Here is a 57,593-nt window from a genome sequence, read left to right on the forward strand (position 1 = left end):
GTTCCTCGACCTCTGGACCCGCTCCATATCATGATTCGGGAGATGTTGTATGAGGTGCGGGAAAATGAATCCACAATCTCGGCCCTAGAAACATGGGTTCAGACTGTGGACCCAGAAGCATACAGAAAGGATCCTTGGCCTCAGGACCTTGTAGACGCCCATGCCCAGTACAAGGCTTTGGTCGCGGGGATTGATCCGAAGAGGGGGGCTTACAACAATTCTGTTCATAACAGCCTACAAGAGAAGCTGCGCTACACACCAAAAGCCCAACTAGAACGCCTGAGGATCGCCTATGAATGGGGCCAAGCGGCGCTCCGGTACGATTACACTTCCTTTCTTGCAATCTCGAACATCCCTTGACCCTACCTATTGACTTTGAGTGTCAACTCGTCATCGTGTTCTTATATGAGAAGATTACATCTAGCTAATCAGCCTCTCTTCTAAACGGAGCAGCTGAGGCTCGACTTCATGTCCTTTTGACATATCAAACTGCGTACGAAAATAAGAAGGCCATAGAAGGTCATATCAAGCAAGCGAAGGCCAATCTAGATAGTGCCAGGAATGCCGTCATTGCGGCAGGCGAGGAATATCGAAGTAAGTATGAGAATAGTGCTACAATAGAAAAATAGTGGAAGACATCTGAGTGGCTAATCCTATGGTTTCGATAGGCTATTGGAAAGCTATGCCCAAAGAAGAACTACCCTTCAAGGAGGAATAGACCATATCTAGACCCAGCAACTGTAGTTGTCGTCTGCCTACGGTCACAGATACACAAGATGAGAAGACTTTGTTTGCTGGCAAATGGGGATGGACAAAGCGTGTTCAGTGGGATCATACTTCGGGAATTCTCAGCAAACATTAATTTGGGGCTAATGGACGTTGCCACTTCCCGAGACTAGTAAAACTGGGCAGTGTCTTATGCCCACAGACCATAGTCTTGGTTGTGGTTATGAAGGATTGTGTTTTGCTAGAGGTCGATTGAACCCTTTAATAGTCGTGGTCACTCATAATGGACATAGCTAAAGTCATCTAAACGTCGCTTTTTATCATGATTGTTTTGATATCATTTGATCTGTTTTCTTATTGAATGTATCTCATATCTCAGTGGCCGACTGCCTGATCTCCTTCCTCTCTCATATGTCTCCTGCTAACTTCCTCCTTTAGACACCCCACTGACATGAAACGGTTGTTATTCTTCAACCTCAACATAGAAGGTCACTAGATTGCAACTGTGTTTCCTTGGACAAGCCTTTGAAAGTTAGCTGATGAGCTCCTGGGGACATGGATATATCTTCCGGTAATTATCCGGATTATCCGGATCAATGGTCTGGGCTCATTTGTCCAAAGAGGCCACAGTCTCTCCAAGAATGTGGACCTCATAGAACGTGGCCCTTATCTTCGTATGGAGTTCATTCAAGAACGTAGTAGACAGCGATGGCGTTTATCCGACGCGCTCTGGGGTGAACGAAGTTGTCAAAGACGTCACGCATGCTCAGTATCTCCCCGCAGAACGCACACAAGGGTCCCGGGGATGGATATTGTTCCTCATTCATTATCAAGGAGCTGCGCCAACCTATTTAGTGTCTGGAGTTTTCAAGTATCTTCACCTCGCTTCTGAGCAGGCAATCGTGTTTTATCTGCGTGGAAACAGACCCCGAATGTAAGGACAGCAGTGCGCAGACCCTGAATTTGAAGGGAATTGGTCGTTTGCGAGAAAGTGTTCTTGACATCTCATGTAGTCTGAAAGACACGATGGACAGATGATGTCTTGCGTAGAAGCCGTCCTATGAGAATTGAGAGATGTGAAAACGAAAGGTCGGATGCAATTCGTTACCGCTTCATCACCTCGAGTTGACTGACTGCTCCCGATCAACCGGCACACCCAGAGGATAAGTAGTCAGAGGGGTTCATTTCTTTCTTGCTTTTAATTGCTGCTTCTCCCTGCGATTGAGGACAAGACAAAGACAATATACACGTTTGGAAGTACCTTGCGCTTACACACCAGCTTGAGTTTGAGTTTGGCTCTGTGCATCCAAAACTTGGAGCCAACGCCCATATGTGGATGCAGAGGACGTCATGGGAGACTATTGACTATGGTTGAGATAAAGCTGTCCATAGGAAGGATGGTCAATTGTATCTCAGCCTCGTATGAGCTGCAGAGACTGTCGGGGCCAATTTGGCCACGGGGCTTGTCGTGCTCGTTACGGAGGCGCCGAGGGACATCAGGCACGATAAGGTGCCCGCAAATCGGCGAATTTTCTTCTTTGATCGGTACGTATTCTGGGCTGTAGAGCAATACTGCCCGTTATCTAGGCTTCTGTGTCATAGTGGGCAGCATAACTGACGAGTCCCGCTAAGGCTGATGGAGGAGAACTGGAATGACTCAACAGAGCAACAAGAACGATATCGGAATGGGTCATATTGAGCCCGGAGGGGAACCATTCGCATCCGATCATCTTGACAAGACTAACAGTACCTCAGGCTTGTTGTCGGAGAAAGTTTGCAAATCCAGCATATTGGTAAGCCGGGCACAGAGTCTGAGACGTGGTTCGCATACCTCGGACTGCCCAGGCATCCCTTTGCACCAGACATTGACCTCATGGAGGACACCGAGCGACAGACCAGCTTGATGAACGACAACGCAGCACCCACCACAAACCGCTCTGCAAAGTTCCTCGTTTCGAAAAAAACCCACAAATCCGTCGTGAAAGAGAGCGCAGTCTCTAAAAACCAGCATAGAGAGTTTTCACATGTCGACAAACTCTCAGAACCCGTAGAGGGAGAAGCCGGCGGCCTTATGTTCATGCAGCACCATTAATCTCTCCCAAGATCGAGTGACGCATCTGCTTCGTACCAGATACTGCCGACGGCACGCCTGGGGTAATCATCCTCATCCCCCTCCATTGTGTTGTCCCAGCTCTCTTGGCTATAGCGATCCGTGTCGGGACTGTACACTTGCTAGGTCCTTTCCCCGAGAGGTCTTAGTCGTCGCAACCGTCGTCGTCGTAGTTTTTTTTCCATCATCTGCCGGCTGTGCAACTGGCCGTGGCGTCCCGGCCGGAAAATGGAGACAGCTTTCTCTCGTTCTTGCACTGCGTGATGACCAGAAAGCTCTCTTGGAACACGATAGTGGTGGCAACGATCAGTCAGGCAAGGAATATCATTGCCACACTACTGAACCTGCTCATGGTGCGTAACCGTGACTATTCTTATGCATGCTGATTTCAATTTCTGTACGTATCCTGTCCAGAGGCCATCAGGGAGGATGATTTCCTTTAGGAACTGATCTCTATCTTGTGTTCTGAAGAAACTGTATCCATTGCTAGCTTTATGGTCGCCACAATGAGAGCAATGGAAAGTTCTATCTAAAACACATCAGTCGTGATGCGAGTTTGTTCAGGACTGGAGGGCTTACCATTCTTATATATAAGATCCGGCTAAGCGAAACTGAGATCGACCACCCACATTCGTGACCTAAAGCCTTCTCACGAAGTCGGTCTGGAGATAGGGGAACGCTCAGCTCAACTAAACAGCGACTATGGCAGTTCCCCCATGCTAAAATGCTGGGACTTTCGTCAACGAGACATGCTATGGGCGTGTGGGAACACCAAGTTTTGGGTTGTTCGCCCATTCTAGGACCCTTTCAAAGTGGACAGAGTTCTGGCGCGAGAAGACATTCCTAGAGCAGATGGAGTACTAGGGAAACGAACGAAATTATATATTCGAGAGTGGCAAAAATAAAAATTAGGTGAAGCAGTCAGCAATGGTGAAATCAGGACAGTGACCGAGAAAAGTGGTGGCAAATGTTGATTGAATATGATTTGTGTACATGGATTCCCAGAAACGTAGGGAATGAAGAGCTATGGAATATCTATTGCAGGGATTTGATATACTTCACACCCGCGATCCAGTGGTCTAACGACATTGAATATCATAGGTTAATGATCACGAACGCACACACCCTCGCTCGTACCGTCTTTGACAACCCCTACTGGTTGTACGTTGGTTTCTCCAGGAGAAGACAGCGATTGCGTTTCCTTTGGAGGTCCAGATAAACACACTTGATAGATGAGGGATCCCACCCACCAGTTTAATCATTGAAATCTTCGGTTTTGTTCTTTTCCTTGTCGCAGTCACAGGACGCCACACCCTTGCGAGCCGACGGCCACCGAGTGTTCAAACACCGTATGTCTGCCTTTTGTGATGATTTCCAGATACTCGTCCAAGTAACCTGTCGCAGCAACTCGGTCCGCGTTGAAGGGAAGTTAGGCGTCTGATCCGGTAATCTTCAGCCAGATACCAACGACTTCCCATACTTCTGCAGGCAATAGATCCTCCGATCGTCATCATGTTTCATTAAATCCTCTCTTTAAGTCTCGCTCAGCAGCATTTCCCAGTAGAGGTCGCTGAAATTGAGATGGGCAATTCGCCGGTGGTATGGACCTTGACACAGGCTGATATATCGTGAAGATTCATCTTTCCTGAATGATATCGAAGTCATCATCGGACTCCGGATGAAAAGCATGTTCGGCTGGTACTAAGCCATAGCATCGATCCGGAATAGTTAGAAGTAGCGTGCTGAACAAGAGCAGATGCGTGCATCTTATCGAATTGTATATAAGGTTGCTGTTCTGTAATGGCTCAACCAATGCTGGATAGGGTCGAGAAAGGCTCACACCAAGTGGCCTTCTGGTGAGATAAGATTCTGGGCCCGAAGACACGCTATCAAATGTCAAACATTGGATTTGGCTCGAGCAGTGAGTGGTTATATATGGAGACACCCAAACTTCAGTAAGGCCCATAATGTAAGTTGGCCAATGTGAAATGGCCTCGGAGGCGGATTCTCAATATTCAGTTTGACAAGCATCTGCTCTAACCGGAGGAGGAAATTGAGTCTGAAAATGTAGGTCGAACACTTCATAGTAAACACGCACATGAGAGACGGTAGAAACACCCATAAATATGAAATCGAAGCCAGCCTCATCGACTCGATATCTTCTGTGATACCACAACTGAAACCAGGCGTGTCTACTTGGTTGTGTAGGTCTGGAACGTGGTCCTCAGAAAAGCTAGTTCCTTCCTGGGCTGTTTTTCCGACACCCAGAGCCATTCCTGCTTGGTGATGGAGTAAGGACCTGGGTGTCGCACTGGTGCCTTTATATCAGATTTGGCAGGAAGAAGATGAGAAACATATGCTTGCGTTAGCTGACGCCAGCACGCGGCACCGATCCTGCTTGGTGATGGAAAGGCGTTGCAATGGCGATGAGCGATTTATAATCGTCTCTTGGGGCCAAAGCAGGTGAATATCTTTAGAACTGAAATACATGGACTCGAGATATGTCCACCGTTTCTCTAATAGACCGTAAAGAGAGACAAATGTCGACATAAGTCCGTCGAACCGAAGATTGACCTGGCTAGGCCTCTAGACGGCGTAAATAAAACAGCAGAAGAAAACGAGTTTCTTCAGAGTTGGTTTCGGTATCCTGAAGCACCAATAACCCAAGCCAGGTCATATCAGGCGAAGGGACGCTTCGATGGTTCTCGTCCGAGTCACTCGAGAACATTCATATGCCGTGATCCGTCCCGTTCAAATCTGACCAGACCTCTGCATCCCTGGATGAGCATGATTGCCGTTCGAGACCTCCAAGCTGTATCTCCCCAGCTGGATGGAAGGGATGATTGAGTAGACGACCAATAAACTCAAAAAGCCATGGTGCCCGTACATCGATCACACCGATTTACGGCGGTCGGCAGTTCTATTGTCGTCCTTCTGCTTTTTGTTACTCTGTAAATTCTGGGTGCAACCTTCATATTGCGCTTCTGTTTATGCAAGGAGCAGTCATGCATTCTCCGACAATGTTATCTTCGTTGAGCTTGTAGTGAAATGGTTGGATGGGCACCAGTAGGTTTGTTCCCCTTTGCCTATCATCTCCGGTGAGCAGCTCTCTGTACAAATAGAGGGCCTAGGACCATGGCAGTGGATAGCCTTCAGTGTTTCGAAGTTGAATAACGATGTCTGGCGATGGGAGGCAAGTCGTACTTTGCTCAATCACGGGTAACAGCCTGCTCAACTCTTTCATTGTGTAGACCCCGCGCCTTCTTTTTCAAGATGGGAACATTCTCTCTGCGTAGCACGGCTGGGCCCATACCATATTACTCCGATGCCGATTATTTCACATTGCAAGCGCAAGAGGAACTATAGCATGTCTGCGTAGCTGGCCTAGTGCATATCACCAAAGAATGAGGAGCGGGTGAAATGAACATTCGTTCGAGCTCAAAGCCAAGGAAGGGAGCCAATGATGCTTGTGTTCCGTGCTGTAGAGAAGAATGTGAGATTCAATGTGAACGGTGAATGGACTTTGAGCCACGCCATGGTATCTCACTCTGTTTTTGACGGCTTACAAGAAGATATAACCGTCATTGTCGAGAGGCAAGCCTTGATTCCTCGTTGGGAAGGAAAAACATCCAAAGAGAGTCAGTGCGCAACAGCCAGCGTCAATGAGCTCATCAGTATCCATGTTATTGGGATAGGCAAAGGTATTCTAGACTAATCATGCGCAAAAGCCCAAGCCCAAGCATCCGTGCGCTTGTAGATCTTGAATACAGCCAAAGAAAGCGGCCTCATCAAAACTGTTTGAGTATGTTCACCCAGGATAGACGTTCGGGCGACGACGCCAATGAGACATCTATATGTCGGGAAGTGGCTCGGAGGACACCACAAGGCAAACAGCATCATAGGGGTGACTCGATTGCAACAATATCAAAGACACCACCAATGATCTTGTCTTCGTATCCTAGGAGTGGATGTGGCTACGCCACAATCCCGACTATATGAGACCACCTCATGCAAGGCGATGGTTAGAGAAGGATACAACTTGTAGTCGTAGGAAGTGCGCAATGACGCAGATTGAGAGGTGGCTTCACAGTCACCATTGAGGTGCAGGACCCCGCAACAAAGAGGTCAGACGAGCGCAGGAACGAATGTGTTAATTCTCTCAAAGTCATAAACCAACCTTCCCAGCAGTAGAAACAGCAGAAACGGCTTTTGAGTAAGGAAGGTCGGAGATGAGATGTATGACTTATCCCATAGCTCGTATATCCTCCTGCTCATATTTGATATGTTAGTTTATTGAAACAGGCGCAAAATGATGCCCTTTTCAGCTTCTAGAGGCAAGCTCTGCAGTAGAGCCCGCTCAGTCATTTCCATCACGAATCGGAAGATATCGGCGGGAGCGATATGAGTTGACACAATATATATTTCCATCATTCTGAAAGACTCGCAGAACTTTTGTGCCGTTCCTTCCTTGAAGACATGTCGACTGACCCGAATTGGATCTCCTTTGACACATCACTGAACTCAGAGTGGGACGAGGAATGTGTGATATGTAAGGCTCACACTGACTTGGAAGAAACGTGAGATACCATTTCAAATATATCAAGTGTTGTCGTTCGAAAAATTTGGTTTGTGGGTATGCAACCTCAAGGCAATATGTTTGTGCTCGAAGTGCACTGTCGTCAGCCGAGTCTTCAGTACTTCGCAAAGGCAGTATCTTGGAGGGTGCCGAAGAACATCCCCAGGTGCGAGGACATTCTCGAGGAAAAACTTCTTATGATGTTCCGAGAATTTGTGTGCTTTGGCGACCATGCATCATGACCTGGGTGGTCTCTCAGTGTGAGTGGAAGAACAAGTATAGATGCGCAGACTAGCCCGAGGCAATATTCTTTTTACCTTTTCGAGAAACTTGTGTGTTTTAGCGACCAGACATCATAAGCTGTGTGGTCTCAGAGACCACACAAGCAATTTCTGTAGTTGTCAAGGACAAACCACAATGACACAGGGTCAAGATGTACCTCGAAACGTGGTCTGTATTTCAGGATGTACGGTTTAGGAAGGCCGAATTCAATGTCAATATAACCGTCACACTCATCTTCATCACTGAGTGTATGTGCAGAATGCACACAATACATACCGTTTCGACAGCCGGTAGGTCTTGGGAGGTATTCGGTGATATCTCAGAGTAGGAACATACGCCGGGCGACGTAGTTGAGCGTTATATAGTTCACAGAACCTGCAAAGTCAAACCGCTCTCTGTAAGTCGCCTCATACTCAGGATGTTAGACAACAATCGATTTGCCGTAGTGGTGGCCCCCAAAGAGACCCCGGAAGGTCACTTTGTGACTTCCCATTAGGATGGGAGTAGAAAGGCAACGCGTCAGTTGGAAATTGAGACGACATGCGAAAGCAGAACCACGTCGCATCTTCTTCTGCATGGCCGAGATCTTCAATAACTGACAATATAGTGAACAACAATGAATGTAATTCCCAGATGTTGGTCGGAGAGCAGAGAACATATTCTCAGGGAAATCTACCAAGAGGAAGCTCGAACGACATGGTGACTATATTGCATTCTTCTCATGAGACTGGACCATGCTCTTTTTGTGAGAAAGAAGGAAGACGCTTATCATTTATGACAATGAATCAGCTCGATCTCCACTGCCAGCTCAACGGAGCAAATGACTTAGGAAGTGTCTCTGGCAATTGAGGAAGTGAGATATGCGTCACTAGCTATGGACTTGCAAGGTTTGTTTCCCCGCCATTGTCGCCATGGAAATGGCCGACATTGGCATGGGGAGGTTGTTCCTGACTTGAATATATAGTATTGCTCTGTATTGATTGGAGAGAAGGAATGAGGAGCAACAGAGAATAGGATGGTGGCGCCTCTTATAGTTCTTGGACCGGTCTGGGATATGGCGTTTGCCGTGAGTTTGAAGTCAAATATGGGAAAGTTCCGTTCACATATTCTATACTGGAGACATGGTAATCTCTTAGAGGATGTGTAGAGAGTGGAATATCCCGAGAAGATTCTCTAGGAACTTGCGAGTTTATATAGCTAAGAAATCAACCTTATTGGATTCACCTAAGTACTGCACCATCAACACAATTCGAATTCCAATTCGCATTGATAGATGCTACGTGAAGTAAAGACGGGAGACGTAAGTGATCCACTTGATATCATCTTCACGGAGTAGACTGGCGCTAAAGTGCTATAGATTGACTGCACTGCACCTAGATACCTCGAGTTTGTTTGGGAGGAGTACTGCTCACAAAACAATCATCATTCACTCGAACTGTACATCCAACGCTAATCGGCTCAGGCTGTTTGTCCTGTACCACGAGAATATTTTAATATTATTGGTTAGACGCTATGTTTAGCCTGAGCGGATATTCGATGATATCCCGTCACTTTCATCGCTTAGCCGTCACTCTCATCAGTTATCTGCACCTATTCACGGTTCGTGCAGGATATCAGTATCGCAGATGAGAAAATGAATTTGACATAAATGATTTGTCATTGCGCCGGACTTAATACTAGAAATAGCGAGTTCAAGCCAACACGCCCATCGGGTCCCACCTGGGCAAGACCTTCGGACTCTGGTCTAAAATTGCGCGCACTTCACTCGAAACAAAGTCCGAGTCCACCACGGCCTGAAGTGTATATTCATCCATCCAGCGATCTGTCATTACAAACCAGCCCTTATCACCAGCAGCTTCGCCCCACGAATTCTCGACACGCCAGCGCACCGGCTTTCCATCTTCGATATGCACACCTGTGATGACCATGGCATGGGTCATTGCTGATTCTCCGCTCACCAGCCTCTGGGCTTTGCTCATTCCCAAGGAGATATTGAATCCCAGGGTGAGGTCCATGATGTCAAGATCCATGATTCCCAGCGTACTATTGCTGAATTTACCTACGTCACAACCGAAGAACACCGGATGACCGGCTTTGAGCATTGAGATGACCGCTTTCTTGAGGATCTGTGATAGCAGCGTGTTAGTGAGAAGGAATCGAAGAAGATGATATGTTCACGTACCTTCATCTCCACATTGGCATACGTGAGTGGTCGTCCTTCCAGCACATTTCCTAGCCTCTCCACTGTCAACAGTCTGTTATACTCATTGCGCGGATCATTGACCAAGCTGAACAGGCGCGCAGGAGCGACGCTGCCCTTCCTCACAGCTCCCAGGCTCGTGGCCTGACGAGCAAACTCCCGTGGGGTGAGTCTAATTTCTTTAGACTTCCCCTCAGCATCATAATACTGCCACACAAACGTCTCATCAGGACTAGGAGGGGGTCCCAGCAGAAGAGTAACCATCGAGTGGATCTCCTTCAAGAACCGCTCCTTAGCATCCGCCAAGCCGGCAGCATCACCACTACGCACCAGGCGTCTCAACACAAGCGCCTGCTCACGCAACTTAGCCGTGACCAACCAATTCATCTTGGAGCTATTCTGCGCATGGTATGCATCCGGATACAGATCATGCGGGACGAGACCATACTTCTCAATCAAGTTGACGACCATGTCCCACTGGCCGCCATCACTGACGGGGTCTTCGAGGAGTTTCTGGACCAGACGACCAGAAAGGTCCTCGTCAGCAGTGGTAATAATCTGCTCAAAGAACCAGTTCGCCTTCTCCAGCTTGTCCCAGTAAAACAGGTATGCTTGGCTCAGCTCAAAGTCCTTCAGGTTATACACCTTCATCAACGGCACTCGGTATACGTTAGTCGATGCGAAGAGCCAGCATCGGCCGGAGGATCGCTGGTTCGTGATCGGGGAGCCTTCGATGGGAACTTTGATGTTGAAGATGTGGAGGTCAGATTGGAGAGCGGGGCGGTTGGCTAGCACTTCTGTGTAGGGTTGGCTGGCGAGACTAGATATGGCAAGACGGTTCTGTTGTTATCCGTGAACAGAGTTAGTTTGGTTACGAATGAGAGAGCTGGACGGGTTGCTACACTTGCCTTGGCATTGCCCAGTAAGGTCTCGTTCCAGTCTTGGACGTGCTGGAGGGAGAGAGTGAAAGTGCGTTCGCGCACATGGTATGGTGGTGCTATGATTATCAGCATATGTCCTATCTAAGACAGAAGCGGGTGCTTTCGTACGAGGCTGGGTTGACTCCTTTGTGTAGAGTGGCAGAGAGCAAGTATCGGCATCTTCAACCCACTCGCGGTGCGAGCGCTTTTCCTCGCTATGGCTAATGGGCTCTGGCTTGGAATAACTGGCACCCATGGTGACTGGATACGATGTCTAGTAGAACCGAAACAGAAATGAAGATATATGGGTGCCTTTGGGGGGAAACGAGGGAAGATGACCGATAAGGAAACAGACAGGCAGGCGGAAGTGGTCATTCATAAACGTGAAGGACCCGGGGAGCCAGCGAGCGGGGAATCGAACAGCGCAGGATAAGATATAGGCGTTCTATTGGCCTGGCGGGCAAGGGATTATCGGCTGATTGTTGATAATTGGCTGCTCTGGCGGCTAAGCAAGGCTTAACGCTCGGACGGGGCAACCAAGGATGATCACATTCTCGGCGTGAATTCCGACATGTGGCAAGGTTGCCTTTTAGCCCTACTGATATCTAAGGCATCAAATTTACTTACACTACTAAGCAAATGATCGATCGCACATGGTCTGGAGATCAGGAATATGATATCCGCATTAGTTTAGCATAACGACGGTTGTTGATCGTCGTGACTAGCTACGCGATAAATGGCCATGAAGCCGGCGACCATCAAGATGTTTTTGTATGTATCGGCAATACTAGTACAGCTCTGTTGATGAAATGTGCTCAACGAAGTAAATATCCAAACCATAAGACACAATCCTAATTTTTTCCCCTACTAGGGACATACATGCATACGAGCTTGTCTTGGTTTCATCCCGTGAACTGGAGACTATTGGACCCCAGCACCACGTTAAAGTGCAAGCTCATCGCTGGGGGTAAGTAGGGAAGTAGATAACACTATATGGCGGGAGGTACGCACCTATACCTACGACTTGCGACGGCAATCTCTAGCCCTTTTCCTCTTTTTCTCCCCTGCTTCGTCGTAGCTCTCTCCTCGCCTTCCGATCTGTCAGCCCTTAGCTGAATACACTGCGAGCACCTTGAAGAACCATAGGCGCTATGCCTGAGAGCAGGGGTAAGGTCTCTAGCAGGCCTTGAAAGGAATATGTACGCTGACCGGCGGCAGCCCAGGATATGACTTGTTCGGTAACAGTCCATTATCTTGCAAATGGAGTGCTGATACCGGCAAGATCTTGCGGAAGCGAAATCTGTCCACATCGAGCTTCTCGTTTTCGGGGTCATGAGATACTCGGATCCCCAACTCTCTACGCTTTCCGCCATATTCAGTGCCATGACTTGGTGCTAGGGTCAGTCTTCCACGAATTGTACGACAACTCGGAGATCCTGTCTCGAAGCTGGCCCACCCTTATCCGCGGGCGAAGACTTAGGATGGAAGCAGCCTCACGGATCTCCGGGCCCCCTTCCCAGCGTTTCGAAAACCGTTGTCGTGAGATCTTTACGGCCTTGTGAAGGCCTCAGACTTGTCAAAGCACCATACCGCGGGGTATGCCGACCCTTTGTTCATATCTCAAGTCTGATACATCCGGCGCTTGGCAGCTAAGGAGTATAAGCATGGGCTGAAGCGTAATTTCGAAGAACGGAATAACATACAGGAACAATAACACGGAAGTTTGTAGAGGGACAGTGATGAATCGATCATCTGATAAACGATGGACAAGTAACAGTAATTGGGCGAACGAGATGTAAGAAATGAAATGCCCAAATACTAGCTGAACAGCTGGTAAATAGCTAGCAAATTATACAGCCCGCCTGGTGAGGCCAACGAGGACAAATTGAGCCCGCGATGAAGTGAGTTGAGGCATAGATGCTTAATGAAGGAAATGAAGGCGAGGAAGTGCGGTGAAAAGGACATGTTTTTCTGCGTAGCATTGTGATGCGACAGAAGGTGCGATGAGGGTGTGGAAAGTCCGATGTCAGGAACTGGCACTGAGACGAAACTGGGAAAGAGCACCTATGTGTCACAATAACCAGATTTGCAGAATACTGCTCACCACGTCCTTGTATGTACATGAGTGTAGACACTACTAACAGATATCACCAGGATGATGAGTGCTCCCAACATCTGTACCTAATCATATAATCATCTATAAGGAAAATAGTATTGACTCTAGCATAGTTGTAGTTAGAACCGTATCAGGTCCTTGCTATCTAAATGTTTCTAATAGTGCGAACAGGAGTCCCAAAAAACAAAGCAAGCATGGGCACCTATCCGGTGACTCTCGCTCATTAGTAGTTGCCCACATTTGTGCGCCTGAAAAGGTCGAATATCTTGCTCAACGTCAGCCTTCCAGTAGGGCCAAATACACCGCATGTCTAACAGTCAGATAACCAACTCCATCGAGTTGTAGATAAATACATATGAGAAGCCAGAAGGGACTAAATCCTCCAGTCCGAGATTGTCCAATAAGGCGGTCGCCTCAAGACTGCGAATCGTGAATACAGGCCTCATATGGCGCAGTGATTCTTCTCCGGGCTTCATGCCCTATGCGTCATTGTGTCGACAAGGTATATCTGCTGCTCATGGCGCATGAGTGATAAAGTACGCCCGGGAACCTGAAGGAACCGATAATCCACCCAGAGATTGAAAAAGTCGTCTCTGTGGTTCAGCAGGCCCGCTATACCATTGAAGGTACGGACTATATCATCGTATTCGGGATTCTGACTGTAGACCGCGTTGTTAGAGGTGACAAAACCTTCTGACATGATAAACGCAGTTGCATAGTTGGCAAACGCCCAGTCAGCTGCTACAACCATTTCCTCTGTGTCTTGAATGATCTCAAACCTTCTAACGCGGGATAGACGACAAAACGGCAATAAAACTTCGTTGAAGTCGTATCCAAGTCCGTTCTTGCAAAAGGTCGAGTTAACTTGGCCGTTCCTGATCCAGTCAACGCCATTATGCTTGCGTAGGCAAATCGCCATAGATATAATAGCCTCTGGAGTAGATCCAAGTTGATGTAATCTCTCGTACACCGGCTCACTCCGATATTTGTAGTGTGGGTTTTCCCGATCACAGTACTTTCTCGAGTCGTCGATAGTGCACAGCATTTGAGTTAGTTTCGATATTTTCTCCCAGAGCAAGATAAATTGGCCGCAGTCGTCAGGGTCAGGCGCATATATGTGAAGAACAAGTTCAAGTTTATCGTACGGTACCCTTGCCAGATTACTGAATTTGTTATAATCTCGTCTTCCGATCACCCACTTCACACGTAGTAGTTTACAGCGAATCTCGATCCACGGATCTTCGAAAGTTGGGAAAAGATGGATGTCAAATGTATCGTAAAGACGGTCGGCTATATCATGATAGATTGCCTGACTGGTTCGAAGGATCGCAAGGGAGCCCTCCTTAACAAGATTCTCCCAGATGAGTAAGCGTATTTCGGATGGCAAAAAGATGAAATGACCAAACGGTGAAGCGCTCATGGTGAATGTTGGCTGATATTCCTGATTGATGAAGATGTTAAGAGAGTTGTACTTGGCAATGTAGGCTATGGCGGAGACGAAAAGTAGAAACGGGAAAGTCATGTTCATCGTGACATCAAAATGTCAAATCAGCGCCTAGATTCGAAGAGTCTTGAAGACATCATGACGGTTTCTATGACACAAGAGAAGGAATAATTCGTAGACCGTTTGGCAGCTCAGACACCATATGCCATCATAACTATATCTACCATGACTTTTGATTAACCGCGGTACGGCCCAACACGATTTACGCAGGCTTTACTATACAGTACTTGATGTTCCACATATCCTCGCTAGAATCCACATAGAATTCATCAGCCAGTAGATAGAATCTCTTTTACTCACATGCAAAAGCTACACATCACATGTGGCCCTCATTTCATCATACTGTTCATCTTCTTCCAGACACCTACGCGACTTCGCATTAGCCCGGGCATGATACCAAAGACAAGTATAGAGGAATGTGGACTTTACGTACTCTCAAAAGAGACAAATCCAGTCTTGTCTTCATCATAGAAGTTGAACATGGCCTCCAACTGCATATCGTTCAGTTGGCTGCCGCTGCTGCTGCCTTTCACGGCGTTCTTGAACTCGGGAAGAGCGAGCTTTCCTATTCAAATACATGCAGCATTAGTATTGAGAAGCCACTAATAATCACGTTAGATGTGGTATTTACCTTCGCCGGATTTATCCTGCATTCCTTGTTAGTATCTAATAACCCAGATAATTTTAGGTACGACTTACCGCCTGCTGGAAGAGAGCCTTCAGCTCATCGTAAAAGCCCTGGGTTCCCTTGGATTCCTGCATAATCAGGATGAGTCTATGGCAAGGAGTAATACACCTAAAAATAGCAGGTACTAACCGAAGCAGACATTTTGTATATTCTGAGAGTTGTTAATTACTAGTAAGTATGAAAATGGATGTGTTAAGCACGGCCAGATCGATGTCGTGGAATTTTTCATCTCCACTTTTCCTTCTCGGATGCGCGACACTCACTCGCTGAAGGGGCGACCCACTTGCTTATTTGGGTCAAAACCATGGATTAAGTTGACGACCGATATTCCCTTCATGCATATGCCCTACTATTGAGTGAGTGACGCCAACGTAAGAAGAGTATCTATAGAGGGTCTGATATTCGAATTATTCATACTCCTGCATTCTTCTTCTCGGAGATTTTCGCTCTCCCACTATCCACTGTACCGTGTATACCCCACGGTTTATGGAGACTACTAACGCACCTGTGACACAATTGCGTATATTATGTAGTCAGAGGGAATTACTCGGCATGGTAATCGTGTGCTCAACTCCCCATGTCACTTATCTCTCTGTCCTTTCGTGGATGTTAGTCTTGCTCTGCAGTTCAAATTCGACACTCTGGGTAGGACTAGTAGTAAGATGCCTGTGTAAGGACTCTGCGACCGTGCATTGATCGTAAATTTTCTGCGCAGAAGTAGTCTCTTGAAAAGTCTTGATTGACTAAACTATTCACATTTTGTATATTCATATCTGTTTGTATGTGAAGAAGGGTCCTACTGGCAGGTTGTTTTACCTGGTTAGAACCGCTCAACAACACAAACCCAACCCAGTTAATCACTTCCCAATATAGCATCAATTGAGCGATATACAAAGTACTCTCTGCGTTCCAGAAAAATCAATAACGCCAAAACATTGGTCCGTGCCAATGTAATGACCGATAAGAAAAGTAAGCATCAGGATCAGGATCAGCAATCTTGGCACGAACATCCCCGGCGGACCTGCGTCGGAACCCCGGTGACACGATAAGCAGCCGTCTGCAGGATGCATGGGATGTGACCAACATCACTGCGGGGCTCTTGAAGAAGTGTCTCACATTGCTAATCAGTTATCAATCTTGCCTCACTTTCTTTCCTCCGAACACGGTCGAATCCCCCATTACGGTAGGTTCAGGAACACGTCCAGCAACTTCGGGAAGTTGGGCGTTCCGAGACCGCTGACGGGGTCCCATCTTTTTTCACCGATTATTAGCACATCTCCTCATATAAAGCATGGTTATAGAAAAGAAGACAAAAGAAAGGAAATACATACCCAGGGGCAGTATAGAATCCCTCCGTTCCACAACCCGGATTCGACCCATTCGTGATATCGTTCAGTGCCCACGCATTCCGGTACAGAACCGGGTTCAGGAAGCCCAGTGGGCCCTTTCCTGCCGCGATACGTTTCTCGATAATGCGGTTAATCACGGAGGAGAAGATCGGAGTGCCTTTGTGTAATTGCATTTAGTAATTGGATTAGGACGGAGATTGGTGGATGTGAATGGGGTAGTGACGCACTAGCACTTGTTCCACCCTCGAGGATGAATTCTCCCGCGTTGTATTCGGCAATGTTGTCGCCGTTCGCTGCGACGTCGGGGTACCCGCGTCCCAGGCGATTGTAAATTCCGCCGTTTTTGCCGAAGCTGGCGTTGCCTTCGTAGTAGGGGTAGGGTGGGTTGTGGTTTTTGAAGTACCTGATTTTTGTTAGACTGGAGCACATTTTAGATCGGAAGAACGTACTCTGCGACTGCTTCGGCTTGGTAGTCTGGAATAGTGTAGATGTTGCTGAAGCCACCGCCGGAGGAGTACGCGATCGAGTAAGGGTGGCCGGCCGGGTCGACGACGGCGCTTTCCCCATCCGCGATGGTCTTTCCGGGGTAAAGCTTCGTGGCGCCGACGTTGGTCACGTAGGGGCAACTAGCAAAATTAGACATGGCTTTCGAATAAAACAAAGGCGCTCATACGAGTTAGGGAATGCGGGACTGAAGATGGTCCCGTTTCCGAGACAGCCGTTGGTCGAGTCATCGCCTGGGGGACCTGCGACGCCGTCATCGCCAGAAGCGAAGAGGATGGAAGTTCCTTGGAGCCCGAGTTTCAAGAATCTATTGCTCGTGTTAATTTGGCACTGCGCCAGTAGGGGTGAGAGATTCATACTCATTGCATTGCCGCTGCTGATAGTAAGCAGGAAGGTCCGCCTCCTGGCCACCATAAGAGACGGAGATCACGTTCGTGGGCTTGTAAACACCACACATCAACTGTCCCTTGTATCCACCCGTGGAATTGTCCGGATAGGTTGGATCGAGGGTCGGGCTGTCTCCGCATTCTCCGTAGGCACAATATGTGCAGTATGACTGAATCGTTAGCTTAATACCAAAAGTCCAGTGAGCCAACTTACCCCATCGACGGCATCAAGGAAAGTGTTAAAGAAGCCATCCGTTTCAATCTCTCCACTAGCATAGTTAGAGTCATCTGTCTGATAGAGCGTAATGGTCTGAGGATAGACGATTGGATACGCGAGCTGAAAGTCCAAATCAGACTCCGCACCAGCATCAGCAACAGGAACGGGCGCTGACGCTCCATCGATAAATGCCGGCTTAGGGTGTGTCCCTTTCGGGATGTACGGAGTGAAGTTGCGGAAAAAGAGATCCAGATCTTCCTGGGCGTAGTAGTCTCCTTCTTCGAAGATTCCAAGCGAGTTGCTGGCGCTGACGTTGGCGCTTGCATGAGGAATCTTGTACAGAGCGGCAACACAAGCGGGAGTAATAACCTCGTCGCAAGTGCTGAGAGACGTCGCGTTAACTGATGTCTGCTTCAAGGGCTTGTACTTCTTGGTGTGCTTGGCAGATGGTCCCTTGGAGGTTAACGGCAGAAGGACTCCAGGTTTAACGAAATCAATGTGTTGTTGGATTTTCTGCGGGACGCGGTACCTAATTGTCTGTTATTATACATTAAGTCTCAGGCATTGGAATGGGAGCATACTCTTCCGCTGCTAGAGCTTTGAAACCGGAGACCTTGTCGGTGTAGTGGTAGTACTTGGTGTGGAGGAGGCTTTCCGCTTCTTTGGTAGTTGCATCAAACACAATCCAACCTTGGTTTTGGGTGTGGATCAAACGAGACTCGTCCACACCGGATTCAATAAGCCAGTTTCGCACCGCATCAACAGTCTCATTTGACGGTGCAAAAGCGCTGTGTACCTCTTCTTGAGTCCAGAATTTGCCGTAATTAGGCGACACAGAATCGGACCTGACTAGTTAGTCGGAATATTTCATGAGGCAGGGAATCAACATACACGCTCATGAGATACTCATACGCGCGATCAAGATTGCTCTGTGTCAGACCAATGCGCACCAAGACATGCTCAGTGCCATTGACCCGCCCAATCTTCTCCCATTTCGATGGTGTACCAGATCGCTTCTCATGAATGACATGATCGGAGGTTGGCAAGGCCAGTGCAGAGACCGCGAGAGTCACACTGCAAAGTGTTGAGAAGAACCTCATACTGACTCCTTATCCCGTCTGTACTCTTCTCCAGTGCAAGAGTAGTGGTGACCAACACATTCCGGCAACCTTCTCTTTATGTTGGATAGCCTCCGACGCAACCCCGTATACACTCCGACGGGGTTGCATCCTTTCGGCATCCAATTCATACTAGTATTAGGGCACGGGAACTAGCAACGCCTCACTTCCGTGAGGAGAACAGACCCTTATCGGACCATCGTGAATATATAATTATGTAACTAAATGTATCTTATCCACCATTGCGACCAATAATGTCCGGAGATGAGTGAAGGATAATTAAATCTCTTGCTTTTAGATGTCAATGGCACCATGTGAGTGCGGACACCTGACGGGTGGTTGATTAATCGGAGAGGGGTACCCATGCATGCACGGGATAATAGCTATCATATACTGCCCTGTCATGCCTAGCAAACCCAGCTATTTGCAGGTCAATTTACGTTGGCTGTCAGATTGACGGGTTTGACCGCTATTCATCGTTATTGAAAGGAAGGCGTCGCCGAGAATAGATAGTAGATAACGGTGGATCGAGGTCTGGAAATCGCTAGGAAGATTGGATGTCGTCTTGTGGATGAGAAGGAGCCATTATGAGGGGATAATTACCACCCTACACAGGACTGAGGGATTCCTATCTACTATCTATCCATCTGCGCTTGAAATATTTGTTGGGCATTTGGTGTCTAAATTTTCGATTACAGTGTAATTTTACCAGACTTTTGAAGTCGCCTTCCTTTTCCGCTCTAGTACGCCGGGTATTAGCGCATCGGACAAAATTGATTTTTGAGACAGCCGTAGCCCAGCTTTTGCTCTGTGGCAACAGCTCGGGAGGTGAAGTGTGCATATACTAAAGTGCGTGGCATGTGTAAATGTTCCGGGGAAAATTGAGAAATAGAGGACAGTATTGCCCCAAGTGATCTTCTGTCAGAGCTTAGAATATATTTTATCAACGTGCGTACATAACAAAAGGTATAAAATGAAGATAGGGAGGTACAGTTCTTATTATAATATCTGGAAATATGAATTAATTCTCCAATTTCTCATAGGCAAGGGAGACATGATTTTAGTTAGGAAAGTTTGCTAAGAGGTAATTCATTTAATTAGCTTCACGGTAAACAAGTGAATATCTAAACTGGTAAGGATCTTGGCCACTATGGATAAGTTACAGCAGGTAAGCGGTTAGAGGCTCTTTGTAGCTTAATTATACTCGTTAAAATTCGTCCTCCATGAGAGATGGAGAAGAGTGGTACAGATAGGTAAACATTTAGCAGGGATTCCTTGGGAAAATATACCCGACTGCTAGGCGTGTTCATAGGATGACCCGTAAATCTTTCTAATATCCAGATAATGCATATTAATTCTTGATAATTATAGCAGCCCCAGTCTCATTTATCAATATATTAGCAATTTGGCCACGGTATTTAGGAAATCTTATAGATTAAGATTTAAAACCTGGATGAGAGACCACAGCGTGTGTAATTATACCTTATTCCGTGCAATTATTCTTAGTACTACGAGCAATATTAGAATATTATTTATTGTAATGGAACACAAGTCTCTATATATATTTGAATTCTCTATTGACTACACTGATTATAAGGATGTAACTGTGCAAGTATCGCTATTTATATCCATAAATCTTAATAGTTTGTGGGAGGAACACACTCGTCGTCCTAGAGCTATGATTAGTTGAGAGTATATCTAATAGAATTATTATATAATTTATATTATTCAGGACATATCCCGTTATGCATCGACACCCGATAGTATATTCAAGTCGGCAGGCCGGAGTCAGGTTATCACATGTTGCAGGACAAGGTGTACTGTATTCTGTATAATCCTGATTGGGTCCCTAGATAAAACTTCTTAGCCTTGAAATTAACATGGGATGAGAGTATCAGGTACATACACATTGGGCAGCAGCCAGGAGCGGAGTGCCCAGAAGGCCAAGGACAAAGAGGAATAAAAATGTCTTTATAGTGCTTTATGGGTCTTGTGTAGAAGGATCTTCGTGTTCCTGATGAGTGTGCTTCAAAATAGAGGATTCGACTAGCAGAGTATGGAGCAAGTTAGCTGTATTTATAGATTTGAAAAGCACCATGCCCAGCATGACGTACTTAGTCTGGATATACTAGTATGGTTCTCAGAAATCCATTATATGTAATTACATAAACAATGCTTAAAGATCGTCAGTGTTATCAGTGGACCTTAGATTTCTGCTAATCCACTTATAATCTAGAATATTCTACTTGCTTGAAAAGAAGCAGTAGTGCTCGTAACATATTTGTTTTCACACTCAGCTAAACTATATTGAGAATTTCAGACGATGCGTATCTAAGGGTTGTTAGTGTTATTAGTGGACCTCCCATCTCCTTACTCGTCACTCCTGGTTTGACTTGATTGGTTTTGCTAGGAGGTCCCAGATAAGGGCCTGGTTCATTCTCGAGCTTTCTCATGTAAGCAACACTGCATCACTATCATACCTACAAAACAAAAGCTCTCCACTTATCAAGAGTCCATTGGCCTTCTTCAGGTCTGAGGAGACCAGCTATCAAGTAAGTGTTTTCTTCTTTGTGACAAAGTCTCGTCATTGGGGTGGGTATTCTGTCGATCATCAGAGGCATGTTGTACAGATGCCACTAGTCTATAACCAGGTGCAGCAGACTCATCCTTGGGTACCCAGCCTCCTCGATCCCACCAGTAGCGTATGAAGAATGGTAGCCAGTCGTTCATTGCCCCTGTTGTGTGACATTCTTATAACAAAAAGAAACGATAGCAGAGATATGTGCACCCGTGACAGAGTTCAATTGCTTTTCCTACCCCGCTCCTTATCCGCTATAACAGGAACAAATAAGACCGCTTGTGTAATCGTCGGATAATATATCCGATCGAGAGAATAGATTACTCTCTCCTCTCACCCTCGAAGTTCAATCGATATTCAAAATTGGTGCAGCATTTTGGACAGAAGAATTACTATCACAAAATAACTAAATGCGAGAACCTCCTACTCAGCCTTCTTCCCCACCACCTTCCCCAATTCCCCCATCACGATCTCAGCAATGCTCAACACCGGCGTCGCCAAATCTATCAAGGTCAAAAACGGGACATCCACACCTATCGAACTGAATATATACTGTCTTAGCTCCGCCAACAACATACCATACATGCCATACCCACTCAATGGCAACTTCAAATCCAACTTTCGTAGCGGTAATAGAATAATTTTTGACATCTTCTTCGCCACTGCTCAAACCACCGCTTCGCGTAGTTGCTTCTCGTCGCCTGACGCCAGTACAGTTTGAACTACCACGTAGGGGTGTTGATTCCGTCTTCGGACTGAGATGCCTGGCGCTGCAGAGTGTTGATGAGTACCGAGAAGCGGATGTTGTCTAGATTGTGCCAGAAACCTGTAAAGCCTTGTTTGCGGTGGTCTTGAAGTCCGGTGTTTTCGAGGCCATTTAGAATGTGGCATTGTGCGAGACGATACCGAGGGACGGTTTGTTCTTGATCGATCTCGGAAAAGAGGGCGAAGTCGAAGGCTTGGAGGGCTTCATTCTCAGGGAGTGGGCGAATGCCCTTGCGAAGGAGGAGCTCGCCGATTTCGCTGTGCCCATGGAGGTATCCGAGCTCAGATATAGCGCACAATCCGAGGTAGATGGCGAACAGCCCTAGACTCCGGCGATAGCTAACAAACACGTCCAAAAGTGGTTTTCAGCACAATATTTGCCTTAAGCGGCTGTGCCAATCTGTCCAGCGACAGAGCTAATCAAAAGCAAGAATCCAGAGCCGACTCGTACTTGAGTTTGCTCAGGGTTTTGGTGAATGTTCCATGTTCCACGCACTTCGGCCTGCGTGCCTGTGAGCTAGTGCGCGCGAGGCATGTGCTTGAAGATGGCTTCGTGGAGGCTCATAGCCGCCTGAATCACTCCCCCTAGAGGCGTATCAGCAACTGCTGCCGCTACTACACGCTCGACGTCTTCGTACACAATGTCGTCGCCGGTTACGACGGTACAGCGTGCACCAGTCTCTTTCAGCTCCTGGACAATTTGCCTGGCAGCTGGCTTGGCTAGACCTGTGCGGCCAAGGAATACGAAGCAACGGGCTCCGCGGCTCACCATCCACCGTGATAGACTTCTACTGAGGCGGCGTAGACAGCCGACCATTGGGTAGGATTTGTTTGAGTGAGGACGGTAGTGTAGAGCTCAGGGACCATGGAAACGATATTGGTCTGGCCTCAAGGAAAATACGATCTTACCTATCCGGTAGACGTTATTGAAGTGGTTACAGGCGGCACTTAGTTTTGAGATGGGGAATCCAAGGGCTCCTGGACGGGGTGAATATGTCCGGCGCATATCAATGGCATTTACAACGTCTACTCGTCTATACATTGAAATATTGGTTCCGCGCAGTCATAGGAATGGGTTAGGGGTGATGATGGTATCGGAACATCGGACTCACCCATCAGCTGAAGTATCAGAGGCATGGCAGATAGATGTTAGCCACAGGAACCCGCCCTGGGATACTGTGGCATGTCGCTCGGGAGACTGAATCAGGTTGATATGTACTATGGTGGCTAAATCGCACTCGTTATTCTGTAATGCAGTACAAGCAAGGTCGAGTGTGTAGGAAGGGGATGAATAACCTGTGTCTACTTTATAGCTTTGCCCTTGGGGGTTGAAGACATAACTGATGCGGTTCCCGAGGATAGTGGCGTCTATTTCCAGGTTACCATACTGTGTTAAGCTCCCTGGGTCTTTGTCTGTATGGCAATGTAATATGGTGTGACTGATGCCCCTGTACTTATGGTAAGCAACTTGAGTCTTGATTAAGTCAATTATAAGGCAGGTGATGTGCTATAAACTCCCGCATTGGCAACGCATAGTTCATCTAAGGCTCCGCCGGCACTATCAAAGGTCCCAAATATTATCTCTAGTATTTTCCTCCGCGGAGTGCTCATAACAACTGCATCGCCATTATTGATTCCGAAGAACTGTTCATCGAACTTACGATTGTCATCGAGGATAAGGTTCGTCTAATAGGGTAGTTGTGCCCGGCTTATCCTTCTTGCCCCTATAGCCATGGGTGTTGAAATGATTATTTGAGACCCCACCCAAATTAGAGCGGGTTTCTCTCATGAATTCCCAGAGCTGAGCGGAATTAGAAACATCGCGGGGAAGCTGGCGGCCTGAATAATTCTGATGTAAGATTTGTTCAATTGCCCGGTTTTATCGACGATGATGATAAGGTTGGTATTTACTAGTACCGCCGGCGGTAATAGTCATGCATGTTTGCCGCGCAGCGGCAGGAGTACCTGGCAATCCTGAAACTGCGTCGATGTCTGGCAATTGCATGGTAATAATCAGGTCTCTGCGACGTCATGCACACTATATAGCGTTTTTGAAAGGGATACATTCGAGTTGCTGTCTAGGCACCTAAGAATTGAGGTACATATACAGCACTGTGACTCCAGTTTATAAAATGAGTATATTAGATAACTACTACGGTAATACATCTAGAAGTTCGGGATTATTTTCTGAGACATTGATCGGGTTTCAAGACATTTGGAGAAGGTGCCCGCAGCTAGAAGGGACCTGCCCACTGTCAATTGTCTACGTGGGGTAGTGGAAGCAGGTTGTTAGTGCAAGGGACGTAGCCGTGGTTTGTGGGTTGTCAGTGAGAGGGCACTTAATGGAGACCTGGAGACCCAATTGGGCTGCGCAATTAGCTCAATACCATCCAGATAGTACGAAGTATGAATTCCGGAATGAGTTTATCTATTACTGCACTTAAACACCGGCAGTAGTGCGACAGAATGTGAGGTTCTATAATCTAGGCGCGGCAGCACCCGCGCACGCCCCCTCCTCCAGCCGCCGTATTATCCGAACTCCTGTCTCATGAGGATGGCAACAAATTTAATAGTTCCCTAGCTTAGATTATCACTGGTCGACCCCTACCTATCATTCATCCAGTCTATCGACGTACTTCAGCTACTTGGTTGATAAAGCTTGCAGCAATTATAAAGACCGAAAGGGGATGTAGCTATAGTTCATATATATCTGGTATGATTATGTTTTAGAACAGCATTTCCTAGCTCGATACGTGAGTAAATTGACTCAATCTTATGCGAGCTTGTTCTGAATACAGCAGGGCCTCGCTGCTAGACTTTAGAAATAACAATGCAAACTTCATGTAACATATCTCTGCAGAATGTTTAGGGGGCCTCAATGTAAACCGCTATATCCTGTCATTCTGCTTATCTCGTCTTGACAAACCCTATACTATATAGCTCGCACTAACTCCGCCCCCATAGTGGAGCGAACCCTCCCCCTTCACTTCTCACTTTTCTGCCTCTCACCCTCCACCACAATCCCCTCCTCCCCAGGAAACCTAGGCGGTCCACCCAAACTACACAGAACCGCCTCCCCATCCGCCGTCAACCCATCCAAAACTCCCAACTCCGATCCAAACCACCTCGGCATAACCCACACCCGGAATGGAATCAACCCTATAATCAGAATTGGGAACCCTATGGCCGCAATAGTCTGAGAGATAGCCACGCATGCCGCGACGCCCACAACCTGGCACATCACGTAAAGAACAATCTTCCGCTTTGGAACACGGAGTAATTTCTCATTCCGCGGGATAAATCTATCCTCCCGAAGTAGAAAGATGATCTTTTGCAGGATACCGTTCGATTCAATGGAGCCCCAACCTACTATGAAGAAGACACCTGCGAAGACAGCAGCGGGCATGGTGTGTAGGACTATCAGGAGGGGACCTGTCATGGTGCCGATTATGGCCAGGCCCATGAGGAAGTGGGAGATGCGTTGCTCGATTACGGTTGTGGGAGTGGTGATGGGGTGGCGGAGTTCAGTACCCTCGGGATCGTCTGGGTCGGAGGTGGGGATGATGTGGAGGGTTGTTTCGGTGACGGTTAGGGAGGTGGTGTGGACGGGGGCCTGAAGTGGTAGATCGTTTAGTATGGAATTTATGTGCGTTGGGGAAAATTGAGTTGGGGGGTTATACCTGTGGGACGAGGCCGTTGGGCATTGGGATGCCGGTGATTCCAGCGATGAAGGTTGTGCATCCGAGGAGAAAGAAGTCCCAGTGGAACCCGGCTGGTTTCTTCAAGGGGTATTGTCTACCTTGGGCGCCGAGGCTACTGACGTTCTGTTCGGTATTAGTATGTCAACTAAGGTAAAGTGCTAGTCGTGTTGACCGGGGATTGAATCATTTACATGGTCATAATAGAAGAGGAGCATGACCAAGAATCCGAAAGGTAGAGCTGCAAAGACCCATTTTGTCTCCAATTCCCAGAAGTGAATCAGCCAACCACGCGGTTGTGTCGGGTAAAATGCCCGAGTGATGGGTACGAATGAGATACCAGTCTCCTTGAGCTTGCCGGGGATATGTGCGAATCCTACCCAGAAGATGGTTCCAATCTGGTTGAGAGTGAGTGTAAGGTCATCAGAAGTGGATAATGGGTATATCTTACCACATAAGCATAATCAGCAAGTAGTCCACGAAACCATGATCGACAGATTGTGCTTGAGCCCAGCAACTCAAGTCCGTATATTGTGAAGAAGTATAATATGGCAATCATGCAACTCATGAATCCTGCGGTTGGCCCGTAGACAGTGAACTCATTCACGAGCTCTTCGACGCCCTTTACTGCTCGACTTAGTACTAATCCCTGCAAGAAACTATTCTCTATCAGACTTACTACAATAGATAATCCCAACATATGCACCAAATGACTCAGATGAAAAGTCGGTCACATAGCGCATATAGTCGCAGAGGTTGCACACAGCAACAATCCAATGAAAGATCGCCGCCCAGATAGCAGTCCAGCACATGAAGTTAGCGTATATGGTAGGCTTGTATATGACTACAATATCATATATGGTGTAGTTGAACAGCGATATGAGTCCAGTGATACCGACAATAGTAAGTGGTTGTGCGCCTAGGACGCTGAACACCATAGCTGCGAGTGCCGAGGAAAACAGCGCTTCGTTAATGCCGTAGAACTCTCCTGTTCGGCGATACATATCCAATGTGTAGGCGATGGCAGGGAGAATACTGATTACGTTAGAGAAAACAATACAGAAGTGGTGTATTCAGGGACCTAGGACCTACTTAATGAAGTAAATGCGAATGGTACTTGCAATGGTTCGATAAGTGAGCGCATCTCGAATATCACTCCAGTAGTAGGGTAGTCGCCGATGGACATCGTGACACATGCCTCTGCATGGATTCAGGACACGAAAGCGTCTCCATCCTGTCCGGTTGTCATGAGAGTAAGTATATGGACTCTGCCTACTGAGGTATTTGGTGTCGGGCATGATGGTTTGGATGTGTGTCATGTATAGGAAGGGGACGTTACGAAGAAAGTGTCTCTTATTTATACTCACAATAATTGGGCCTGTATTAGACCTAATACCCTTTCGCCTCTACACATATCCCAACCGACCTAGCCGTTTTTGTAGGGCCGAAATGGAAAGTTCTCATGTTGGGGTGGACGGTCAACTCCCCTTGAATGATGCGTCAACACAACATACTGCTCGCAGCCCTGGAGAGAACAAGACCTGATTCTAATATTACCTACTCTCTAGCACAAGAATTCCATATATATACTATTAACCTGCTCAACTTGCTAGAGCAAACAACGATCTTGGATAACTGGGTTGAGCGATGAGAAGGAAATTAGTCAGCAATTCTGCCCGAGCAGAATCTGCCCTTCTTGGCATCCCAGAGGTAGCCGATAGCCGAGTAAAGACCCTATTCATGATAGTATGCTCTCAATATCTTCAGTAATAAGCTATTGTTGAGGTATAATGGATTCTATATCACTAGCACTTGTGTCACAGTTGTCGAGCATTCTTCAGAACCCAACATTTCCGGCGCATCTTCAGTCGGCCGTACAGGCTGTGCGGCAGAGTGTGAATAGGAAGCAGAAGAGTGCAAGTAAGGACGGTGGCTCAAAAGAAAATGGCAACTCGCAGCTCTACCTCAAGATTGAAGCTTCATTAGCCAATAAGGGGTCGACTTCAGGGCAAGGAAGCGGGTTAATTCTGGTAAATATTGTCTTATCACCTACGATTCCGACCTTGCCTGACTTTGCCTAGGGATACATTGATCTTCAAAGTGGGCAGGCATTGCCATTGCCACCCACTCCAATCTCAACGCCTGACTCTAGGGTAGGTTTACTGGAGCCCGATACTACCATAATAGGAGTAACGGATTTTATAGATCAACATAGATGATGCTAGTACCACTGACTCCAACGGATGTCGTGATAATGGCAACGCTCAGAGCTACCCCAACAAGCGGCGCAAGACTATAAGCACACTTCGACCAGCACAGGCGACCACCATTCATTCAGAAACATCAGTTGATGCTGAGTACGACAACTTATCTTCAGAAGCCGCCGCCGGTTCCAGTGGGTCCAAGCCTTCTGTGCGACAGGTCCAAAGTGACACTCGCTTTCCGCAACGAAAGAACCCACGGCAGGAGTATTCGTTGCCTGTGCTGGAACCGACCTCGGCCGATAAGCTTATAGCAGGGATATGGCGGCAGTTACATTCGCCTGTAAAGCTGAGTCGTCTACCTTCGGTATGATTCCCTTATGAAAGGAAGTACGATTCAAACACTAACAGAATCAGATCATACAATCCAATACGGACATCCGAACCGGTGTCAGTCTTGAGGTAATTGTCCCGAGAGCATTAACATGGGCCTGACTAACATGAGAAGGTCTTTCGCGAGATCAACACCTTATGCTTGAAATACTACAACCAAAGCCAATCCTCCCGTGCTCTGGAAATGATCGTCCAAGCGTACTGGGTGGAATGTTTCGAAGCACGCGTTGCCGTTATCCGACTAGAGAAGCCTCAACTATCAATGACAGATGCGCGAATGATGGTTATGAAGGAGGCTTGCGTGGTTCTCAATTGGAAGGAAAAGGATCTTCGTAATCGAATGTACGGCTTTCGCCTATGCCATTTTCCGATTGCATGACTAACACAGACATAGGGCAATCTGGCGCGGTTACAAAGAAATCAAAGATACAGGCGGTTGGGCGTGTCTTATATTTGCCAGTACCGGCATATATCGATTCTGCAAGTATCGCACGGAGTTCGGGGAAGGTTTGTTTACCCGCTTACGGCATCTGCGATCTAGCTTCGAGGTAGCGGCCGACACTCTTCACCCGGGATGGCGGGACCTGCTGCAAATTATCAGGCAAGATACCTCGATCGCCTATCACGGCCATCCGCATGAATGGGTAACCTTGTCTGAGGGTCCAGCTGTCCCTCTAGCTTCAACATACGCGCATCTCGACCTTCCTCAAGGATTTCAGTACCAGTTCATTGACCAGTGTGTGCTGGATACTGCTGCCTTTGGGGCACAGGATCCACGTCGTGTACCGGAGCTAGATCCCGATGTGTGTCTCGTATGCAAAGCAAGACAGTCAGATGAGATTGAGAAGAATCAATGCCTGTGCTTTCCAGCGTTATTCGGTGGCGTTCGTCATCCAGTGCCGGTTCAGGTATTTCGGACGTCGACTGGGAAGAACAATGGTGTCATTGCGCGCTGTGTGAGTTATCTATTTCCTTTACCCGAGCATCACACATCCGTTCCCTTAACAGCTTGCTGACGCAGACGTAGAACTTCGATCGAGGAACCGTCATAGGGGAATTCACAGGCCTCATCACAAACGGCATAGAAGGAGTAGATGTGATGCTGGGTGGCTCGCGCGGTCGAACATACCAAATATATCAGGGGCAGATGGGCAATTTCACCCGTTTGATCAACCACTCATGTCGACCGAACAGTCAGTTCCAACGATTCTACTGGAGGGGCATGGAGCGCATTATAGTGGTCTCACGGGGCATTATGGCAGGGACTGAAATCACTGTCGACTATTCGGATAATTATTGGCGCCAGCTGAGCAAGAAGTGTCTTTGTGGGGAGTCGTGTTGTCGATTTGCTGGGAAGGAGGGATAATGGCTACCAGTATCTAATATATACCCCCGATTGGTTGAATGAGAGCACATATACATACCACGCTGAATGGTGGCTTCCAATCCCCCAGAATAGAATATGTAGATTCTAGGCTTGGGCCTTTTCTGATATTCGGGTTTCGAAGCGATAGGCGGGTGTTCTTGCTACCCGATTTGAATCTCTATTAGTCCAAAAGTTTGCCCCACCACTGTCAGCCCCCCTAACGGTATTTGGGTGTGCTGCAGTCGGCCACGACTTCGGCTTATACCAAACAGCATTACGAAGAAAGACTTTGACCTGCTCTCTGTATATACCGTGAACGTAGTGGGTATATGTGCGCACAAAATCAAAAATACAACCTCCTAAGTGTTTTTGGTCCACTTGGTTGCCGCTCGAGGTTGCTCAAACTGGCGACGAAATAGTATAATCATGCTAAAGCAAACCATATTGCTTATTTAGTTTCAGCCATATGCAGGCCATCGCCCATCCTGTTGTGCCACGTCACAACCCCACCTGGGGGTCTGTATATAGCCGACTTACCAGCGACGGCGAGGTTCCCCTGAGATTGCCTTTTCATATCGATTCGCGCCTAGGTTACTTAGCGAAAAAATGTCTAATGACTTTATTCTGGGGGCAGTGTGCACCGATGAGCCTGGCACAATCGAGGAAACTCTCTACATGAGCAGTGCTGCTCCTACTTCGTATCATGCCTCCGACTCGACAGTCCCCTCCCAGCGCCAAAATGTCCAGTACTCCCAAAGCTGGAGTGCAGAAGAGTGGTCGGAAAAGATACTAGGCCAACAGCCAGTTAGGGCTTCACACATCAAGTTACAGAAAAGAGTGAATGAGTTTCTCGTACACGCCAGCGCTCAGGAGAAGAATGAGCTCGAGCAAAGTCGACAGCAGCTCCTCGAGATGATTCAGGACGCCAAGGCCGCAGGCAAGAACACTCATCCCGACTCGAGAGATGCATCGCTCAGAACAAAGTTCCGGCAAGCATGGTCTTCAACGTCCCAAATGGCATATCAATACTCCCAGATGCTGGACCCCATGATAGGTCAGGCGCCTGGATATGTTTCGCTCGCATATGGGGCTATCAAGATTATCCTCACGGTGCAGATGAATTATCAAGAGCTTAAGGAGAAGGTGAAGCAATATCTCGACCAGATTGCGGCCAAATTTGAGCTCACAGATCATTTGACTGCTTACATTCCGACGAAGCAATTGGTCGACCATTTCGCCCAGGCTTATCATTTATTCACCAAGTTCCTGTCGAAAGCGGTCAAATACTACACGCAGAGTCGGGTGAAAACGTATCTGAAAGCCATCACAAGACCATGGGATCGCTTCCAGCAGCTAGTGGATGCCATCGGACAGACATTCGTCGTTATAGAGAAGATTGCCCAGTTCCACGGCCTGTTAACTGCACACGCGAATATGGAAGTCAGCCAGCAGACTTTGGCGCTGCTTAGGAATCAAGACAAGAAGTTCGATGCCAGTAAGGACATGTTGGAAAATGTTCTGTCGCAATTGCATGCTATCTCGGTCCATTTCACTAAGGAAGAGGATATCCGTGAGACGGCATCGCTCGTTAGAGAACATGTTGACCAGATACAAGATGACCCAATACTCTCGAAAGGTTCAGCGTCTGAGCCTGACATAGATCACGCAGAAAATTCCCAAATAAATATTCTTGACCAGCTCGGGGGACCTTTCTCCCATCTGAAGAGTTACAACCAAGAAACGCTCCGTAGGAAAGGTGCGATTGAAGAAACCCCGGAGATGCGTTCTCACAGATCGACGCAGCGCAATTTGCTACGGTCGGAAAAGGTTCTTGCGTGGATTGAGTCTGATGTTTCGCAAATCCTATGGGTTGAAGGGAATAATGTACTACGACGATCAGACTTCAATGCTAGCTTTGCCATACCACTCCTGGTGATGGGAGAGGGCAACTACGAGTCTACTCTCATCCTTCGCCACTTCTGTGGAGATATCGGAATGGCCCGAAAGCCGAGTACGCTGATTCAGGCTTTGCTTTACCAGGTTGTGGAGCGAAATCCCCATATCCCCAGGAAAAGTAAAGATATTTTCACGCAGGAGAACACACTAAGCAACCAGGCTCTCTGGGGTTTACTCATCGAGTGCTTGGACGAAGTCAGTCCAGATTGCACCTTCATTATCATCGACAGCTTTGACAAGCTTGAACAGGGTGAGCCGGATGAGGAAGGTGAAATCATAACGTATCTGGACAACCTTGTGAAGGACAAGTCTCGGTGCGTGAAGGTACTGCTCACAGCATCTCTTGCTTCGCCCCTGCCAACGCTTCCTGATGAGTACCACTCTCTCGTTATCCAGCGATCGCCATACAGAGGTGTTCAGCGCAGCCTTTCGACAGTTGTTATGGAAAGCCAATCTCACTTCATCTCTCACCAACTAGTTGAGATTCAGGAGAAAAGGTGTAAGGCTGTCAGATTTCATGAAACTCCCTTTCTTTATCCTGCCGGATCTATGATATATCACAAGGAGGGTGATAGTTGGCGAGCATTTACTGTGACAGAGCTTAGTGGTATGAATCCGGAACCCTTTGGCAAATTCACGCCGCTCGTGATACGCGCATGGTCTGTTGATCACAATGGGAAGTACTTTGCAAAGAGTTACCATGACCTGACTGTTCATCAATTCAGCGGTACACGAACAATCACTAGCCTAAAGTTCATTCCCGCTGGCTTCTTGCCTGAAGAGGGAATTGTTCGCAAGGAGCTAATCCGACGTGGCCGGAAGTACTGGCAATTGGCAAGCTCGGTGAACTACAAGCAGCTTGGAAAGGAAGATGGTCCTGTTCGAGTTATCATTGATCAACAAATTCGGCCCTTGGGGAAACCGCCAGCTCAAGAGTTTACTGAGCAATTCAGGCTCAGTCCCGCATCCGATTTGAGGCCTCAAGCATTGATAGCTTGCCAACCAGTGATTGATGTCTATCTTCTTTCGGAATTGCGATGGTCAGTTGTGGAGATAGACGAAATCCAGGAAGTGATGACCGATGAATCTCGGAGCTTCGACAATCTTTTACTGAATGTCGGGAACAAGGCCATTTTAAGGAGCCTCGTATGGGCGCAAGAAGCCTCCGATAGAGTCTTAGGTAGTGGCATCGAAAGGCCAGTAGTGAAGGGAACAACTGTCCTACTACATGGGCCTCCTGGTTGCGGGAAGACATTCTCCGTCGAATGTCTAGCAGAGACTGTCCGGAGACCCTTGCTACATTTGACGCATGCTAGTCTAGGAGAATCCATTCGTGACCTAGTCGATAGTCTTGGAGAGGCCTTCCGGCTATCGGACAGATGGGGCTGCATCGTTTTAATAGACGATGTCAAATCCTTTCTCTCACCGCGCAAGGATGACATATCCCAGAACATCAATATAACGTTGTTTATGCAGCTCACTGAAAAACATAGCGGATTACTTTTCCTCACAATCAATCAATTTGGGGCCCTCGACACAGCACTCCTTTCTCGCATTCAGGTCACACTCTACTACCCAGAATTCACATTCGTGATGGTCAATCAAATGTTACAACAACGCTTGCGTATAATAGGGGAGCGAGCTCGCAAGGACAAAGGCCGCATTGAGATTGATACCGTTGATATTATCCAACGCGTAGAGCATATGCAAAAGTCAGGCCTGTTGACTCTTAGTGGAAGAGACATTCTGAACCTCTGCGAAACGGCACTTATACTAGCTAACCATGAGACCCATGGTGATCGCTCAGAGAGAGTTGACTCTGTTCCGATGTTAAACGCACGGCACTTCGAGACAGTCATTCGTATGAGAGGCGATTATCAAAGGTATATAGCAGACACACAGGGGTCCCTTCCAGGATAAAAGATGGAAAATTTCGGACGGACTTTTCCGCTAGGCCTGAATTTTTGGAGACACGTGGTATACAACCACTAGATAAATGGAATCCTTCGGAGGGCCAATTTAGCCATAACATGTGAGAACAGAAGATAGAGAGACTGACAAGAAAGCAAATCCCATGTATCCAAGTAGATAAGAGCTCAATTGACTGTGTCACATAAGTTATACAGACAGCCTCCTACCCCATTAGTGGATTTGTTTATCTAGACGGTTTCCCGGCAATCACATATATCTTGCATCCCAACCTCTGGATCTCGTCTCCTACCATCCCGGGTTACCCTCTCCACCCCCAACAGTGCCCCCTCTTTCTCCTTTCTCAGATTATGAGCCCTCACAAACAGCGTAACCACCAACGCCAACCATGCAAAAGTAACATACATAACCCAGACCATCCGCAGCGCCCGAAAACACGTCCCTCTGACAGCAACTTGTTCACTTTCCTCGAGACCACTAATCTTCTCCACATTCGACGCCGCAAGGTCCCCATCAAACTCCCTCGCTAGCGCATTGTCACCACAAAGTCTATGGGGCAGTGCTCCATTAGCAGCCGTCGTCTTAGCCTGGAATACCACGCCGCCAACTACTACTGCTATCGCAGTGACAAGCGAGCGGACGAAGCCCATCGTTGCCGATGACCAGGGGTAGATTACATCGCCCAGGTCGAGGGCGAGGAGGATCATCACTACGGGGCCGACGATTAAGAGGATGCCGGTCCAGTCGATGGCTTTTAGGCCGGTCGTTCGGGGTTTTCGGGGGTTGGGGACGTGAAGGTAGAGAAGGAGGACGGCGAAGTCGAGGTCGCCGATGGGTACTTTTATCAGTTAGCTGTGGGTTGGTGGGTAAACAAGTGGGTGTAGACGTACGGTTGATCCAGAAACACCATCGCCAGCTGAGTTTCGTAACAGATACACCACCGAGGACAGGTCCCACTGCGCTTCCAACCGCCCATACTAATGATGTGATGGCAAGATATAGACCCCTGTCTCATAGTGAAAATAGGTTGCTTATGATGATATCGACCATGATACTCATGCCTGAGCCACCAAGGCCCTGGAATACTCGGACGGCGAGGACGTCCACATTCGGTGCTGCGGCGCACAGCTGACTACCCCCAAGAAATATAGCCATTGCGATCAGTATCACAGGCATCCGGCCCCATACGTCGGCGACGGTGCCCAGTATGTTACAGCGGCGTGTGCGAGAGTGTATGCGCCACCTACCTACGTGTAGCCGGTGGCGGAGTGGATTGTGCTTACTATGGCAGGGGTGGCGGTGGTGATGTTAGTGAGGTCAAGAGTAGAGGGAGAGCATTGTGCATGTTATGGTTGTTTTAGTGTTGGTGGCTTGATTTATGGTCGGGATAAGGTCAGTTGGCTGATCATTGTTAGCCGTGGATAGTTGTGGTTTGCTGGTAATATCAGGCCTGTCGGTGTTGTTCTGGGTCGTGGATACAGGTGCGGTTTCTATCTCCTGAGTTTTCGTTGTGAATGTCCTGGTATGAAAGGTGGTCAAGGGAGCTTAACGATACAGGCTAGAACTATGAAAGATCGTGGTTGAATAGAAGTGGTTAATCAAGTGTTGACGGGCGAACGAGCGAGGATTTGAATCGTTCTTTGTTCATTGCTGGACTTCTCAAGGAGGACTACCGCATATAGGTAGAACTTGAAGCAGCTTCATGAATGCGGTCGGACTTTTCATCTTACATGCGAGGAATTCAAAATCATAGACATTTGTATAATTGAAAATTCTGGACGTTGCTGATTATATGGAGAGGCTTCACAAAAAAAGGAATATATATATTCATAAAGTGTGTTAAAGCAACACAACACATCAGTAGAGATATGTACAGTCTAGTACAATCTATCTAAATAAATCTATCGATGAAGCGATCTATCACAATCAATGATGGTCATGGGTACATGCACAACACCCTTACTCATCAAGGGCAAACCGATCCACAAAACGGAAAGTGTAAAGTCCCTTCAAGACCTCCTTTGCGATCTTCTCGGTGGCCTCGCTTGAGCCAGTGTACACACCAGAGCGGGAGGAATCAATACCAGCGTTCTTGAGCGCAGCGCTACCGCTACCCACAGCAGCCACAGGCTTACCGTACCTGAAAGAGTCGACCAGGATCTGGTAAGGTCTAGCAGGAGGGTAGAGAGTAGAAGTGGCGGTAGAGTTCATCTGGTTGGCGAGGGAGGGAGAGGCAAAGAGGCTCTGGACACCATCGGCAATGATGAGAGCATCGAAGTCGATAGCGTCGGACAGGGCGTAGGTAGTGTTGACACCATCGGCGTAGGCCTCGGTGACGATGTTCAGGTCGACACCAGCGGCAGAGAACTGAGCGGCCATGGCCTGACCCTGCTTGATGGACTCGGGGTGAGAGTTCGAAGCGAGGAAGCCAACCTGCAGACCTTCGATGCTGAGGAGGGGCTTGCCGAAGGTACCGACGTTGGAGGTCTTGTTGGAGGTGTAGTAGGTAGGGTTGGGGGAGGGCTCGTCGAGACCAAGACCACGGGCAACACGGACGGCAAGGTTGTTGTTGACCATGTTCAGCTGGTTGACAACGTTTTTGCGAACGTGGGGGCTGTTGACCTTGGAGTTTTCGAAGACAATGGCGTTGACAACCATCTGCTGCTCAGCCGGGATCAGAGAGTTCCAGAACATGGCGGGCTGGGACCAGTGGTCGTCGAAGGTCGGGCTGGGCTCGCGGATGAGGTGGCCAGAGGCGTAGCGGTAAGGGGAGGTGAAGAAGCCGTGGCCGTGGGTCTGGTTGGCTTGCATGGGGTAGCCATTGCTCATGGTGTTGGGGGTGTAGGCCCAGTTGTTGGTAGGGATCTGCTGCTGACCGAAGCCGTCACGGTTGTTGTTGTGGACGGGCTTGCGTGGACGGTTGACGGGAATTTGTTCGAAGTTGGGACCGCCGTGACGGGTCAACTGGGTGTCCAGGTAGGAGAACAGACGGCCTTGCAGCAGGGGGTCATCGGTGAAATCGATACCAGGAACGACGTGGCCGGGTTGGAACTATAGAAATTAGAAATTGGTTTGAAGCTTAGAGCAACGGGGGATACATACACCAGCCTGTTCAACTTCAGCAAAGTAGTTGGTGGGGTTGGCGTTGAGCTCCATCATTCCGAGAGGAGTGTAAGGGACAACCTCCTCAGGGACCAGCTTGGTGGGGTCCAGAAGGTCGAAACCAAAGCGGAGCATGTCGGCTTCGTCCATGATCTGGGCTTGCAGCTAGAGGATTGTCAGCGACCGAAACTACGAGTGAAAGGGAGGACGATTGGGGACTAACCTCATATTTGGGGTAGTGACCGTTGGCGATCGCATTGTACAAATCCTGACGGTGGTAGTCGCTGTTCTTACCAGCAGCAGCCTGAGCTTCATCCCACACCAGACTGGCAACACCCTGCTGGGACTTCCAGCGGTAGCGAACCACCTTGGAAGTGCCATTGGCAGCGACAAAGCGGAAGCTGTGGACACCGTATCCATTCATATGGCGGAAAGAACGAGGAATACCGTTACCAGACATCAGCCACAAGGCACTGTGGAGGGCAGTGCTCTGCTGGCTGAAGAAGTCCCAAGCGGAAGTGTGAGCAGTTGCGGCCTGAGGGATCTCATTGTTGGGCATAGGCTTGATGGCGTGGACAAGATCGGGAAACTGGATGGCATCCTGGATGAAGAAGGGAGCAAAGTTGATTCCGACGATGTCTAGTACAGACACAATTGTTAGCATGTACGACAATTATTATTGTTGTGTTGTCATATTAAGCATACCATAGTTACCCTCGTCAGTGTAGAACCGACAAGCATGACCGTGAACATCACGCGCGGTATCAACACTTCCACGGAAACCGACAACAGTAGAGAAGCGACAGAACATCGGAGTCTCCTTTTCATTGGCACTCAAGAAATCGGCAGCCGTGACGTTGGACCAGTCGGCGTAGGACTTGAAAGTACCGTATGCACCGGCACCACGGGCGTGGACGACACGCTCGGGGACCTAATTGAACAAGAAAACTTGGTCAATTCATTGCTACACACTGTGACAGCTACTATACTTACACGCTCATGGTCGAACCGTTGGAGCTTCTGACGGAAGATGAAGTCCTCCAACAGGGTAGGTCCACGGCGACCGGCCTTGAGACTGTACTGGTCGGAGATCGGGGTCCCAAAGTCGGTAGTCATGTAGCTACCAGTGTCATTGACATAGAGAGTGTTGTCAATGGTCTGTTCCGTGACCTCAATGGTATCGCCAGCATTGTCCTGCTCCTGAGTGAAACTCATTTCACCCGACAGGTAGGGGCATTGAGCCCCAGCGATACCAGCAACAGCTGGCAAAAGCCAAAAATGACGCATGGCGGAGGAAACGAAGACGAAAAGAATTCAGAATGCTGGGATCTTCCGAGAAGCCTCATCAAGGGGAGTCCCATCGGGTCCTTATATCGGCTTCCATGGCGAGGCCGGTAAACAGCCCACGCGTCTTAGTTAAGCTACGAATCCAGAATTTGAGTCGATTTACAGCCAAACGGTGTCGGGACTTGGTAATCCGGACCCTCCTGTTGGGGAGACGAAGGGGCTCCACCAGGGTCATGCAATGTTGATCACTCGATGTGATGAGACGAGGAACGCAATGGGCTCAATCAAGATAGATCACCACAATAAGTGACAAACTGGTACTCGGTGACAAGAACAAGTACCTTCTGCATGAGGCTAATCGGAAAGTACACCCACGTTGAGTTAGCACATGGGATTTCTATAGGCTACTAATGACTTCGCGTCATACCAATTTCGGAGATTTAGTGTTGTGCCTGCTGCAAGCCGAATAGAATTGCGCTGAGAGCGGGTGGCTTGCAGGCATGCCAAGGCCGTGGGTTAGGCGTGGGTTACTTCAGCAAGCGGTTCTGGACACGCGCTGCTTGGTAAGAGGCCAAGCCGATGAACATCATCATCTCCACCGACTTGGTTTCAAGAGGTTAGGGCTGGTGGCCCGATTGGTGCGGCTGCTTGGTAATCCCCGGAATCTGGATCGTTCCGCCGGTTCCATAGCCAGACCAGCTACCCAGACACTCTATCTACATGTTGCGAACGAGGTTTCTGCACGTTTCTGAGCTCTGGACCTCTCCCAGTTATTAATCGGTCATCACCCCATGCCTTTAACCTGGTGCGTCATCGAGTGTGGGAGGATCGCCGATGGAAAGATGACAATTGTCAGAGAAAGGGCTGATCAGGTCATCACCCGCCCACGTGATCGGGTCTGGAGCAGTTGGGGGTAAACGATGAATAATAACTGCTACTAATCAATGAATGTCACTAAAGAAGGAACACCCAGAGTTATGCAGAGGGTAGTTCGCTACGAGTGTCTTCACTAACCTCCTTTGTAATACGGCCAGCCTGGAGGCATCTAGTTAGTCTACCATGACGCGCGACGTCGCACGGTCCTTCACTAGAGCACCAATCTGGCTTGAACTCTCTCAAATCCTCGATGCTGGCTGGCTCTCTCCCCGCACTTGCCACTCTTAGTCAATTGCAGTTCTGCATCTCTGGCACCACCCAAACTTCCTCAATTCTCCAATCGTTCTGGCTCCAATCCCTTGACTCAGCAGTCGATGACCAAGCACCTCCCCGGGTTTGTAGATCCTTGCGGGGTGAGTAATCCGGCGAATTCGAGCTGCCGCAATCCGGGTGCTACGAGAGCGTGTGACCGGGCCATTTCGGGCCAGACAGAGAGGGGTTGATGAGGGGAAAGTGCAGAGGGGAAACCCTATATAAGGTGCATCCCAGGGACAGGCAAGGGTGTGACTGGAAAAGTTTATCGTGGCATCATCATTCTTGTCTGAGAACCATCATCCATCCCATCAGACATCTGCTATAGACATCACATCTCCGCATATCCACATCTAATATCCAACCATGGCCGAGGCTAAGTGTCCTTTTAGCCAAAGCAGGTCTAACGCCAACGTTGCTGGTGGAGGCACCCGCAACACTGACTGGTGGCCTGATCAGTTGAACTTGGGCATTCTTCGCCAGCATGCTCCGGCATCCAACCCTTACGAGCGGGACTTCGACTACACCGCCGCTTTCAACAGCCTCGACTACTATGCCGTCAAGAAAGACCTTCATGCCTTGATGACTGACTCACAAGACTGGTGGCCTGCTGATTTCGGTCACTATGGCGGCCTGTTCATCCGCATGGCCTGGCACAGTGCCGGTACCTACCGGGTCTTCGATGGCCGCGGTGGTGGAGGTCAGGGTCAACAACGGTTCGCTCCTCTTAACAGCTGGCCTGACAATGCTAGCTTGGACAAGGCTCGTCGCTTGCTGTGGCCCATCAAGCAGAAGTACGGAGCAAAGATTTCCTGGGCGGACCTGATGCTGCTGGCCGGCAATGTGGCCCTGGAGTCGATGGGCTTCAAGACATATGGATTCTCCGGTGGTCGTGCAGACACATGGGAGGCGGACGAGTCGGTCTACTGGGGAGGAGAGTCCACCTGGATGGGTAACGACGTGCGTTACTCCGATGGCTTCCCGGGAGTCACCAAGCATGGTGCTCTCTCTGGGGACGAACCACCCCATCGCAACATTCACACCCGCGACCTGGAGAAGCCGCTGGCTGCATCACACATGGGTTTGATCTACGTTAATCCCGAGGGTCCCGATGGCAACCCAGACCCGGTTGCCGCCGCGCGCGACATCCGTACCACCTTCGGTCGCATGGGAATGAACGACGAAGAGACGGTCGCTCTGATCGCTGGTGGCCACAGTTTTGGTAAGACACACGGTGCCGCTCCATCTGATAACGTCGATGTCGAACCCGCTGCTGCTGGTCTCGAAAACCAAGGGTTGGGCTGGTCCAACCGCTACCAGTCTGGCAAAGGGCCACACGCCATCACCAGCGGTATCGAAGTGACCTGGACCAAGACTCCCACCAAGTGGAGCCATGCGTTCCTCGAATACCTGTTCCGCTTCGACTGGGAACTCACCAAGAGTCCTGCGGGCGCCAACCAGTGGCAGGCCAAGAACACCGAGGCCATCATTCCCGATGCCTATGACCCCTCCAAGAAGCACCTCCCTAAGATGCTGACAACCGATTTGTCGCTCCGTTACGATCCCACCTACGAGAAGATCTCCCGGCGCTTCTTGGAAAACCCTGACCAGTTCGCCGATGCTTTCTCTCGCGCTTGGTTCAAGCTTCTCCACCGTGACATGGGTCCCCGAACCCGGTACATTGGGCCTGAGGCACCAACCGAGGATCTGATCTGGCAGGATCCCATCCCGGCTGTCAACCACACTCTGGTTGATGCAAACGACATTGCTGCTCTGAAGCGCACTATCCTCGACACTGGACTGGACAAGTCCAAGTTTGTTTCCACCGCCTGGGCCTCTGCATCGACCTTCCGCGGTACCGACAAGCGCGGTGGTGCGAACGGTGCCCGCATCCGCCTGACACCCCAGCGCCAGTGGGAGGTCAACAACCAGCCATGGCTGGAGGAGACCTTGTCCGCGCTCGAGAAGATTCAGAAGGATTTTAACGACCGGAATTCCTCAACTGGAAAGAAGATCTCCCTCGCCGATCTCATCGTCCTGGCTGGTTGCGCGGCTATTGAAAAGGCTGCCCAAGAGGCCGGCCAATCCATCACCGTTCCCTTCACCCCCGGCCGCATGGACGCCAGTCAAGAGCAGACCGAGGTGGAATCTTTCTCTCACCTCGAGCCTGTGGCTGATGGATTCCGCAACTATGGAAAGTCTTCGTCTCGGGTGCGCGCTGAACATTATCTCGTCGACAAGGCACACCTGTTGACGCTCACGGCGCCCGAGATGACTGTCCTGGTGGGTGGCCTGCGCGTCCTGAACACCAACTACGATGGATCGAAGCATGGTGTCTTCACCTCCACTCCTGGTCGCTTGACGAATGAATTCTTCACCAACGTCCTTGACATGAACACGGCCTGGAAGGCTAAGGATGGTGGTCGCGATCTGTACGAGGGTACGGATCGTAAGACGGGTCAGCCAAAGTGGACGGCGACACGGGCGGATCTGGTCTTTGGCTCGCATGCTGAGCTGCGCGCTCTGGCTGAGGTCTATGGAAGCTCGGATGGACAGGAAAAGTTTGTCAAGGACTTTGTTACCGCTTGGGATAAGGTCATGAATCTGGACCGGTTTGACCTGAAGACCTCGGGTATTGCACGCTCCAAGCTGTGAATAGTGCTTGCATCGGTTCAAATTGATTTAGTTAGCATGAGTAATGGAATAGTTAATGAAGGGCTTTCTAAATGCATTGTTCTTACCGTTATTGCTTGATTAAGCTTCACTAATCCAATGATGGATTTAATGTAAGTGGGTGCCCTGTAGAGCTACTTCCATCCTAAGGTTGCACAGGTGCGCCTTCCCACCGATACTCTGTTGTCCCGGCGGGTTTCCATCCGGGAAGGTCACAAGCCATCCTCGGGTTATATTGTCGGGCTGTTGAGTTGTCAAGAGACTGACCTGGCCGGCCTGTTGAGACAAAGCTCGGATTCTTGATCTCAGCAGATAATATCAACCCCAAAAGCCATGACTCTCCATCTTCTTATTCTCCTCCTCATCTCCCTCTTCGCAGCAGCCTTCTCCGTCTCGGAAGTGGACGTTGCAATTATCGGCGCGGGCTTATCCGGCCTCTCCGCAGCCAAAGACATCGCCGCCGCTGGTAAAACCTTTGCCATACTTGAAGCCCGCGATCGTGTCGGAGGTCGTGTCCTGAATGTCGAACTTCCTGGCGGTATTGTCGAGGAAGTTGGGGCCGAGTTTGTGGGTCCAACGCAGGACCGAGTCCTAGCACTCGCAGCTGAACTGGGGCTAGCTACATATCCAACCTATAACACAGGAAATTGCACTTTCCTGAGAAACGGTACAGTTACCAATTATACATGTGAATTGGGCAGTGCTAGTCTTCCGCCCTTAGCCACTGAGGCTTTGATCGAGGTGGGAACACTCCAGCAGCAGCTTAATACCCTCGCCGCCGAAATTAATGTGCGGGCACCATGGGACCATCCCAACGCCTCTATGTGGGATACCATGACCCTGGGGACCTTCTTCGCTTCGCAGCTTACGTTGTCTGATGCGAAGTTTCTCCTCAACACATTCGTTACTGGGGTTCTCGCTACCGAGACTAATGAGCCCTCGCTGCTGTATACACTCGCTTACATCGCAGCAAGTGGGAATGAGACGGAGGTGGGAACTCTGGATCGGCTTATTGATGTGGTTGGGGGTGCTCAGGAGAGTCGGATAGTTGGCGGGACCCAGCTGATAGCGTTGAGGTTGGCGGATAAATTGGGAATAGAGAACATTCACCTTTGCAGTGCTGTTCGGAGAGTGGAACACAACAACGGGCAATACATGATTATCTCAAATGAGACTCAGATCATAGCAAAGCGAGTCATCGTCGCAATGTCCCCTCCTATGGCCTCACGCATCTCCTACGACCCACCCCTCCCCCCAGCACGAGACCAACTCACTCAGCGCATGGGCATGGGATCAATAGGCAAAGCAATAGCCATCTATCCCACACCTTGGTGGCGTGAGCAGGGGCTGAATGCGCAAGCACTTGCCGATACCGGCATCATCCACATAACGTTCGACAACACCCCGGTTGATGAATCCGTTGGTGCTATCATGGGGTTCATTGTTGGGGATGACATGAGACTGGTGGACAAGATGAATGAGACAGAGATTGAGGCAGCAGTCATTGACAGCTTCGTGGGTATGTTTGGTCCACAAGCCGCGCATCCCGACCATGTGATTGTTCAGCGCTGGGACTGGGAGGAATATTCCCGCGGTGGACCAGTCGCTTTTGCACCTCCTAGTGTGCTCACTGATTATGGCGAGTATTTGAGGGAGTCGGTGGGCGGGATTTACTTTGCTGGGACGGAGGCGTCATACTATTGGACTGGGTATATGGATGGGGCTGTGCGGTCGGGAGAACATGTGGCGGCGGAGGTGTTGAGATCGTTGGAGTGACCAGTTATTCTTATTTCCATTGTTCAGAGGGTATGGGGTATTATTATAGGGAAGGGTCGGAGTCGTTTATATGGTCTTGGCGACAAATGGCAGTTGCTGCTTTCATAACTTGATGGTAGTTTCATGAGACAGTCACTAGTGGTGGTCGACTCCACAGTAATATTAGTACGAACTTCCTGAAAAACTGACCTCCGATTTAAGCAGGACTGAGAATATATATTGCTCCATATGATGTGAGCTAACACAACCAACCGTTCCGACCACTGAGTCACATGACTACAGCTGTGAGAAACTGCCCCAGACAAGTGCAGGAACCTAGAAAATCACCCCTGTGAACTGAACGGAGTCCGCAAGGTTCTGCTTCAATCTCATTGCTCCAGCGATCTGTTCGATGGGGCGCCAGTTGGCCATTTTGATAGCCCGGGCGGCTCGCTGTCAAATCATAGCAAAAGAAGACCCGCTAGAGCCACCGCAAACACAAGCACTTCTGCCCCACCATATATCAGCTCGGCAGCTGAGCTGAAAGTTGAGCAGTCATGTCTCGTGAGATTGTCACCTCATTTTCCCTCTCTTTTTAACCACTTGGCACACATATTCCCCTCATCTATGCATGGAACACTGCCTGGTTCCCGAACTTTGAAACTGAAATATTCTAAAGAAAGACAATGCGCTTGATAAACGCCAGAACCCTCGGGTTGGAGGAGTTTGTGGGGCACAATATTCCTGAGTATGCTATTCTGTCTCATACATGGGGAGAGGATGAGGTCACCTTCCAGGATATGCAGACGCCAACAGTCACCGAGAAATTGGGGTACGCCAAAATCAAGCACTCATGCGAAAAAGCTTTGCAAGATGATCTAGGTTATGTATGGGTGGATACCTGCTGCATAGATAAGGCTAGTAGTGCTGAGCTTTCTGAAGCCATCAACTCTATGATGGCATGGTACGCCGAGTCCAAAATTTGCTATGCCTACCTAGCAGACGTACCTCCGATCACTGATGAAGGGCTCGATGAAGCTGCTTTTTCGCGGAGTCGATGGTTCACTCGAGGGTGGACCCTTCAGGAGCTTATTGCACCATGTCATTTGGTATTCCTAGCTCAAGATTGGTCAGACCTATATGAGAGGGGAACTTTAGCGGGGCTTATAAGTGATATCACTGGTATCAATAACGCATTTCTAGATTGGAGACCAGAGAATTCTTTGCTTGGATTTAGATTGAAGTCGACAAGTATCGCTGAAAGAATGAGCTGGGCTTCGAACCGTGAAACCACTCGAATTGAAGACATGGCATATTCGCTGTTGGGTGTACTTCAAGTCAACATGCCGCTCCTGTATGGAGAGGGATCTGCTGCCTTTCGAAGACTACAAGAAGAAATCATTAAACATTCCGATGATCAGTCATTGTTTGCGTGGAGTTTTAGAGAACCAGAACATGATTTGAGTCATAAACGACCATGGTCGATATCTCAGTCGTTGCTCGAGGAATTAGTTTTTATCTTCAAAGACTATGAAACCCCTCCAGAATGTTCTGGAGCAATGCAAATAGACGCCTCAGACTTCTCGGGGATCCTTGCTGAGTCTCCAGCGGCATTCCAAGGTTGTGGCGACATAGTTCCATGCGACGTCAAAAGGCCGACCCCTCCTTTCTCGATGACCAATAAGGGCCTAAGTATAGAACTGCCACTTCTTGAGCTCTCAGACGGCTGGTTCATTCTCCTTCAGTGTCAAACGAAGAGAGACCCTACTAGGCTAATAGCCGTGCCATTACGGAAGATAGGCGATACCTACTGCCGATCCAAACGAGGGAACTACGTGGCCGATCATGCAGCCTGGTTTAGATGGCCCCGCAAACAGCTTTATTTTTCCCCCGATATCAAGGCGACCCATGCAGGGATCATGTATAACCCATGGTATTCTGTCATCATAAGAGGTCTTCCGCCGAATCTTGGGATAGTGGACGTACTCCCATCTGATCCCGGCCGGCGGTCTGATTCAAGGGTCCTCTCCACAAAAACCACTCGAGATTTTAATCCCGATACCGAAGACGTTTTTGTTTGGCTTCAGGACATGGATGACAACCGTCTCTCATTCATATTGGATGTTAGAATGGAAAAGCCCCGCTGGAGATACGGTTCCATTTGGGAGACTATCCTCACACCTTATTTGTTCCTTCCTCCAGATAATGACACACCAACGTTCGAGGACTTAAAGAAATCAGTGCGACAGGAGCAATTATCAACTAATCCCTCGATCCCATATTCCGTCGAAACAACGACACAAACTTTGTCTCAAAGCAGAATTCACATGATTGATATTATACCCAGGTCCCTTGACAGGAAACAGCCTGATCTAGAAGTACATAATTCAAGATACTGGATGAGTCTGCTGCGCCAGGGGTTCAAACATGACTCACTCGTGGAGAGCGTTTATCAGAATTGGCTTGATTACTTGTGTGACAGAGGCATTCACTTTCTTCGACTGCTTGCACTTTCACCCCTGTTCCTCACCTTTCCCATTGACCACTTAGCTAAATTGTGTGTTTCACTAATCATGCCTATAGTATCACACGTCATTTCCTATAAATGTCTGATGGCTACTAGCTATCAAGATTGTCTAGCAGCTGTCTTTCGAAAGATGCGTCAAACAGTCATATCTTATAAATTCAAGTTTCGCAGCTGTTATTTCGGCAAGCTATCTATTACTGGGCAATCTTTCTGCTATGCGCGGTATTTGCATATGGTTTCTGAAGTATTCACGCTCGAGGGGTACCATGAGGATGCTGTTGTTGTACATCATCTGCAAGTGTTTTCCACCAAAGACGCTCTTGTCTCTTGCTGGTAAGGAGGAAATATATGATGAAGATTGAAGACACAACTTCGTTTACACTCTCATCAATTAAATACGAATGAATCTATATTTTCCGAGCAGACTGCGTAGCCAGCATGCACTCATCTTAACCCAAAGATAACCATAACTTCTATATTGTAAGACCTCCATGTAATTAACGATATAATGATCCCCAGCAACAATGGGCATATCCGTAGAAACAAGTAATTCTATTCATTGCCAGCACTATAGTACAAAAGTTACACCTCACCCTCCGACACCTCTCTATACACCTTCAGCTCAACCACACTACCAGCCTGCCTATCCAAAAGATCCCTCTCCGTATCATTCGACCCCCTCTCTCCCCCTTCATTCTTTACCGCCCTTGCTTCCCCATCAACAGTATTGGCTCTCATCCTAGTACTAACATGAACCCCCACACCCCCCTCCTTAACCCACTTCCAACTCCAACTCCGACTCCTCCCAACACTCCAACTCCACGACCCCACCCCACTCCCACTCCCACTCCCACTTCCCCCCTTCCTCCCCCCACCACACCCCACACTCCTCACAAAAACATTAACCCCAGGCAAACACGAACACCCCACGGCAACATCCACCTCCAACATCGCCAACACCCAACAGTACCAAACATCCCAACTAGCATCATAACTGACATAAAACATCCTATAAAGGAACCACACCCTCACCCCAGCCACAACAGCAGCCAAATACCCCAACCCAAACACCACCCCATTGAGCAACACCTTCTGCCTCAACCTCATCTGCAAGCCCCAGCAAAGCACAGCGGGTAGCGTCGTGGCCACGATATCCTGCAAGAGGCTTATAAACGTCGCGGCGATGAGATGAGCAGGTTCATTGTAGCACGTATATTTGTGCGTGGCGGTATACTCGGGATCGACTTCCATCCAGTATGCTGAGAAGGGACGACAGGCGACCCAGATTACGATGAAGAAGGCGAGCGTGTAGGCTGCTACGCTGGCAATGCTGATGTAGATGATGTTGAGGAAACGAGGGGAGATGGTTGTGCGGTGGCCCATGCGGCGGTAGAAGAGAAGGACCGAGATCTTGGTAAAGCACGAGGAGAGGATGTAGAAGAGTTCTTGTGCGATGGCGAGTTTGCGCGATTGGAGGAGTTGGGGGAGTGTGTTGTCCCATACGTGGTGGTTTTCGCCGTAGATGTAAGCTCCTGGGCGGTTGGTTAGTAGGGTGAGTTTGTGGGAGAGTTGGTGTTGGTAGTACCGAGGGGGAAGCTGATGTTGAGGCCTATGGCTGGGATCTAGGAATTGTTAGAAGGTATTGTGTTGTGATAGGAAGGGGTCTGTCTTACTAGTGCAAGTGCGATGAATATGTCGTCTAGTTTACCCTGTCGCTGAATTACGCAGCGAGCCCATAGTCGAAGTATGACTGCTGTGACTGCGATGGATCCGAAGATGACTGGGAGCACAATGGACGCTGCCCCATGGGTTTCCGGGTTGATGGTGTTGCGCGCAGGCCATGATTCCATGACCGAAAGCGGTGGATGCAGGCCCCCTGGCATGGTGAAGGAATGAATAGAGCTGACAGGATGATGACCTGCAGTCAAACTCTACGTGCAGCAAACCAGGAACCGCATCCTTTACATACCTGCCACAGCAAACATAATCTGAGCTCCAGTGTCTGTAAATTTAGCTCAACGCGCAGAAAGATGAGATCCACAAAGCAGGGCTCCCTGTAATGGATACAAGCAGGAAATGACACGAACAAATTCTCCGAATCAATATAACCATGACACCAATGACTAGATGGAGCCAATAAGGCCCCGAAGCTCAAAAATGGGACAGCCCGTTGTGGGGCGGCAACCCTAAATTGGCCGTCGATCTGGGGCGTTTCACCATGAAACGCCCACACAAAGAAGAGCGGGTGGTCCTGGCACCTGTCAACTGGATTAGCCTGCAGGTGGGTGTCACAGTGGCGTGAGGGCAGTGGACGTATCAATATTTCATCCCGGCTTGTGGTCTCCAGTCCCGGATTGATTGCACGGGCCGATTCTGACGTTGATGGATCAACAGGCACCTTCGGGATTCACTCTTCATCTTGCTCCTTATGGTGACTCGTCCGTTGATATTATTCGCCAGATATGGTTCCAGGACGTTGATCAAATCCCGATGTCCACAGTAACTTTAATGGCTTTACCGGCCCTGCTTGGAGCTTGGATCGCACTTTAGTTTCGGCCGAAAGGACGGCTAGGCCCCTGGTAGCTTGATCTCAGTCTAATACTTGAATGGCACTTAACGAGTTTACCTTGTTAATTGGCTATGATACGGTCTAACTCATCGATGGGAAGACGGTTCGTAATTTTGAGCGGACTTATGTTGGCTCCCCACCACTTCCCTCGGTCGGAGTGCCACAAGGTCACCCTCTGAACAGTAGCCTGGATCGAGTCCACTCCGACCGGGCGGCAAAAGCGTCAAGTCAAATTTCTGACTGGAAGTGTGGAGCCTTTCGGCATGTTATGGCAGGCCTTGCAGTTATTGCTCCGGCTATGACAAGTTGGTAGGTCAGGTACCAGGCGAGTCATAGCTGCCAAGCCCTCTTTCACTGAGACATGCTTTGCCTAGTACTCCTTTGGGCAAGACGAAATCCAACTGCACATTTTGTGTGAATTTCAACTGAAAAAAAGGTCGTTCGGGTCTAAAAGCTAACATGGCTGCGCTAGCCCTGCAGGCGTCAGGAGAAATACCCGACCGTGCCTGTCCGGCACTGCGTGCCATCAGAATGGCATGCATTCATCCCCATCTGCAGCTCGTTGTTCCGCCAATCAGAGCTCATTCTGTCTCCGGCAATGCCCTATGAATGTCAAACAGATCACAGCTTCTATGAAGAGTATTGCATTATGATCCTATGAGTACTGTCCGAAACACGCGGATATTAGCCAAGTCTAAGGTCCTCTGTCAATACGTTGATGGCTGTTATGTCGGAGGCTGCTCCGTGATGAATCAGTCACGCAGCAACATCTGCCCCAATCTCCTCATAATTAATCTATTCGGCTATTCGGTCCTTTCTCCGGATATATGTTTTCGTCCCTGCATCTGCACAATCAGATCATCCATACGGAGCAGGTTAAGATTCGTCTGTCTGACCACACAATGCCTTGGTCCGTTCCAGGTCAGGTATAGCATGCTCGTTCGAGTCACTAACGCAGGGCCAACTGCATGTCACGCATGTGCGAACATCATTACCTTACAATTGTGCCTGAAGAGCAGCTCCGATGCTTGAACCTGCTGAATATATAAGCTCCATGCTCTCCCACATGAATCGACAGTTTATCAGTAGCACCAAGACTATTTCCAGTCACAATGTGGCGTACAATCACAGCCCTGGCAGCAGGCTACTTGATTGACTCGGTCCAGGCAGCCGCTTCTCAGGAATATACCTGGAAGAATGTAGTCACAGGAGGTATGGTTTATTTTTCGCCATATGGAATGAACAAGCTAATGTTCTCAGGTGGCGGAGGCTTCACGCCGGGCATCGTGTTCAACCCTTCAGCCAAAGGTGTCGCGTATGCTCGCACCGACATCGGCGGCGCATACCGCTTGAACTCAGATGATACATGGACTCCCTTGATGGACTGGGCCAACAACTCCAATTGGTACGTAAGCCCCTCCTACGGTATGCTCGTGCTCACTGTTCAGGCACGACTGGGGCATTGATGCGATCGCGACCGATCCCGTTGATACCGACCGAGTGTATGTTGCAGTAGGCATGTACACTAACGACTGGGATCCCAATGACGGCTCAATCCTACGGTCAACCGACCAGGGCGATACCTGGGCGGAGACAAAGCTTCCCTTCAAAGTTGGAGGGAATATGCCCGGTCGGGGCGTTGGCGAAGTATGGCCCATGTGTTCTGTTTCTTGCAAGCATACACTGACCACTGCAGCGACTGGCCGTGGACCCGAATGACAACAGCATCTTGTACTTTGGAGCCCGCAGTGGCAATGGCTTGTGGAAGAGCACGGACTATGGCGCGACGTGGTCGAACGTGACTGCCTTTAAGTGGACTGGCACTTATTTCCAAGACTCCAGCTCAACCTACACTTCTGATCCGGTGGGAATCGCCTGGGTCACGTTCGACTCGACCTCAGGGTCCAGTGGCTCTCCGACTCCGCGCATCTTTGTCGGTATGTTAGGGACTTCAGAACCTTCAGGATAGTTCATTGACAATAATAGGCGTGGTGGACACTGGAGAATCAGTCTTTGTTTCTGAAGATGCTGGTGAAACTTGTAAGCACCTCTAATCATTTCCCACAAACATCATCTAACAAACACAGGGGCTTGGGTATCAGGAGAGCCATCGTATGGCTTCCTCCCTCACAAAGGTGTTCTGTCACCATCCGAGCACACTCTCTATATCTCCTACTCTAACGGTGCCGGCCCGTATGACGGCACCAATGGCACTGTCCACAAATACAACATCACCAGCGGCACCTGGACCGACATCAGCCCTACCTCTATGGCGGACACCTACTATGGCTATGGTGGACTAGCAGTCGACCTCCAGGTCCCTGGCACCGTCATGGTAGCAGCTCTCAACTGCTGGTGGCCCGATGAGTTGATCTGGCGTAGTACAGATTCAGGAGCCACTTGGTCACCTATCTGGGCTTGGAATGGCTATCCCAGCATCAACTACTACTACTCGTATGACATCTCCAATGCCCCGTGGCTACAAGACGACACCTCAACGGACGAGTTCCCAGTCCGCGTCGGGTGGATGGTCGAAGCCCTCGCCATCGACCCCTTCGACTCTGACCACTGGCTTTACGGTACTGGAGCGACCATCTACGGTGGCCACGACCTACAAAACTGGGACAGCTCGCATAACGTAACCATCGAGTCCCTCGCCGTAGGCATCGAAGAGATGGCTGTCCTCGGTCTCATCACTCCCCCGGGCGGACCTGCCCTCCTGTCGGCGGTCGGCGACGACGGCGGCTTCTACCACACTTCCCTCACCACCGCTCCTTCACAATACTATCACACCCCGACCTACGGGTCAACCAACGGTATCGACTATGCCGGCAACAAGCCCGCAAACCTCGTTCGTTCTGGATCGAGTGACTCCGATCCCACCCTCGCTTTATCTTCCAGCTTCGGTGAGTCCTGGTACGCCGACTACGCCGCCTCTTCCTCAACTGCGACCGGCCAAGTCGCCCTCTCTGCAGACGCCGACACCATCCTGCTTATGAACAGCGACGGCGCCTATCGTTCTAAAAGCTCAGCTACTCTCAGCGCAGTCTCTTCTCTCCCATCGGGAGCCGTCATCGCCTCTGACAAAGCGAACAACACCTACTTCTACGGGGCGTCCGGCTCCTCTTTCTACCTTTCGTCCGACACCGCCACGACCTTTACCGTCACCACCACCCTTGGCAGCAGCACAACCGCCAACGCCATCCGAGCGCATCCCTCCCTTGCTGGCGATGTCTGGGTCAGTACAGACACAGGCCTCTTCCACTCAACTAATTACGGCAAGTCCTTCACTCAGATCGGAAGCGGATGCACGGAGGGATGGAGCTTCGGGTTTGGCAAGCCCTCTTCCGATAGTGATTACCCTGTGCTATTCGGCTTCTTCACCGTCGATGGCGTCACAGGTCTCTTCAAAACGGAAGATCAAGGTGTCAATTGGCAGATAATCTCCGACGCCGATCACGGGTTCGGGGCTGCATCGGCGAATGTCGTTAATGGTGATTTGCAGAACTATGGAAGGGTATTTGTCGGGACAAATGGACGGGGCATATTTTATGGTGATCCGAGTGGAAGTCTGCCGAGTGCGACTGCTACTGCATCTAGTGCTTCGTCGACGGCGGTGAAGACTTCGACCTCAACTTCGACTTCTAAGGTAGGTACGAGCACAACTATTTCGAGCACAAAGAGTACGGCTACAACTATCACTACGAGCAGTATTAAGTCGACGACCTTGACGACGACTACGAAGTCGAGTAGCTCGACTACTTCAACGACATCGACTGCTACTGGGACGGCGTCAGCGTATGGGCAGTGTGGTGGCAGCGGGTATACGGGAGCGACGCAGTGTCCGAGTGGGTGGACGTGCACGTATGAGAATGAGTATTATTCGCAGTGTAAGTTATTCCTTGGTATTGGATACATGGAGACTGACTATTGCAGGTCTGGAGGGTTGAGTGGTTGTAGTGGGGGTGGGTGTTGATGACTTCTGCCAGCCTGATATCGAAAGTATATTTTGACATCGATACTGAACCAATTTCTACTCTGAAATATGAACCTGCTCTGCTTTGTAAAAGTATCTAATAAGAGGTGATTATCGCCTATAGCCTAGTATGCGTTAATCTACTACAATGTGCTGATTGAGGACATTTCCATCCCTTCAATACCATATATATAACCCTCTTAACACACCTCTACTCCCTTACCAAACACCCCCTATTCAGATCATCCTTCCTCACACTCCTAATCCCTCCCAAATGCAACGACAACTGCAACTCACCCAACAAACTCCTCAACACATGCCTCACCCCCTCCTCCCCAGCAATCGCCAACCCATAAACATATGGCCTACCCACCAGCACCATCTTCGCCCCCAACGCCAGCGCCTTCATCACATCCGCACCACACCGCACCCCGGAATCAAACAACACCTCAATCTGCTCCCCCACGGCATCCACAATCCCCGGCAACACCGCCAACGACCCGACGCCCCCATCCATCTGCCTACCCCCATGATTCGAAACAACAATGCCCTGCATTCCACACTCCACCGCCCTCCTCGCATCCCCCACACTCTGCACCCCCTTCAACACAATCGGGCCCTCCCAATGCTCCTTCAAAAACGCCAAATCCTCCCACGAATGCGACACCCCGGGGAACACAATCTTCGTCCACTCCGCCGCAGCATTGCCCTTATCCTCCTCCACCTCCTTCCCATATCTATCCTTGAAATGCCTCCTAAACACCGGATCACTAAATCCCATCTCCACCCCGATACTGTCCGCCCTCAGGAACGGATTATACCCATTATCCATATCCGTCGGCCTCCACCCCAAGATATACGTATCCAATGTGACAACTAACACATCATACCCGTTCTTCTTGGCCCGATCTAACAAACTAACCGTTATATCATTATGCTCATTCCCAGGCCAATACAGCTGAAACCACCGCTTCCCATCCGCCCCGTTCGCTTCTGCTACATCCTCAGTAGAAGTCGCCGTCGCCGTGCTCAACGTATACGGCACATCCAGCTCCGCCGCGGCGCGCGCTACGGCACGTTCACCCTCCGGATGGAAGATAGTTTGTACCCCTACGGGGGCGATGGCGATAGGCGAGGAGTAGGTCTTGCCGAAGAGGGTGGTCGATAGATCGGGGAAGTTGGCCGAGGGGACCAGTCGGGAAGGTATCACGGACCAGCTCTGGAATGCGGACCGGTTCTTGCGGTCGGTTTCGCCTGTTCCTGCCGACCCGTGCACGTAGCTGAAGCTGTTGGCGGAGAGGCGTGCTCGTGCGAGGTTCTCCCATTCGCTGGGGATGAAGGTTATAGCAGGCTTTTGGTCGCGGAGGCCGTGCGCGTACACTTCGGATTGGTAGGCGTAGGGTGAGGGTGACATTTTGCGTTTTGTTTTTGTGTTCTGGGGTTTGTGTATGTGAAGATGTAGGTAGGAGTAGGGACTGTAGGGGTTTGATAGAGGGAAAACAGTTATGGGAGTGTACTTGGGAGATATATGCGTCAAGGACTGCTGCATTTCAGGTTTTTGACCAGGAGGATTGATATCAGCGATGACGACATGGATGGAGCGGGTGGGGCGGATCCTCAGGCACCGACGCTGTGCAGCGGTACATGCACTGAGTTCATGGACATTTATCCTGGTATAATAAAAGGACCATACTGAGCGACGCGACGGAAGGTAGGAGGAGATCTGTACTTGTGATAGAGTAGTCGAGTATGGGCTCGGGTGAGTCCTTGGCTTAGGGTCCCGTGGTGGTGTTTCCTAAGAGGCGTCTTACCCGTTTGCGCTTGTCTCGACAACCACTCATTCTCGGACAGGTTAGGTAAGTTATCTAACAACCCATTGGTCATTCCTTGTAGTTGTTATGTTGCCCTGGGTAGATAAGTTCTCGTTTAGTGTATAAGGTACTATTGGACCCTTAACACTCAGAAAAGAAATCGCTTCACTATACAGCCTGGCGGACGGTTAGATTTCTGCATCGGGTATGGGTAAAATAAGGGTTCGTTACCACGAAAGACATGGGAAAATTACCCTTTGCTAAGACCAATATTAGCAGCACAGTATAGGATGCCGTTGCTCTTCTGCTCGAGCACACTAACATCTCCCCTCCATGGTGCGATATCCACCATCGTCGAACGGATAAGTCTTGAGGACATCTGCCAGTGCAGTGCTTGTGGAGCGGTCAACGCTGTCAACGACACAACCACTATCATCCCACGAAAGGATCACACTTGTGCCAAACAGACCCTCTTAACTCCATCAACGAGATAGCCAAATGGCCAGCAAGATAGTCCGGATGGTCCGTGGCACAGTGGGGCGATGTGGATCATCCGTGACTTGGCTCAAAGTTTTGATGCTCTAGAACGCCACTGGTGATCCACCCGTTAAGACTTTGTCTAGGCCTTCAAGGTCCCATTTATCGCCATCTCTCATCCTTCAGCCTCCTAGACTTTGGTAAACAGAGCCCTCACCGCCACCTCAACCTTATCTTTGCTACTTACTGTACCTCTCAGCTCCTACTAGCTGGAGATATCCACATCGCCGCTGCCGTCCAGGTGCCTTCCGCCCGTGTCCGGTCCGCTGCCCCGTTAGGGTATGGTGCCTTGACGAGAGCGTGGTGGAGATGGAGCCAGAGGCAACCAATTGAGCAGTGTGTTCTCGATAGTCGACTGCCAGTTGTTAATTCCTATGTTTACCTTAGTGTTTTGGATAATAGCTATGGACTGACCAGACCTGGTCTATGGAGAACTTACCATACGGTAGATTGCGGGTCCTTGTACGGTCGCTTGGGCATGCTTCAGTTAATAGCGCGCTAGAAGCGGCCCTTTCTGCCATAAAATTCTCGTGAGAAAACAGTCACTCACGTCAATGACAAAAGTATCAGGGACACTCAGGTATATCGGACAATATCAGCCCCAGACAGCAAAAGCAGAAGGCGTAGCTTCCCGCCAAACATCCGAGGCCTGACAGTTCTGCCTAAACGCATACTCCATGATGAAGAATGATCACCAAACATGCATGCAATGAATGGACATAAAAGACATTGATCATCAATCAGACTGTCAGCCCAAGGGAGGAGGGGGGTGGGTGACGATTGAGATTAGCGTTTCAGCCATCACACTTATAACCAGATCTAGCATCACTTTGAAGCATGACCTCACAGTAGAGTACGTCACTACCATCCAATTTCGCTTCACTTGCTATAGTATAAAAACTGTCAGCCTGGAGAACCAGCCCTTTCAGTAGCGGCTTGGTGGGGCTTGTGATACACCACATCGAATTATTGGCAAGTCGACCTGGAAAGTTGGGGGCGCCCCTGGCATTGGAATCCGGGTTGTCTGTCGTCATCTCATTCAAGGGGAATCTGAGACATGGGGATTGTTGGTCAAAACAGGGTTATCTAGGCACCGTTTTCTTGGCCAATTGTTTCGTGGGCAAGTCTGCCGAGAATGGATTCCTGGCGATAACAGAACGATATGGATGGAATTCGACACGCTAGCTGATTTTCATTGCAGTACTTTGGTTAGTTGGTGAGGGAAATCTCTAGCTTCACTATCACCGCTACTATTGATATACTACGCTGACAGATTTTTTTAGTTCTTTCTTTTTATTCTTTATGACCCGCCATCCATTCAACGTGGGCCAGTCAATGCGAGATTTACAACCACGCTGTCGAGCTGCATAGATTATATACTTCAACATCAATAGCTCCATAGCAATACAGTATCAGTAATCAACTAGTGGGAACTGCGATAACCCGTAGGGTTGTGTTGGTTGTAATGCTTCATTAATATAGTATACAGATGTGGGTTCAACGGACATGTCGCTCCCTCTTGGCTAAAACGGTTGTTGCTTGAACTGCATACTATGGGGATCTGCCACCTCTCATTCTGATCTCTCCCCCCCCCTCAGCCCCTCCAAAGTACTGACAAAAAAACCACCCTTGCGGGAATCAGTGGGTGATCATGGTGATCATGACGAATCCTCTGCATACTTACCTACCCCTGAGTACGCAATGTGCGGAGATTAACATGGCGGACATCAAAAAGCGGTCGCGCAAAAGGGACCTGATCTTACCGGATGCGGTCAGGGCGGTTAGGGTAATCATTCAGGGCCCGGTGGATTTGTTGTTGTTGTCTCGGCCCGATAGTTTCGGCATTGAAGCTTCTCACTATTTGTCGATCGACCCAACGGGAGCGACGGCTTGGGTCTCGGGATGGAAGGCTAAGGAGAAGAAGAAAAAGCAAGTAAGCAAGCAAGCAAGCAGTGGAAAAAAGGGACCGGATCAGCTTCCCGCCGCACACGGGTTCATCCGGACGGTGATCAGTGGCTAGATAGAGATAGGGGTGCTACAGTAGGGATGCCAGACACTCTCAAACCAAAGGAGCACGCAATCAGGTTTCGCTGACTGGTTGAATACTAATCCATTCCAAATTTTTAGAGGTGTTGTATTTTTTTTTTCTTTCTAGGCTTAATCCACATCGCCGATCGATGAACAGCTGGTCACACAAGCTTTCCAAGCAATACTACTATCCATTCATGGACCCTTCACAGACCACATGTCAAGCGGCGATCGTGGAGCAGAAAGCATTGGATATCCACCCCGTAAATCCACTATCGATAGCATCGTTGTAACGATCCACTCTGTGGCGAGCATGTGAACAGTTACTCGACTCTGCTGGAGTCGTAACCCCGTCTGGAAAAGGGAAGAGGAGAAGGATGGGGGTGGTAGTGTTATTCAGCAGGGAGGCGAATGAGAAATCACAGACCTGATCCACCAGAGACAATGTGGTCGCACTTCGCACTGCAGGGTGAGACGGGGGAGACAGATAAGCCAGTAGACTATTAATAAACTAGCGATAATGCGATAAACGCAATGGCAGGGTCAACTGAACTATGC

At 49.2% G+C, this 57,593-nt stretch overlaps 18 protein-coding genes across 18 annotated transcripts in view; 7 read left to right on the forward strand and 11 right to left on the reverse strand.

The window, feature by feature from the left end:
• Window positions 1–718, forward strand: part of BO79DRAFT_213410 (uncharacterized protein) — a gene marked incomplete at both ends in the record, with an annotated part of 766 nt that extends 48 nt beyond the window's left edge. Inside the window, 3 exons of the mRNA XM_025683206.1 lie at window positions 1–317; window positions 554–594; window positions 669–718. The exon at window positions 1–317 is cut by the window's left edge and continues 48 nt beyond it. Coding sequence (XP_025544654.1) covers window positions 1–317; window positions 554–594; window positions 669–718 — 408 coding nt within the window. The remainder of the gene's footprint in view (window positions 318–553; window positions 595–668) is intronic.
• Window positions 719–9,357: 8,639 nt separating this feature from the next.
• BO79DRAFT_206651 (C1 family peptidase) lies at window positions 9,358–11,165 on the reverse strand. The gene is made up of 4 exons (XM_025682021.1): window positions 10,944–11,165; window positions 10,803–10,891; window positions 9,877–10,734; window positions 9,358–9,820 (listed from the first exon to the last, which is right to left on the reverse strand). The coding sequence occupies exons 1-4, from the start codon at window positions 11,068–11,070 to the stop codon at window positions 9,386–9,388; spliced, it is 1,509 nt and encodes a 502-aa protein (XP_025544655.1). The 5' UTR covers window positions 11,071–11,165; the 3' UTR covers window positions 9,358–9,385.
• A 2,237-nt stretch (window positions 11,166–13,402) lies between these two features.
• On the reverse strand, window positions 13,403–14,350 carry BO79DRAFT_135391 (uncharacterized protein; the record flags this gene model as incomplete). The annotated part of the gene is made up of 1 exon (XM_025678053.1): window positions 13,403–14,350. One exon carries the CDS (start codon window positions 14,348–14,350, stop codon window positions 13,403–13,405), a length of 948 nt encoding a protein of 315 aa, XP_025544656.1.
• A 264-nt stretch (window positions 14,351–14,614) lies between these two features.
• BO79DRAFT_284336 (uncharacterized protein) lies at window positions 14,615–15,302 on the reverse strand. The gene is made up of 5 exons (XM_025688240.1): window positions 15,252–15,302; window positions 15,134–15,190; window positions 15,066–15,081; window positions 14,868–14,999; window positions 14,615–14,798 (listed from the first exon to the last, which is right to left on the reverse strand). The coding sequence occupies exons 1-5, from the start codon at window positions 15,261–15,263 to the stop codon at window positions 14,764–14,766; spliced, it is 252 nt and encodes an 83-aa protein (XP_025544657.1). The 5' UTR covers window positions 15,264–15,302; the 3' UTR covers window positions 14,615–14,763.
• Window positions 15,303–15,849: 547 nt separating this feature from the next.
• Window positions 15,850–18,678, reverse strand: BO79DRAFT_186576 (S53 family peptidase; the record flags this gene model as incomplete). Its single annotated transcript, XM_025680480.1, has 9 exons — window positions 15,850–16,373; window positions 16,454–16,628; window positions 16,699–16,874; window positions 16,921–17,097; window positions 17,145–17,282; window positions 17,335–17,531; window positions 17,576–18,107; window positions 18,160–18,423; window positions 18,470–18,678. 9 exons carry the CDS (start codon window positions 18,676–18,678, stop codon window positions 16,301–16,303), a joined length of 1,941 nt encoding a protein of 646 aa, XP_025544658.1. The 3' UTR covers window positions 15,850–16,300.
• A 3,318-nt stretch (window positions 18,679–21,996) lies between these two features.
• On the reverse strand, window positions 21,997–22,856 carry BO79DRAFT_250449 (uncharacterized protein; the record flags this gene model as incomplete). Its single annotated transcript, XM_025685819.1, has 3 exons — window positions 21,997–22,361; window positions 22,536–22,624; window positions 22,678–22,856. The coding sequence occupies 3 exons, from the start codon at window positions 22,854–22,856 to the stop codon at window positions 21,997–21,999; spliced, it is 633 nt and encodes a 210-aa protein (XP_025544659.1).
• A 291-nt stretch (window positions 22,857–23,147) lies between these two features.
• BO79DRAFT_136275 (uncharacterized protein) lies at window positions 23,148–23,402 on the reverse strand (the record flags this gene model as incomplete). The annotated part of the gene is made up of 1 exon (XM_025678079.1): window positions 23,148–23,402. A coding segment is annotated over one exon (255 nt), but the record flags the coding sequence as incomplete, so codon positions are not given.
• A 1,620-nt stretch (window positions 23,403–25,022) lies between these two features.
• Window positions 25,023–27,035, reverse strand: BO79DRAFT_135896 (anion exchange family protein; the record flags this gene model as incomplete). The annotated part of the gene is made up of 6 exons (XM_025678068.1): window positions 25,023–25,652; window positions 25,720–25,863; window positions 25,932–26,135; window positions 26,189–26,364; window positions 26,417–26,772; window positions 26,830–27,035. 6 exons carry the CDS (start codon window positions 27,033–27,035, stop codon window positions 25,023–25,025), a joined length of 1,716 nt encoding a protein of 571 aa, XP_025544661.1.
• A 492-nt stretch (window positions 27,036–27,527) lies between these two features.
• BO79DRAFT_268247 (SET domain-containing protein) lies at window positions 27,528–29,697 on the forward strand (the record flags this gene model as incomplete). Its single annotated transcript, XM_025687107.1, has 7 exons — window positions 27,528–27,767; window positions 27,819–27,894; window positions 27,953–28,305; window positions 28,356–28,388; window positions 28,447–28,673; window positions 28,726–29,287; window positions 29,359–29,697. 7 exons carry the CDS (start codon window positions 27,528–27,530, stop codon window positions 29,695–29,697), a joined length of 1,830 nt encoding a protein of 609 aa, XP_025544662.1.
• A 606-nt stretch (window positions 29,698–30,303) lies between these two features.
• BO79DRAFT_268248 (uncharacterized protein) lies at window positions 30,304–33,573 on the forward strand (the record flags this gene model as incomplete). Its single annotated transcript, XM_025687108.1, has 1 exon — window positions 30,304–33,573. The coding sequence occupies one exon, from the start codon at window positions 30,304–30,306 to the stop codon at window positions 33,571–33,573; it is 3,270 nt and encodes a 1,089-aa protein (XP_025544663.1).
• A 239-nt stretch (window positions 33,574–33,812) lies between these two features.
• On the reverse strand, window positions 33,813–34,737 carry BO79DRAFT_250453 (uncharacterized protein; the record flags this gene model as incomplete). The annotated part of the gene is made up of 3 exons (XM_025685820.1): window positions 33,813–34,420; window positions 34,473–34,559; window positions 34,638–34,737. The coding sequence occupies 3 exons, from the start codon at window positions 34,735–34,737 to the stop codon at window positions 33,813–33,815; spliced, it is 795 nt and encodes a 264-aa protein (XP_025544664.1).
• A 780-nt stretch (window positions 34,738–35,517) lies between these two features.
• On the reverse strand, window positions 35,518–37,995 carry BO79DRAFT_164822 (catalase R). The gene is made up of 5 exons (XM_025679223.1): window positions 37,678–37,995; window positions 37,390–37,615; window positions 36,908–37,323; window positions 36,685–36,849; window positions 35,518–36,633 (listed from the first exon to the last, which is right to left on the reverse strand). Exons 1-5 carry the CDS (start codon window positions 37,969–37,971, stop codon window positions 35,542–35,544), a joined length of 2,193 nt encoding a protein of 730 aa, XP_025544665.1. The 5' UTR covers window positions 37,972–37,995; the 3' UTR covers window positions 35,518–35,541.
• Window positions 37,996–39,317: 1,322 nt separating this feature from the next.
• Window positions 39,318–41,900, forward strand: BO79DRAFT_206655 (catalase/peroxidase). Its single transcript, XM_025682022.1, has one exon. It carries the CDS (start codon window positions 39,526–39,528, stop codon window positions 41,812–41,814), a length of 2,289 nt encoding a protein of 762 aa, XP_025544666.1. The 5' UTR covers window positions 39,318–39,525; the 3' UTR covers window positions 41,815–41,900.
• Window positions 41,901–41,977: 77 nt separating this feature from the next.
• BO79DRAFT_268249 (flavin monoamine oxidase family protein) lies at window positions 41,978–43,608 on the forward strand (the record flags this gene model as incomplete). Its single annotated transcript, XM_025687109.1, has 1 exon — window positions 41,978–43,608. The coding sequence occupies exon 1, from the start codon at window positions 42,166–42,168 to the stop codon at window positions 43,606–43,608; it is 1,443 nt and encodes a 480-aa protein (XP_025544667.1). The 5' UTR covers window positions 41,978–42,165.
• A 665-nt stretch (window positions 43,609–44,273) lies between these two features.
• On the forward strand, window positions 44,274–46,192 carry BO79DRAFT_250457 (HET domain-containing protein; the record flags this gene model as incomplete). The annotated part of the gene is made up of 2 exons (XM_025685821.1): window positions 44,274–45,805; window positions 46,171–46,192. 2 exons carry the CDS (start codon window positions 44,274–44,276, stop codon window positions 46,190–46,192), a joined length of 1,554 nt encoding a protein of 517 aa, XP_025544668.1.
• Window positions 46,193–46,696: 504 nt separating this feature from the next.
• Window positions 46,697–48,000, reverse strand: BO79DRAFT_268261 (uncharacterized protein; the record flags this gene model as incomplete). The annotated part of the gene is made up of 3 exons (XM_025687110.1): window positions 46,697–47,646; window positions 47,700–47,736; window positions 47,788–48,000. Coding segments are annotated over 3 exons (1,200 nt in total), but the record flags the coding sequence as incomplete, so codon positions are not given.
• A 1,795-nt stretch (window positions 48,001–49,795) lies between these two features.
• BO79DRAFT_268264 (putative endoglucanase) lies at window positions 49,796–52,647 on the forward strand (the record flags this gene model as incomplete). Its single annotated transcript, XM_025687111.1, has 7 exons — window positions 49,796–49,895; window positions 49,944–50,088; window positions 50,132–50,330; window positions 50,380–50,620; window positions 50,670–50,723; window positions 50,771–52,573; window positions 52,620–52,647. The coding sequence occupies 7 exons, from the start codon at window positions 49,796–49,798 to the stop codon at window positions 52,631–52,633; spliced, it is 2,556 nt and encodes an 851-aa protein (XP_025544670.1). The 3' UTR covers window positions 52,634–52,647.
• A 223-nt stretch (window positions 52,648–52,870) lies between these two features.
• BO79DRAFT_234724 (FMN dependent dehydrogenase) lies at window positions 52,871–54,132 on the reverse strand (the record flags this gene model as incomplete). The annotated part of the gene is made up of 1 exon (XM_025684404.1): window positions 52,871–54,132. The coding sequence occupies exon 1, from the start codon at window positions 54,071–54,073 to the stop codon at window positions 52,871–52,873; it is 1,203 nt and encodes a 400-aa protein (XP_025544671.1). The 5' UTR covers window positions 54,074–54,132.
• Between the last annotated feature and the right edge of the window lie 3,461 nt (window positions 54,133–57,593).

The sequence above is a fragment of the Aspergillus costaricaensis genome (genome assembly GCF_003184835.1).
Source record: "Aspergillus costaricaensis CBS 115574 unplaced genomic scaffold BO79scaffold_2, whole genome shotgun sequence".
Lineage (NCBI taxonomy): Eukaryota > Fungi > Ascomycota > Eurotiomycetes > Eurotiales > Aspergillaceae > Aspergillus > Aspergillus costaricensis.

Bases quoted from the DNA above. Each gene is read 5' to 3' on its own strand.
- BO79DRAFT_206651 (XM_025682021.1), bottom strand. From the start codon at position 11,070: ATGGGTGCCAGTTATTCCAAGCCAGAGCCCATTAGCCATAGCGAGGAA. The intron at 10,892-10,943 runs GTACGAAAGCAC...TGATAATCATAG, and splicing joins AAAGGAGTCAACCCAGCCTC to CACCACCATACCATGTGCGC. The intron at 9,821-9,876 runs GTACGTGAACAT...CTGCTATCACAG, and splicing joins ATGCCAATGTGGAGATGAAG to ATCCTCAAGAAAGCGGTCAT.
- BO79DRAFT_284336 (XM_025688240.1), bottom strand. The intron at 14,799-14,867 runs GTACGTAAAGTC...GAAGTCGCGTAG, and splicing joins TGGATTTGTCTCTTTTGAGA to GTGTCTGGAAGAAGATGAAC.
- BO79DRAFT_164822 (XM_025679223.1), bottom strand. From the start codon at position 37,971: ATGCGTCATTTTTGGCTTTTGCCAGCTGTTGCTGGTATCGCTGGGGCT. The intron at 37,616-37,677 runs GTAAGTATAGTA...TTGTTCAATTAG, and splicing joins AACGGTTCGACCATGAGCGT to GTCCCCGAGCGTGTCGTCCA. The intron at 36,850-36,907 runs GTTAGTCCCCAA...ACAATCCTCTAG, and splicing joins GTCACTACCCCAAATATGAG to CTGCAAGCCCAGATCATGGA.
- BO79DRAFT_206655 (XM_025682022.1), top strand. From the start codon at position 39,526: ATGGCCGAGGCTAAGTGTCCTTTTAGCCAAAGCAGGTCTAACGCCAAC.